Source organism: Triticum aestivum, chromosome 6D (genome assembly GCF_018294505.1).
Source record: "Triticum aestivum cultivar Chinese Spring chromosome 6D, IWGSC CS RefSeq v2.1, whole genome shotgun sequence".
Lineage (NCBI taxonomy): Eukaryota > Viridiplantae > Streptophyta > Magnoliopsida > Poales > Poaceae > Triticum > Triticum aestivum.
The window spans coordinates 2,115,262-2,187,350 of record NC_057811.1 but is presented as its reverse complement, the minus strand read 5'-3'; the positions used below and the strand labels follow the sequence as shown (position 1 = coordinate 2,187,350).

The 72,089-nt window shown below is 41.5% G+C and overlaps 3 protein-coding genes across 4 annotated transcripts; all 3 read right to left on the bottom strand.

Annotated features, from left to right (window-relative positions):
* Positions 1–31,582: 31,582 nt before the first annotated feature.
* On the bottom strand, positions 31,583–33,638 carry LOC123140657 (protein disulfide isomerase-like 1-4). Its single transcript, XM_044559942.1, has 4 exons — positions 33,029–33,638; positions 32,187–32,316; positions 31,924–32,107; positions 31,583–31,806 (listed from the first exon to the last, which is right to left on the bottom strand). The coding sequence occupies exons 1-4, from the start codon at positions 33,625–33,627 to the stop codon at positions 31,703–31,705; spliced, it is 1,017 nt and encodes a 338-aa protein (XP_044415877.1). The 5' UTR covers positions 33,628–33,638; the 3' UTR covers positions 31,583–31,702.
* A 1,446-nt stretch (positions 33,639–35,084) lies between these two features.
* LOC123142900 (protein TsetseEP) lies at positions 35,085–36,178 on the bottom strand. Its single transcript, XM_044561604.1, has one exon. The coding sequence runs from the start codon at positions 36,171–36,173 to the stop codon at positions 35,358–35,360; it is 816 nt and encodes a 271-aa protein (XP_044417539.1). The 5' UTR covers positions 36,174–36,178; the 3' UTR covers positions 35,085–35,357.
* A 29,214-nt stretch (positions 36,179–65,392) lies between these two features.
* LOC123140656 (uncharacterized) lies at positions 65,393–68,396 on the bottom strand. 2 transcript variants are annotated; one of them, XM_044559940.1, is made up of 6 exons: positions 68,253–68,396; positions 68,091–68,177; positions 67,637–67,789; positions 66,587–66,799; positions 66,329–66,475; positions 65,393–65,837 (listed from the first exon to the last, which is right to left on the bottom strand). In XM_044559940.1, the coding sequence occupies exons 1-6, from the start codon at positions 68,394–68,396 to the stop codon at positions 65,460–65,462; spliced, it is 1,122 nt and encodes a 373-aa protein (XP_044415875.1). In that variant the 3' UTR covers positions 65,393–65,459. The 2 variants fall into 2 exon arrangements, with proteins under 2 accessions (XP_044415875.1, XP_044415876.1); XM_044559941.1 differs by lacking the exon at positions 66,587–66,799 and having other exon boundaries at positions 68,253–68,388.
* Between the last annotated feature and the right edge of the window lie 3,693 nt (positions 68,397–72,089).

Here is a 72,089-nt window from a genome sequence, read left to right as displayed (position 1 = left end):
CCTTTCTATCAATAATATGCAAATCAAATTCTTGCAGCAAGAGAACCCATCTAATAAGTCTAGGTTTAGCATCTTTCTTTTCCATAAGATATTTAATAGCAACATGATCAGTGTGAATAGTTACTTTAGAATCAACAATATAAGGTCTGAACTTATCACAAGCGAATACAACTGCTAAGAATTCTTTTTCAGTAGTAGCATAATTTCTCTGGGCACTGTCTAGAGTTTTACTAGCATATTGAATAACATTTAGTTTCTTATCAACTCTTTGCCCTAGAACAGCACCTACAGCATAATCACTACCATCACACATAATTTCAAAGGGTAAATTCCAATCAGGTGCCTGAGCAATAGGTGCAGAAATCAATGCTTTCTTAAGTATTTCAAATGCTTCTACACAATCATCATCAAAGACAAATGGTATATCTTTTTGTAATAAATTAGTCAGAGGCCGAGAATTTTTTGAGAAGTCCTTAATGAACCTCCTATAAAACCCGGCATGACCAAGGAAACTTCTTATACCTTTGATGTCCTTGGGACATGGCATCTTTTCAATAGCATCAACTTTAGCTTTATCAACCTCAATGCCTCTTTCCGAAATTTTATGCCCCAAGACAATACCTTCATTAACCATAAAGTGGCACTTCTCCCAATTCAAGACAAGATTAGTTTCTTCACATCTCTGCAAAACTCGATCAAGGTTGCTCAAGCAATCATCAAAAGAGGATCCATAAACGGAGAAATCGTCCATGAAAACCTCACAAATCTTTTCACAAAAGTCAGAGAATATAGCCATCATGCATCTTTGAAAGGTAGCAGGTGCATTACATAAACCAAAAGGCATACGTCTATAAGCAAAAGTACTGAAAGGGCAAGTAAAAGTAGTCTTAGCTTGATCATCAGCTGACACAGGTATTTGAGAGAAACCAGAATAACCATCTAGAAAGCAAAAATGTGTATGTTTGGATAATCTTTCTAGCATTTGATCAATAAAAGGTAAGGGATAATGGTCCTTTTTAGTAGCCTTATTTAATTTATGGAAATCAATTACCATCCTATAACTTGTAATAATTCTTTGAGGAATCAATTCATCTTTATCATTAGGAACGACAGTAATACCTCCCTTTTTAGGGACACAATGGATAGGACTTACCCACTGACTATCAGCAACGGGATAAATTATACCTGCCTCAAGGAGCTTTAGTATTTCCTTTCTTACCACTTCTTTCATTTTAGGATTCAGCCGTCGTTGGTGATCCATAACTGGTTTGGCATCTTTCTCCAAATTTATTTTGTGTTGACATAGAGTGGGACTAATGCCCTTAAGATCATCAAGAGTATATCCAATAGCAGCACGGTGCTTCTTCAGAGTTTTCAATAATTTTTCTTCCTCCTTCTCTGAAAGGTTAGCACTAATAATAACAGGATATATCTTCTTTTCATCAAGATAAGCATATTTAAGAGTATCAGGCAATGGTTTAAGCTCAAACACGGGATCACCCTTGGGTGGAGGAGGATCCCCTAGGATTTGAACAGGCAAGTTGTGTTTCAGAATAGGTCCCTGTTTAAAGAACACTTCATCTATTTCCCTTCTTTCATTCATAAACATATCATTTTCATGGTCTAGCAAATATTGTTCTAAAGGATCACTAGGAGGTACGGCAATAGAAGCAAGACCAATAATTTCATATTTACTAGGCAATTCCTCTTCACAGCATTGTCTACGAAATTTAGAGAAATTAAACTCATGAGACATATCACCTAGACCAATAGTGACAACATCCTTTTCGCAGTCTATCTTAGCATTAACAGTGTTTAAGAAGGGTCTACCAAATATAATGGGACAAAAGCTATCTTGTGGGGAACCAAGAACAAGAAAATCAGCAGGATATTTAGTTTTCCCACACAAGACTTCAACATCCCTAACAATTCCAATTGGTGATATAGTATCTCTATTGGCAAGCTTAATTGTGACATCAATATCTTCTAACTCAGCAGGTGCAATATCATGCATAATTTCTTTGTATAAATCAATAGGTATTGCACTAGCACTAGCACCCATATCACACAAGCCATGATAACAATGATCTCCTATTTTAACAGAAATAACAGGCATGCCTACCACAGGTCTATGTTTATCTTTAGCACAAGGTTTAGCAATTCTAGCAGTTTCATCACAGAAGTAAATAACATGCCCATCAATATTATCAGCCAAGAGATCTTTAACAATAGCAATATTAGGTTCAACTTTAACTTGCTCAGGAGGTGTATAAGTTCTAGTATTGCTTTTACGAACCACAGTTGAAGCTTTAGCATGATCCTTTATTCTAACAGGGAAAGGTGGTTTTTCAACATAAGCAGTAGGAACAATAGGATCATTATAAGTGATAGTCTTTTCTTCAACTTTAATAGGTGCAACTACTTTTACTTCTATGGGAGGATGATACTTAAACCACTTCTCCTTAGGGAGATCAACATGAGTAGCAAAAGATTCACAAAAAGAAGCTACTATCTCAGAGTCAAGTCCATATATAGTGCTAAATTTACGGAAAACATCGGTATCCATAAAAGATTTAACATAATCAAACTTAGGTGTCATACCTGACTCCTTACCTTCGTCGAGATCCCAATCTTTAGAGTTGCATTTAATTCTTTCCAATAAATCCCATTTGAATTCAATAGTTTTCATCATAAAAGAGCCAGCACAAGAAGTATCGAGCATGGTGCGATTGTTGTCAGAAAGCCGAGCATAAAAATTTTGAATAATCATTTCTCTTGAGAGCTCATGATTGGGGCATGAATATAACATTGACTTAAGCCTCCCCCAAGCTTGAGCGATGCTTTCTCCTTCGCGAGGCCAAAAATTATATATATAATTACGATCACGATGAACAAGATGCATAGGATAAAACTTCTGATGAAATTCCAATTTCAATCGTTTGTAGTTCCATGATCCCATATCATCACATAGCCTATACCATGTCAATGCATCTCCCTTCAAAGATAAAGGGAAGACCTTCTTCTTGATAACATCATCGGGCATACCTGCAAGCTTAAATAATCCACAAACCTCATCCACATATATTAGGTGCTCATCAGGATGTAATGTTCCATCTCCTGCAAAAGGATTAGCTAGCAGTTTTTCTACCATACCCGAAGAAATTTCAAAGTAGACAATTTCATTTTCAGTAGGTTCAGTAGGTTGAGGAGCAACGCTTTGCTCTACTAGTCGGGGTGAAGATACCCCGAACAAGCCCCTCAGAGGGTTACTTTCCATAGTAACAAGTGACAGTAAATTTCAGCACACTATATAAATTTTTCCTTACCAAATTCCACCTACCAAAGGCGCTTCACTCCCCGGCAACGGCGCCAGAAAAGAGTCTTGATGACCCACAAGTATAGGGGATCTATCGTAGTCCTTTCGATAAGTAAGAGTGTCGAACCCAACAAGGAGCAGAAGGAAATGATAAGCGGTTTTCAGCAAGGTATTCTCTGCAAGCACTGAAATTATAGGTAACAGATAGTTTTGTGATAAGATAATTTGTAACGAGCAACAAGTAACAAAAGTAAATAAAGTGCAGCAAGGTGGCCCAATCCTTTTTGTAGCAAAGGACAAGCCTGGACAAACTCTTATATAGAGAAAAGCGCTCCCGAGGACACATGGGAATTATCGTCAAGCTAGTTTTCATCACGTTCATATGATTCGCGTTCGGTACTTTGATAATTTGATATGTGGGTGGACCGGTGCTTGGGTGCTGTCCTTACTTGGACAAGCATCCCACTTATGATTAACTCCTATTGCAAGCATCCGCAACTACAAAAGAAGTATTAAGGTAAACCTAACCATAGCATGAAACATATGGATCCAAATCAGCCCCTTACGAAGCAACGCATAAACTAGGGTTTAAGCTTCTGTCACTCTAGCAACCCATCATCTACTTATTACTTCCCAATGCCTTCCTCTAGGCCCAAATAATGGTGAAGTGTCATGTAGTCGACGTTCACATAACACCACTAGAGGAGAGACAACATACATCTCATCAAAATATCGAACGAATACCAAATTCACATGACTACTAATAGCAAGACTTCTCCCATGTCCCCAGGAACAAACGTAACTACTCACAAAGCATATTCATGTTCATAATCAGAGGAGTATTAATATGCATAAAGGATCTGAACATATGATCTTCCACCAAATAAACCAACTAGCATCAACTACAAGGAGTAATCAACACTACTAGCAACCTACAAGTACCAATCCCAGACTTAGAGACAAGAATTGGATACAAGAGATGAACTAGGGTTTGAGAGGAGATGGTGCTGGTGAAGATGTTGATGGAGATTGGCCCCCTCCCGATGAGAGGAGCGTTGGTGATGACGATGGTGATGATTTCCCCCTCCCGGAGGGAAGTGTCCCCGGCAGAACAGCTCCGCCAGAGCCCTAGATTGGTTCCGCCAAGGTTCCGCCTCGTGGCGGCGGAGTCTCGTCCCGAAAGCTTGCTTATGATTTTTCTTCCGACGAAAGACTTCATATAGCAGAAGATGGGCTTCGGAGGGCCAACAGGGGGCCCACGAGGCAGGGGGGCACGCCTAGGGGGGTAGGGCGCGCCCCCACCCTCGTGCCTGATGGGTTGCCCCCCTCTGCTATTTCTTCCGCTCAATATTTTTATATATTCTGAAAATAACTCCCGTGGAGTTTCAGGTCTTTTGGAGATGTGCAGAATAGGTCTCTAATATTTGCTCCTTTTTCAGCCCAGAATTCCAGCTGCTGGCATTATCCCTCTTCATGTAAACCTTGTAAAATAAGAGAGAATAGGCATAAGTATTGTGACATAATGTGTAATAACAGCCCATAATGCAATAAATATCGATATAAAAGCATGATGCAAAATGGGCGTATCATAGGCCAGGCCCAAGCAATGCCAAGATGATTAAAGATGGGCGTGGCGATACCCGTGGGTGTCGTATCCCTCTTGGGGGCGTCACTGCAGTCCATCTCTCTAGACCGGCCAGGGCTCTAGGTGAAACCCCCTGATCGTTTCTCCGGTCTCGGCAATGGCGACTCGTTGTTGTCGTTTCTCTCCCGGGAGCATCGTCGTGGAGCCCATGTTGTCTCCGACGTGCCGTGCTGCCATCGATGAACATTTTTCAGACCCTGCCTTGAAGCTTCTTTGGCGCTGGTGTGGAATGGTTGCACTTACCTCCTTATCTTCTACGTGGGTCCTCGTTGGCACACTCCCATTCCTCGATGCCCGTAGGCAGGCTCAGGCTCCACGATCCGGAGCGGGAGGGCAGGGGGCCATCTCTGACGACAACTTGGTTGCGAGCGTTGCAAAACTAGGCCCGGTGCTTTCTCTTGGAGGCATCTGTCTCTTGACGGCAGTCTAGGTTATTTTGTAGTAGAATGTGGATTCTCATGTTCTATTTTTTTATTGACCTTCTATGTAATAGGATCTTCTCATCTCCTTGTATCGGTGGCTTTATATGTAAAGTGAGGTGGAAGCCTTTTTGGGCAAATTTTTATGTTCACCCTTGATTACTATAGTGATGTTATTCCAATGCGTATATTGTCAACTTATATAGAATCTAGCTTTCAAAACAAATTTGCTAGAAGTTCAATTTATACTATATAACAACCTTCATTCTAGAAGTCTCAGTATTTGTGTTATGACATAATACACTAGAATCACAACTATGATAACAAATAAATTGTACGCTTAGATCTCCACCATGCTATTGAAATATCCATGAACACATACATAGTCCAATATATATAAGTTATGAAATTTTCTAAGAGAACTTTTGTTACACAATATTCATTAAATTTATCGTAACAAAAATAGTAATACACATGACATTTATAATTGTAAAAGAAGGAACAACATAATTAATATTCAGCAGCATTATTATATGGTAACTATTTTAGCAAAATAATAGAACATTATTTTGGTCAAGATTGGATTATGGTAAAATAGCAATTTTAAACAATTATAAAAGTTTAGCATAGAAATATTTGAATAGATTCGTTTGTGCCTGTCATGCCACTGCCGTGCTCCATCGCACTGCTGCTGCTGCTAGAACACGTGCTGGCTGGCGCCTTAAGCGCCCATTACAGCCTTTTCCGTAAAAGGAGCACACCCCCTCCTTCGATTTGTGTAGAATGGACCGGCCCACCATTTAGGCACGAGTGGGAAGCTTCCAGTTTTGGGAAGCTTCTGGAAGCTTTCGGCCAGTTTCTTTTGTTGGGTTTTGTGGACGGTTTTTATTTGATTTTCTTTTTTCTTTTCCTTTTATTTTTCCTTTCCTTTTTATTTTCTAAAATACATGAACTTTTTTCAATCCGAAAATTTTCTTCAAATTTGTCAAAATTTCCTCAAATAAGAGAATTGTTTTCGAACGTTTTTACTTAAAGTCAAGATTTTTTCCCTCAAATACGTAATATTTTTCACCCACTTTGAATCTGTTTTTTTGAAAATTTATGAGTTTTTTTCAAACTTGTTAACTTTTTCAGATTCTCAAACTTTCTAATTTATGAAATTTATTCAAATTCACATTTTTTCAAAATCTTGTTTTATTTTCAAAATGATGAACCTTTTCTTTTTTGTGAATTTTTTATTGCATGATCTTTCTTTCAAATTCGTGAACCCTTTTTATTTCACGTTGTTTGAATTTTGTGAACTATTCTGACTAGTCAATGGACAATGTGGGTCATGGTCAACGGTCCATAAGGGTCGGTCAACTAGGAACCGAACAAACCATGTGAATCAAGAAAGTGAAAACCGAAGCAAACATGGACTTTTAGAGCGAGCGTTTAGGCGAAATCACTAATTAAGGGTACACTCCTTGCAAATATCACTCTCACCTTTTCAGATTGTGATAAGTGGCGTGTTTCATGTGCGCCACTTGTAGATCCGTTTATTTAAAACGTTTTATCTCTTAAAGTGTGCGTCCAAATCTCGAACCATTTTCATCATTGGATTACTCGCGTCAAGATCTTAAAACTAGATCCCATGTTGATAGGTTTTGATGAAGTTTTTTTTCACGAAAAAACCAGACGAAAAAGCTGAACCAGGAGCACGGTACTTTTTCTCTTTCCGAAAGAGGCACAACCGTGCCTCTCGCGGAAAAATAAATAACAGAAAACGAGTTTTTCTGTTTTTGAGAGGCACGGCCGTGCCTCTCACAAAAGCACAACCGTGCCTCTCGCGGAAGGAAAAAAATAAAATGCTTTTTTTCGTTTGAAGAGGCACGGCCGTGCCTCTCGCGAAAGCACAACCGTGGCTCTATCGGAAGCAAAACCGTGCCTCTCGTAGAAGGAAAAAAACAGAAAAATATTTTTTTCCGTTTTCGAGAGGCACGGCCGTGCCTCTCGTGAAAACAAAACCGTGCCTCTTGCCGAAGCAAAACCGTGCCTCTCGCGAAAGAAAAAAAAGAAAACATATTTTTTCCCGTTTCCGAGAGGCATGGCTGTGCCTCTCGCAGAAGCAAAACCATGGAAGGAAAAACATGTTTTTTCGCGAATTTTTTTTGCTCGAAAAGCTAAGAAATACTGGTGGAAAACCAAAAAGTCGAAAAAACCCAGAAAAACCGTTTAAAATGCTAAAAACGCGTGCGAAAAAAAAAATCCGGAGGAAGCGTCCAGAGTGCGACATGTGGTAATGGCGCACTCTCAGCCCACCCCCAAGTGATCGTTGCGAGGCTCCCAAAGAAGGAAATTCCTATTTGCCGCTCGTTGCAGCAAGTAGTCGACGCGCCGCACAAGGGCAGATCGTCGAACGTTCCGATGGGCCGGCCCGTTCAAACGTTTCAGCGAATCTGGTTTTGGGAATCTTCTAGGTGGTTCCCAGACGGTTTTTTCTGGTTTTGGAAACCTTCTAGGAGGTTCTTGAACCGGTTTTTATATTTCCCCTTTTTCCCTTTTTCTTTCTGTTCTTTTTCTATTTCTTTTTCTTTGCCGTTTAAATTTTTTCTTTCCTTTTTCTGTTTTCTTTTCTTTGCTTTGCTCTTTCGTTTTTTCCTTTTTCATGTTTCTTTTGTTTGAGAATTTCAAATATTTATTCAGAATTTTATAACCTGTTCTTGTTTTCAAAATTTACTCCTAATTTCAAAAACATGTTCAAAATTTTCATAAAATGTTCCTGTTTTGAAATTTTGTTAACAATTTAAAAAAATGTTCGTGTTTCAAAAAGAGTTTCAGGAATTTCAAGAAATGTTCTTGTTTTAAAGTTTGTTCACAATTTTCGAAAAATATTCTCTTTTTGAAATATTTGTTATGTTCATGTTTTGGAAAAATGTTCAGGAAATTCATAAAATGTGCCCGTTTTCAACTTTTGTTCACAATTTCAAAAATTGTTCGTGTTTCAGAAAGCCTTTCAAGAATTTCATAAAATATTATTGTTTTCAATTTTGTGTACAATTTCCAAAAATGTTCAGTAAATTCAAAAAAATGTTCTCGTTCTAAAATATTTTTTACGTTCATGTCTTGACGAAATGGTCAAGAATTTCATAAAATGTTCCTGTTTTCCAATTTTGTTCACAATTTTCAAAAAATGTTTGTGTTTCCAAAAGTCATTCAGGAATTTCAAAAAATGTTCTTGTTTTAAATTTTGTTCACAATTTCAAAAAATGTTCGTGTTTTGAGAAAAGTTCAGTAAATTAAAAAAAAGTTCTTGTTTTCAAATATTTTGGTACATTCATGTGTTGAAAAAATGTTTATGAATTTCATAAAATGTTCCTGTTTTCAAATTTTATTCACCATTTCAAAAAATGTTCATGTTTCAAAAAGTCTTTTAGGAATTTCAAAAAATGTTCTTGTTTAATTTGCCATAATTTTAAAAAAATGTTCATTAATTTCAAAAAAATGTTCTCGTTTTCAAATCTTTATTGTGTTCGTGTTTTAGAAAATTAATTAATTTCAAAAAAATATTCTCGTTTTCAAATCTTTATTATGTTCAGGTTTAAAAAAAAATCTCTTTATCAAAATATGTTCTGTATGTCATTCATTGTATGTTTATGTTTCAGGAAATGTACATGAATTTCAAAATATGTTCTCGTTTCCAACATTTGTTCACAATTTTCAGAAAAAAGTTTGTGCTTCAAAATATGTTCAAGAATTTCCGAAAATGTTTCTTGTTTTCAAAAAAATTCAGAATGTCAGAAATTTTTCTTTTTTTCCAAAATTCTTCACCTTTTAGAAAACTGTTAGGTTTTGCAAAAAGCGTCCATGCTTTTTCTAAATTCGGATTACAAAAATTGTTAACATTTCTTTAGAAAAAGAGCTGTCAATATCAGAAAATATTTGCGGCATTTCGAATTGTTTGAATTTTTGAAGAAATATTTCTAAAATCTCGACCCTGTTAACTGTTGTTATAGAGTTTGGCGCTCAAATATTCAGTAGCATCTTTGTGGTCGAGTGGCTAGCTGCTGGTGGTCTAGTCTGTGTTGGGAGTGAGATCGTGGGATCAGTTGTAGCCTACCTGTTTTTCGGGTTTTTTTAGATGCGCCCGATACAGGAAACATGAGTGACTTTCGCGTCGATGGGTCGGCCCACTCGTGTGTCGCCAGTGTGCGTCGACCTTCTGTTTGACGCAGAATGCGTCCTATAGGAAGCGCTCGTCAACTAGTTGCTCCCGTATTTAGGAACCGGGCCAGTGCTCACAACATATTTTGGGCCAGGTCCGGCCCATGAGTAGGAGGTGCGCGAGCGCCAGTTCTCCTAACCGGCGCATAAGATTCTGGGGAAAAAAACCGGGCGCCTTCGGCGCCGATTAGAAGCACTTCCGGTGCCGTGTTTTTTTTGGGGACAGGAGCGGCGGCTACGGGATTGCACTATGAACATCGCTGGCACTGTTGTGCTGCAAGTACCGCGCGCACTGGAGGAATTCATCACTGCCTACAGGCATGGTGCAGCCTGTCCGGTTTGGTGCTGTTAAAAAAACAAAAACGGAGACCATCCGTCGACGTGGCATGCACAGTCAGCGCAAAATTTAGGAAAAAAGATGAGATAATTAGTGGCACAAATTTGCATAAATGGGGCATAAATTCAGAAAAATCGCTAAACGGGGTAATATCTGTCACAAATGCAAGTGAAACTGGGAGGTAATAAGTGAAATTAACTCTTTCTGTTATTACATGACAACCATTTGACACACCACACACAGTACAAGACAATGCATAGTAATTAGACCACTACACGCACAAGCAGTAGATCATGCAATCTTTATTTCACTACCACCAACTGACCATAGATCCACACGTACACAAGACAAACCCAATGCCACACACAGTACTACAAGTCAGTAATTAACTGTGTGATCCCATACATCTACATCTAGTTGTGTGCCATGGAGTCTGATGACTACTGAGCCGACATGACAACGCTGCCGAGCGACTCCGCCAGTGTGTATGCTAGCCCGGAAGTGTTGAAGTTGACCTCATATTACTTCTCATCTCCACTCTTTGCTCGGTTTGTTGAGGAGGCGGAGCACCGAGCACACCATCGGCGCCGGCGTACACGCCTAGCATGCTCATGAAGAAACAATGTAAATATATAGCATGAGTATATTTTTCCAAGGGGGGCATATGCCCCCCCCCCCCCCCCCCCCCAAAGCTACCTACATGGACAAGCACATCCGACCTAGCATGGCCTCGAGTTTCATTATCCCCTCAGGATCCCTCTCATGTTTCCTCTTTCTCTCCATCATCATCTTCACATCACTCGACGAGCACGTTTTTGTGCCTCGATTTGATTTGTTCTATTACTTGTTCTCTATCCTTGGAGTGGTCAACTTTTTCTATCTTTCTGGTGTTCACGAGGAGTCACTAGTACAAGCATGGTACTGATACGTAATACATGACCGTGGCCGAGGAGGGCACAGTCTAATGCTGGCAACAGCTGCTATAGTGGCACACCTATAAGTTGCTCGCACACTACTTTCGTCAAAGTTTCAAACTATGTGTGAATGTGTTCCAAGTTATTAACTCATATGAGGACTGTAATAAGAACCTAAATAAAAGCAGCTCGAGCATGAGCTTGATTTTTGAGGGTTTTTTTATTGGACTTTTTACTTTTGTAACTTTAGTTTCCTTTCTTTTTTCATTTTTCTTTTTAAAAGCATACTGTACTTTCTTTAGTACACGATGATTAATATACGCCGAGCATTTTTGTAGTATACGTCAAACACAATTTTTAATTATATGGCAAATATATTTTATATTCACGCTATTTTTTTCTTAAATACAATGAATATTTCTAAATACTACATCTGTAGTTTTTTTCAGTATGCGATATTTTTTTTCTTATACACGTAACACTTTTTAGTATATGAGGAACATTCCTAATATACAGCAATTTTTTAAATACCCGCTAATCTTTTCTTAAATAGTGAACATTTTTAAATACACAACGACCATTTTAATAGCACACGTTCATTTTTTTATTTTCACAAACAATAGAAAACCAAGAAACTGAAGTAAAATGAATAAACCCAAAACAATCTCTACCGGACCGCTCCATCACTGCAAAAACAGGTCTGTGCGTCTTAGTGGGCCTACCCACTCAGAGTCACCTGCGTATCCTCAACTTTTTCAACAATGGGTGCCTTTTATTTACTTATAATGTTGCATCGAGGGACACAATCATATAACAAGCGCACACCCGGACTATGGATAACTAGGATGCACGCTGCGAACACACATAAAAAATCACGCCGCCAAATAACAAAGTCAAATAAGACAAAAACTATGCCTAGACACATACAGAGAACGAAGAAAAAGAAGAAGAAATCCCGAGGCGATCAAAACAGCATACATGAGTGACAACCATCTGAACTAATACCTCAAATAGGAGGTCTCGCTTCTAAGGCCATCAATAATATTAACGGTGGTTCCGTATAAAAAAAGAATATTAACGGTGGTAGCAGGTGTGACACCTTGATCTTATGTGTAAAATGACCATTTTTTGAAGGCCGCTTCATCGTTCGAAGCATAGAATTACTCATGTTTTTGAGACTCAACAATACAACCCACGGTCATAAACTCATAATATCCCCAATCTTTACTCATGAAAACAATGTTTGAATCCCTCCTCGACTCGTTATGCTGCAACCCTGTCCCAATTAGATAACAATAACACTAAAGATTGAGCTTGTCATTGGTATTCAGTTATGTGTACACACACATCACATTAGGGGTATTTCATTGCAGAAGAAAACCAGAGGCGATTTATTTGTAGCTAACAGAGGCGATTTATTTGTAGCTAACAGAGGCGCATGCCGCCTCCCATTGGCTCGCTGCCCATCAACAAGCAATCTATTCTATTCAACAGTATTTGAGAAAACTGTTCAGCGTGTTGGGGCTCTGCTGCTTTGGGTTCGTAGCATTGCACCCATATATACGAGGATTCCATTCCACTCAACTCAATTCATCAACTCCATCCATACATATATATAACAAATGCCCCATGGCATACAACATGACTTAGTTGCTTCTTGTCCAGAATATCAAACATTGGAGGGGGGCCTTCGTGTGTGAGGGTGGTATGTGATCAATGGGATTTTGTTGGCTGAAACAAACTCAGCAATTGCAGACACTCTATACTCGCCATCTGCAAGATACACATTACATTATCAATTATCCAATTTTTATTCCGGTCTGTGATCGAGCAGGACTTATTTTATTTTACTTTTTGCTTTTTATTCACGTTTTAGGCAATTTTATTTATTTTTTCATCATCTCTTTCTTTATTTTTTATTTTTGTACTGGTAGTTCCCTTTCTTTCATTTTTTGTTCTTAAATGCACTCTGAACTTTCTTTAGTACATGAGAACCTTTTTTAATATGCATTTGACATTTTTCGAGTATGTGTAAAACTTTTTATTGTTATACGGCAAACATTTTTTAAATATGTCCTGATTTTCTTATTAAATACATAATTTTTTTAATTTCATCCTGAAATATTGCAGTACATGATGACCATTTTTTGAATATACACTGAAACATTTTTAGTATATGATGAACAATTTGTAATATACATCAAACATTTTTTAAATACATGCTATTTTTTAGAACTATGGTAAACATTTTCTAATACGTGCTGAACATTCTGAAATAGGCGTTTATTTTTGTGCTTTCACGAAAAGACAGAAAACCAAAAAACAGAAGCACAAATAAACCAAAATTTTTGCTACTCGACCGCTCCATTGCTACAGAAACAGGTTCACACGTCTTACTGGGCGGGCCCATTTGGATCACCTGAGTGTAGCCTAAACTAAAGCGTCAAATAGGAGGTCTTGCTTCTAAGTGCATCAAAAATATTAACATTGACCCCACAAAAATAGTAATATTAACATTGCTTTATTAAGAAAAAGGAATATTTGCATTGCTAAAAGAAAATTAAGAATATTAACGGTGGTAGCAGGACCAACACCTTGATCTTATGTGTAAAATGACCATTCTCTGAAGGCTGCTCCATCGTTTTTTTTTGCGCAGGCGGGTGCCTTAACCGTAGCTTGGCCACTGCATGAGACACAGTTCTATAAGTGAACATCGACAGCAATAGTGCATGCAATGACTTTGTATCTTCTATATACTAAAAAGTCCATATATATACATCACGAGGAGATTGGACTTAAAAAATAGAATAATCAAAAAGGCTGTTTTTCTGTCGTGGAAAGATTGATTCCAGTATGCGAGCATTCTCTTGGTACTCATTCCTTCATGCAGATGAGAAGCCGATCTTCTCTCGGTGCCTTGTCGACTGAAATTATACATGTACAAGGATGACGTGAAGGTTGAATTTCACATCACTCATGCATTGTGATTGCCTTAGTCCTCTGCCAAGACATAGCGTTTCATTCCTGCCTTTCGAAGCTTTTTCGGACCCCTTTCTTAGGTTGCACGACTCAATCATTGTCATATTGTGTAGACGGGTTCATCCAACATGAAAGAGAAGGAAAAAAAATCATCTATTAAGAATCAAGCATTGAATAAGCTTGCAGTGCTGGTGAGCGCACGACATCATTCAAGCACTCTACAGAGCTACATTGACCCGGCAGAATTGCACCCAATCTCTTGAAGAAATATCTTATCGGTTGTAAAGACGAATGTTCAAAGATAGAAGTACTCATATTTTTGGCACTGAACAGACAATCCATGGTCATAAAATCATAATATCCCCCATTTTTTACTCATAAAAACCATGCTTGTATCCCTCCTCATCAACTTGTTACCTTGTAACGGTATTCCGGTTAGATAACAATAACACAATTTGGAGCTAGCTAGTACTTCCTGTATGGATCCCTACGTATCGAGGGCAAGCAATTAGCAGCAATATTATTTGTGGTTTTCAAATAAACTTCTAACTAAAGATTAATCTATTCCTAACTAAATTTATTTGTTGTATGTTCAGTCTACCATGGCAATATTTTACAACCTAATCACTTTATTTAGTTTTCATTGGATTCTATATTCCCAGATAACTATTAACGAGGTTCATTTACAATGAGTCGCGGGTTGCAAAGTTCTATTTTATGACTCTCCCCAGTATGCAATTCCTTGAACCGCCCCTGCGTGCAGCTCAATGGAGAACCCTACCCTACTCTACCAACTTCATTGCTCTGCCGCTTGTGGTTTGTTGCATTGCATCCATATAAACAAGCATTTCCATTCCGTTCAACTCAATTCATCAATTCCATCGATGCATATAAATATAAAAAAATTCCCCAGGGCATACAACCGGATCGGACTTGCTTCCTTCTTGATCGGATTATCAAACATCGGAGGGGCGGCTTCCTATGTGAGGGTGGTATGTGATCAATGGGATCTTGTTGGCCGAAACAAACTCGGCAATCGCAGACGCCCTGAACTCGCCATCTGCAAGACACACATAACATTATTATAATTATCCGATTTTAAGTCAAACCAACTCAGTACATAGAATTGGAAGGCAAATTAAAGGGCTGGCGCCGAAAGCTAAAGCAAGTTAATTAGAGAAGATACAACATACGGTCAACTTCTCCTCATCCTTGTTGAGCAGGACTAGAGATGGGCGCTTTGCTTCCGTGTCAATGTGGAAAAGCCTAGCTACGTCAAGACTGGTAGTCTGGTAGAAGTTGACAGCCCGGTACAAACTGTTGAAATCTTCCAGCCTTGAGGCAGCAGCAAGCTCATCGCTGTGAGCACCCTATTGCATTTGTTGATAGACAGAGTAATCAATTTTGGCGAGGAGGAGGAGCAGGAGGATGAGAGGTCGGGCGTGCGCATCGGCATCACCGCCATTGGGGGCCGGTGAGGGAAGTGGAATGGATCCAAGAGAGAGACCAACATAGACTTTGAGGGTCCGTGAGCATCGGAATTCCCTATGTCCCGCTCTCCGCATCGTCCAGTCGGGGCTTCGCACAGGCAAGTTGACCTATCGAGCAATTGGGCCGTCCCGTGTATAACATTCTGCGCACCTTTCTAGTGAACAGTTTGGGAACCTTCTAGATGATCCGAGCTGGTTTTTGCCGGTTTTGGGAACCTTCTAGAATGTTCCTAAACCGGGTTTTTGTTTTGTAATTTATTTTCATTTCTGTTTATTTTTTCCTTTTCCTTTTTCTGTTCCTGTTTCTTTTTGCTTTACCATTTTATAATTTTTTTTATCTTTTTCAAAAGTTGCAGAATTTTCAAGAAATCATCTTTTCCAAAAAAGACTTGTTCACGAAATTAATTTTTTTTCCTTTTTTCAAAAAATATTTGTGTTTTCAAAATTTTGTTCGGGACTTCAGAAAATGTTCCAGTTTTCAAGAAATGTTCGCGTTTTCAAAAATTATTTGAGTTCTGAATTTTGTTTGGGAGTTTTAGAAAATGTTCCTACTTCCAAAATTTGTCCCTATTTTTATTATTTTTGGGGAGTTTTAATTTTTTTTCGTGTTTTTCAAAAATTGTTCGCATTTATGATTTTTGTTCGGGTGTTTAAAAAAATGTTCCTATCTCAAAATTCGGGATTTCCTAATTGTTCTCAGTTTTATAATTTTGTTCTGGATTCCAAAGTTGTCCCTGTTTTCAAATTTTGTTCACCAATTCAAAAGACGTTCACATTTTTCAAAAATTGTTCTGATGTTTAGGAGTACAATCCGTTTCAATATTTTGTTCACCTATATAAAACATTTTTGCATTTTCAAGTTTTTAAGGATTTTTCAATTGTTCTCAGTTTATTTTTTTTGCTCTGAAATTAAATTTGTTCCCTATTTTCAATTTTGTTTTCACAAATTCAAAAACTGTTCACGTTTTCAAAACATGTTATGAAAATTTAAAAAATGTTCGAGTTTTAAATAAATTGTTCAGATTTTTAATGATGCTCCGCTTTTCGAGTTTTGTTTACAAATTCGAATACCGTTCACGTTTTCAAAAAATGTTCAGGAGTTTGAAAATTTCTTCATTATTCCGAAAGTTGATGAGAAATTTCTAAAATTGTTCGCGTCTGTTAAAAGTTATTCATAACTTAAAGTGTTCGAAATTTGAAACAATGTTTGCAATTTTTGAAGTAATGTTTAGTTTAGGCCGCTAAATTTAGTTCTTTAGATTTGCTCTGCTTCTTATTTCAACAACACTGGGCAGGTGGAGTGGTTCGTCTGATTCGTGCAGAATGGTTCAACTTGAATGGTTTATGGCTCGAATCCTACAAAGCGCATTTTTCGACCGACACTGTTCAACTTGAATGGGCCGGCCAGTCGGGCGCGCCCTCTGTGCGAATGGACCACGTCTGTTTGCCGCAGAATGCGGCAAATAGGAGTTCCCGTGAGCATCGGCATCACTGCCAACAGATGAAAACGAGCCGGAGGTCTTGAAGAGTGGGGCCGAGCCACCTCGGTAGGCCCAGGCGAATGCCAACAGATGAAAACGAGCCGGAGGTCTTGAAGAGTGGGGCCGAGCCACCTCGAGATCAAAGTTTCGGACAGGTTGGTGGAGTGGAACTATTCCATCGGGAGGAGATCATGCAAAAACAACGTCCTTGTGTGGACTTGTTAACTGATGGTGACAAGAATACTAAGTTATTTCAGCTTCGGGCATCCATGCGGCCCAGAAAAAACTTCATCAAGTCGCTTTAGAGACCTGATGGCCTATTGTACATCTTTCTAGTGACCCCCCTTTTTTTTGTTAAGGAGCTTAATGATACTACAAATGCATCTTGGCGACGAGATCTTATTCAAATGTTTTTTTGTATGTGGGTGTCCCTGCCAAGTTACGTACTTCCCTTTGGAAGCTTGCAAAACATACCCTGCCTAGTGAGGATATTCATCACCAAACCTAAGATGTGTGTCTATGATGCATGCCAATTGTGTGAAGTTGTCGATTCTTGGCACCATTCTTTGATTGAATGTTCCATGTCCAGGTGTGTTTGGGCCTTGGTTGACGAGCAACTAGCATAGCAAATGGTGGCCATCACGGAGCCGAGTGCAAAACAATGGTTGTTCACCATGATTGAATCTTTATCACATGGATGCTTGATCAAACTAGTGGTGACCCTTTGGGAAATTTCGACTGCAAGGAGGAAGGCAATCCATGAAGGTATTATTCAGAGCCCTCTTTCAACCCACCCTTTTGTCGAGAGGTACATTGCCGAGCATGATGAGTTGAAGCGCCCGAGAGCGGCAGTGCCAGCACATCCCAAACTTGTTCGGCTACACAGGTCATGGTAGCTACCTCCTGTGGGCCTGGCCAAAATAAACGTTGACATCGGACTTACACATAATGAGGAGTCTGGTGCATCTACGATGGTATGTAGGGATCATACGGGCATGTTCCTGGGATCCTCAATTACGGTCTTCTCCAACATTAACGACTCGGCAAACCTGGAGGCCCTTGTGTGCCGAGAAGCTCAAGATCTACTACTACAAAAGGTTATCATTTCGTGTGACTGTAAAACAGTGGTAGAAGAAATTAAGCACGAACCAGGCAGGTATGGTGCTATAGTTAGGGAGATCAGGGCAGCTCAACTTCTGTTTCACAGCTCCGAGGTTAGTTTTAAAGGTCGCGAGAACAACTGGAATGCTCATAGTTTGGCTAAGTACTCAGTTTCGCTTGATCAGGGTCGCCATTTTGCGGCTTGGTCCTCCGCATGACCCCTTTTGTATTCCAATGAACATTATCGAGCAATAAAGCTTAGCCTTTCCCATAAAATAAAGCTATCCTGGATTATACCCCTCAAAAAACTATCCTAGATTATCCTCCAATCTCTCGCAAAAGAAAACTAGGTTATCCCCTCATTCAACAAAAAAAAAAATCTACATGTCAAGAAATTTCCAGTCTATCCTAATTGCTCCAGGAAAAAGGTAAGGCTATTCCTCAAAAAATAAATAAATGAAAAACTACATGGCGAACATTCAGTAAATACACTTACCGAACTATCCATTCTTCAAGGTTTAAATCAGAGCTTGTTTAGCGGATGCATGAGTGTTGATGTACATGTTGATGCTTACGTACAAGTAATGGAGCATGCGTAGCGTACTGGTGCCGCTAGTCCGGTTTGTCCACTTGGCTTGTTGTTTATGGGTGGTTGCCGTGCACGGATGCACCATAGTTGTCGAGAATATAGCATGTGGCATAATAGTTGGGTCTAGAGCAAATAAGGCCTGCAAGCAGCCAATGAGATGTAGTTCAGTTGTTCACTTGCACCTTTATCACCCCTAAATCCTTGATATTCACGGAAAAAAAAATCCTTGATATCGATGTTGCACGTGTAGAAGATGATGTAATTAATTTATCACTAGCACCTGTCACACCCGTACATCCTTGATATCAATGTTGCTCGTGTAGTCAATGTCGTAGATGTCAATGTCAATGTTGACCTATATCCTTGCTGCAAGCACAAAGCGACAAATGTGATCAAATATTTTGTATGCACTTGGATTTAAAGATTCAAATGGTGTGGTGCACTAAACTTGCAAGAAATATTTCTCGACAATTCAGTTTAGACTCTAAAAGGTTCTACAAATCTCCTTACCTAATAATACACTAGATATCAAATTTATGATTCTAATTAGATCGTATGCTTATATATCTCTATATTATGATAACTAATGATATTAAAACACACACACACACACGCGCGCGCGCGCGCGCGCACACACACAGAGAGAGAGGGGAAAATTATAAATTGTCAAAATTTAGTTCAAAGATAACTTATTTCACCAAACAATTTTTTTAGAGATATGCATTACAATTGTATAACAAAGAAAATAATATTCGGTGGCATTGGTATACGATTAAATAGTGAAATGAAATAATAGTAACATATTCTCATTAAGATTGTATAATAGTAATAAGTTTAAATAAGTACAAAAATTTAGTATAAAAATGCTAATTCTAGTTCACTCTAGATTTAGAATTTGATTGGACCAGCCCTACTCATCGAAAATTAGAACTACTAGTGGGAGTTGTGTGTGTAAAGTCTATAATACCCTGGATTTTTACAAAGACTCAGATTAGAAAACTAATCATGAAAGTTGATGAAAGTTTGACTTTTTGAGATGTACGACGGATGGAGAATCCAAGACCGTGGCTGCGTCCATCTCGTTGAGTAAATAAAAAAAGAGTATAAAATTTCCCAAAACGGAGTTCATATGCAAACTTGGCGAGCCTGTTAATTCTAGCCTTTGATTAATTTCAGAAAAAAATAGCTAACCTGTTCGGTTAAGGATATGAGAAAATATAAAGATAAAAAAAATCCCCTTTTTGGCCTTTTGATTTTTTGAGATGTACCATATATTTATGTACCTAGAAATGATTTTTGGAAAAAATAAAGAGCAAACTATGAGGCAGCCGCAGTTTAAATTTGACCCGCTTCCTGCTGAATCGACGGAAATTTGTCTTTTTCAACAGAGGCGGATAAAAGCTTTTGACACCCAACCATTTGGTCCATTGTACATTAAATATGGCCTAGTATTTCGAAAATTTTATTTGGTCAATTTTTGCAACAAATATATGGTAGGTCCTTCAGAAAAAACTTATTTTGGGCACTTGAAAAATTGAAAATTGATTTTTTGTGCAAAGAAAAAAAAACTCCCTTTGTCAACATTGTTTGCCAATGCAACATGCACCCTTTTGCAAAATATGGTGGTATCATTTGAACAAACTATGCCACGAATGTGGCCATAAGATTGATAATTTGGCTTGAAAGACATGAATTTTCATACATGATAGCTCATTTCTGAGAACACATTTACAAACTAATTTCCTCATTCCAAGTTTGTTATTTTTTTTCTGGTAACTAGGTCACATATAAAGACACAATGCGAAGGTTTTACCTTTTTTGATTTTTTGAATTTTCTACGCCCGTTTCAAAATGCGGTCAAAATGGTGGGATGCCCGTTCGTAGCTAGGGGTTGAGTATTGCAAAACTTTCTGAGTATCTATGATGAAATAGATAATTATGTACCTAGAAATGATTTTTGGAATAATTAAAGAGCAATCTATCAAGCAGGTGTAGTTCAAATTTGACCCACTTCCAACTAAATCGAAGGAAAATTGTCTTTTTGACGAGAGGTGGATGGAAAGATTTTGACAACTAACCATTTGGTCAATTGACATAAAATGTGGTCTAATGATTTCTAAAAATGGTGTGGTGCCATTTTGCAACAAATATTTGGTAGGTCCTTCACAAAAAAAAACCCATCTTTGACACTCGAAAAATAGGAAATGCTTTTCTTGTAAAAAAAACTTATCTTTAATCGATTACGACCAATTTAGATGGTCATAAGGTCTTCAAATTGTTTGCTGCGTTCTGATTGGTTCATGGGCATCTCACACGGATCATGCATCAAACACTGTCCGATCTCCGGATCCAACGGCGGCCTTCACGCCTCACCGTGTCACCCACTTAACCCTAAAACAATCCATCTCACCCCTCACCCTCTCGTCCCCCCCCTCTCCTATGCACCCACAACCGCGGCCGCCAACCATCTTCCTCCCTCAGGTCTTGATCCGCCGTCGCCCCAGCCCCACCCCGACCACCACCGTCGATGACCCTCACCGTAGACGAGGTCGGGGTTGACTCAAGATCGAGCCCATGCCTAGACTCGCGATGGGCGCAGCGGGGATTCGCAGGCAAGCTCGTGCCAATCGGGACCTCGTTCTGGATCGAGCAGGCACTCCCCACCCCCAATTCCTCTCCAATCTCCGCTGCCACCGCCGATCCCCACCCCCACCGACGACCTCGTCTCCCTTCCCCATCCCCATCCCCACCGCCGGCCGGCCTCCCTCCTCATCTCGTCCATCCACCCATGGAAACCCCCTCTTCCATGGATCCACCCACCCACCCACGCCCACCCATGGATGGATGGATGGATGGGGCGCACCAGTTCCAGCGACGATGGCGCCGGATCCGCACCCGCATACACGATGGAGGCCGGCCGCATCGGGATCCACTGCCTTCTCTCGGTGTGGCACGACACACTACACCATGCCGGAGCTTGCTGCTGCGGTGGCCGTCGACGACGGCGCATCTCCGGTGGGACCTACACGCCCAAGGTACATAGGGTGTCCTTGCCAAGTCTTCCATCTCCTCTCATGTATGGCTTACATGCTGCAGATCCGACCCCCATCCTTCCTCGTTGTGTCCGCGGAATGGCAATGGCAAGGAACCTTGACATGGCCTCTCTGCCATGCCATGGTGACCTCATCTCTGCTGTTTCCTCTGTATCATTGTCATGGATGGTTGTTTCTCAGTCCAGCTGAGACATGTACAACACACATCTCAACACATCTAGTAGCAGAGCAACAACGACAGGAAGAAAAAACACCTCTATGATTGTTTCAGTCTGTAATTTAGATCGAATGCAATAGTGGATTTGAATTGAGAAGAGTTGTTGTTCTCATGAAGAATCATCTGTCCAATACGTGATGTGATCCGTTCTGAAATCGTGCTAGTTGTTTAGTTTCGTCAGGTTAACTCTCTACGTCAGATCCATCATTCTTATATTGGTCAATGAATGGTCATTCATATTATGGTATCCTGTTGACTTGCAAGATGAATGCATTCTTCTATCCAGCTTTAGTTGTCTTTCATTGTTTTGTACTACCATTAAGCCCTCACCAACTCGCTCATGATGCACGGCATCAACAACGGGAAGAAGATCATGCTATAGTCTGCATCATCAAGCACACCATGGAGATCATCCACCTCCTCACCAACGCCAACCCCATCCAGATCATTGTCGACGCCATCATTAACTGGTACTAGCCTATCGATTCCCTTACCTCCCTCCTTGAGATAGCTAGTATTAGATGATGTCGGTTGAATGGATGAGAGGGGCACCGCACTAACAATTCCTCTGTTTTGAATGCATTGCAGGAGAAGGCTCCCTATGTTTCCAAGGCAGAGAAGCTCATGGCCGAGTACACCAAGAAGATTGATGCCTACAACAACCCACATGTATAATATTCACGCCAAACACCTTCATCAGAATCGTAGCCCCGCGAGATTAATGCATCATTGTGGTACTGATCCGTGCCTTCCGTGCCCATCCCTGTTTCAGGCATGAGAGGCGTTCGGCGGCTCTGACAAGTCCAAGTCCGAGGTGAACGACGAGGACGACGGCGGTGAGGTGAGACCACCCTGATCCACCCACCGACTTCCTCCCCATCATTCCTCGCTAACTGCTCAACCTGCTGATCTGTTCTGAACATCTAGAAACTTGATGTGTGCAGGGCGACTAGTGATGCGGCACACCAAGCAGCAGCAGACACACCAAGCAGCAGCAGGAGGAGGGGGTCTCTCGAACGTCGCCGCTGCCACTCATTGCTACTGTCACTAATTGATGATGGATCGTCGTTGGTAGTTTAGCTCCTTAGGTAGTCCTCCCTCTCTTGCAAGCGTCTACTTCTGCTTGTAGAAATCGTAGCTCTAGTCCCATGTAGTTCCTCTGCTCGGACTGCCCTTTGTTGCTTTAGTTCTATGTTAATTCAGTCTTTGTCGAATGTATGTACTATCTACTGTCGTGGCTGTTTAAAGAATCCTTTTGTGTTGAAAGAAATAAAATGGTTTGGATACATGCGTACATGCTTGTTTATTCCGTCTTTCTTTCACTGTTGTTGGAATAACCATCTGCCTTGTGAGGTCAAGATTCTAAATGTTTGTTGTGGAGGCCCAAAATAGATTGGACAGTAAAAGGGCCGAGGCCCCAAAAAATAATATTATTTAATATAGAAGGCCACGTCCTAGAAAAATAAAAAGGCATGGGCCAGATATATAAAAAGGCTGAATTCTTGGGACAGGCCCATGCAGCTAACAAAAATTAACAAAAGAATAATATATTAAATGGCCTGAATTAGTCGGCTTGGCCCATATAGACACCGAATTGGACCGGGCTGATTCTTATCAACGACCAATTCAATTGGCCGCAATTTTGCCATGCCAGCTTGCCACATTGGATCCGACGTGGCTTGGGCAGGCTGCCAATGACCAAAGCAATTGGTCGTAAAACCAACGACCTTTTATTTTGGTCGTAACCTTCTACTACCATATCAAAAAGAAGGTCGTTAAGTTTCATTAAAGACGGTCAACTTTTGACCAACTGTTTTTGGTCACAAAAAGGCCAAAATGAAAAACAATGACCATTCAGTGGCCAATATTGATGGTCGCAAGTTAGCATATTTCTTGTAGTGCGAATAGACCAATTTTTTTGCTATTGGGCTACTCCATCGCCACAGAAAGGGGTTCGCACATCTTATTGGGCCGGTCCACTCGGGTCACCTGTGTGTAGACTAAACTAAAGCGTCAAATAGGAGGTCTTGCTTCTAAGTCCATCAAGAATATTAACATTGTCTTAAAAAAATTAAGAATATTTTCATTGACCCCACAAAAATAATAATATTAACATTGCTTTATTAAGAAAAGGGAATACTAACATTGCTAAAAGAAAATCAAAAATATTAACGATGGTAGTAGGACCGACACCTTGATCTTATGTAAAAAATGAGCATTCTTTGAAGGCTGCTCCATTGTGTGTGTTTTTGGGTAGGCGGCTCCCTTACCCGTAGCTCAAGATCTACTACTACAAAAGGTTATCATTTCGTGTGACTGTAAAACAGTGGTAGAAGAAATTAAGCACGAACCAGGCAGGTATGGTGCTATAGTTAGGGAGATCAGGGCAGCTCAACTTCTGTTTCACAGCTCCGAGGTTAGTTTTAAAGGTCGCGAGAACAACTGGAATGCTCATAGTTTGGCTAAGTACTCAGTTTCGCTTGATCAGGGTCGCCATTTTGCGGCTTGGTCCTCCGCATGACCCCTTTTGTATTCCAATGAACATTATCGAGCAATAAAGCTTAGCCTTTCCCATAAAATAAAGCTATCCTGGATTATACCCCTCAAAAAACTATCCTAGATTATCCTCCAATCTCTCGCAAAAGAAAACTAGGTTATCCCCTCATTCAAAAAAAAAAAATCTACATGTCAAGAAATTTCCAGTCTATCCTAATTGCTCCAGGAAAAAGGTAAGGCTATTCCTCAAAAAATAAATAAATGAAAAACTACATGGCGAACATTCAGTAAATACACTTACCGAACTATCCATTCTTCAAGGTTTAAATCAGAGCTTGTTTAGCGGATGCATGAGTGTTGATGTACATGTTGATGCTTACGTACAAGTAATGGAGCATGCGTAGCGTACTGGTGCCGCTAGTCCGGTTTGTCCACTTGGCTTGTTGTTTATGGGTGGTTGCCGTGCACGGATGCACCATAGTTGTCGAGAATATAGCATGTGGCATAATAGTTGGGTCTAGAGCAAATAAGGCCTGCAAGCAGCCAATGAGATGTAGTTCAGTTGTTCACTTGCACCTTTATCACCCCTAAATCCTTGATATTCACGGAAAAAAAAATCCTTGATATCGATGTTGCACGTGTAGAAGATGATGTAATTAATTTATCACTAGCACCTGTCACACCCGTACATCCTTGATATCAATGTTGCTCGTGTAGTCAATGTCGTAGATGTCAATGTCAATGTTGACCTATATCCTTGCTGCAAGCACAAAGCGACAAATGTGATCAAATATTTTGTATGCACTTGGATTTAAAGATTCAAATGGTGTGGTGCACTAAACTTGCAAGAAATATTTCTCGACAATTCAGTTTAGACTCTAAAAGGTTCTACAAATCTCCTTACCTAATAATACACTAGATATCAAATTTATGATTCTAATTAGATCGTATGCTTATATATCTCTATATTATGATAACTAATGATATTAAAACACACACACACACGCGCGCGCGCGCGCGCGCGCACACACACAGAGAGAGAGGGGAAAATTATAAATTGTCAAAATTTAGTTCAAAGATAACTTATTTCACCAAACAATTTTTTTAGAGATATGCATTACAATTGTATAACAAAGAAAATAATATTCGGTGGCATTGGTATACGATTAAATAGTGAAATGAAATAATAGTAACATATTCTCATTAAGATTGTATAATAGTAATAAGTTTAAATAAGTACAAAAATTTAGTATAAAAATGCTAATTCTAGTTCACTCTAGATTTAGAATTTGATTGGACCAGCCCTACTCATCGAAAATTAGAACTACTAGTGGGAGTTGTGTGTGTAAAGTCTATAATACCCTGGATTTTTACAAAGACTCAGATTAGAAAACTAATCATGAAAGTTGATGAAAGTTTGACTTTTTGAGATGTACGACGGATGGAGAATCCAAGACCGTGGCTGCGTCCATCTCGTTGAGTAAATAAAAAAAGAGTATAAAATTTCCCAAAACGGAGTTCATATGCAAACTTGGCGAGCCTGTTAATTCTAGCCTTTGATTAATTTCAGAAAAAAATAGCTAACCTGTTCGGTTAAGGATATGAGAAAATATAAAGATAAAAAAAATCCCCTTTTTGGCCTTTTGATTTTTTGAGATGTACCATATATTTATGTACCTAGAAATGATTTTTGGAAAAAATAAAGAGCAAACTATGAGGCAGCCGCAGTTTAAATTTGACCCGCTTCCTGCTGAATCGACGGAAATTTGTCTTTTTCAACAGAGGCGGATAAAAGCTTTTGACACCCAACCATTTGGTCCATTGTACATTAAATATGGCCTAGTATTTCGAAAATTTTATTTGGTCAATTTTTGCAACAAATATATGGTAGGTCCTTCAGAAAAAACTTATTTTGGGCACTTGAAAAATTGAAAATTGATTTTTTGTGCAAAGAAAAAAAAACTCCCTTTGTCAACATTGTTTGCCAATGCAACATGCACCCTTTTGCAAAATATGGTGGTATCATTTGAACAAACTATGCCACGAATGTGGCCATAAGATTGATAATTTGGCTTGAAAGACATGAATTTTCATACATGATAGCTCATTTCTGAGAACACATTTACAAACTAATTTCCTCATTCCAAGTTTGTTATTTTTTTTCTGGTAACTAGGTCACATATAAAGACACAATGCGAAGGTTTTACCTTTTTTGATTTTTTGAATTTTCTACGCCCGTTTCAAAATGCGGTCAAAATGGTGGGATGCCCGTTCGTAGCTAGGGGTTGAGTATTGCAAAACTTTCTGAGTATCTATGATGAAATAGATAATTATGTACCTAGAAATGATTTTTGGAATAATTAAAGAGCAATCTATCAAGCAGGTGTAGTTCAAATTTGACCCACTTCCAACTAAATCGAAGGAAAATTGTCTTTTTGACGAGAGGTGGATGGAAAGATTTTGACAACTAACCATTTGGTCAATTGACATAAAATGTGGTCTAATGATTTCTAAAAATGGTGTGGTGCCATTTTGCAACAAATATTTGGTAGGTCCTTCACAAAAAAAACCCATCTTTGACACTCGAAAAATAGGAAATGCTTTTCTTGTAAAAAAAACTTATCTTTAATCGATTACGACCAATTTAGATGGTCATAAGGTCTTCAAATTGTTTGCTGCGTTCTGATTGGTTCATGGGCATCTCACACGGATCATGCATCAAACACTGTCCGATCTCCGGATCCAACGACGGCCTTCACGCCTCACCGTGTCACCCACTTAACCCTAAAACAATCCATCTCACCCCTCACCCTCTCGTCCCCCCCCTCTCCTATGCACCCACAACCGCGGCCGCCAACCATCTTCCTCCCTCAGGTCTTGATCCGCCGTCGCCCCAGCCCCACCCCGACCACCACCGTCGATGACCCTCACCGTAGACGAGGTCGGGGTTGACTCAAGATCGAGCCCATGCCTAGACTCGCGATGGGCGCAGCGGGGATTCGCAGGCAAGCTCGTGCCAATCGGGACCTCGTTCTGGATCGAGCAGGCACTCCCCACCCCCAATTCCTCTCCAATCTCCGCTGCCACCGCCGATCCCCACCCCCACCGACGACCTCGTCTCCCTTCCCCATCCCCATCCCCACCGCCGGCCGGCCTCCCTCCTCATCTCGTCCATCCACCCATGGAAACCCCCTCTTCCATGGATCCACCCACCCACCCACGCCCACCCATGGATGGATGGATGGATGGGGCGCACCAGTTCCAGCGACGATGGCGCCGGATCCGCACCCGCATACACGATGGAGGCCGGCCGCATCGGGATCCACTGCCTTCTCTCGGTGTGGCACGACACACTACACCATGCCGGAGCTTGCTGCTGCGGTGGCCGTCGACGACGGCGCATCTCCGGTGGGACCTACACGCCCAAGGTACATAGGGTGTCCTTGCCAAGTCTTCCATCTCCTCTCATGTATGGCTTACATGCTGCAGATCCGACCCCCATCCTTCCTCGTTGTGTCCGCGGAATGGCAATGGCAAGGAACCTTGACATGGCCTCTCTGCCATGCCATGGTGACCTCATCTCTGCTGTTTCCTCTGTATCATTGTCATGGATGGTTGTTTCTCAGTCCAGCTGAGACATGTACAACACACATCTCAACACATCTAGTAGCAGAGCAACAACGACAGGAAGAAAAAACACCTCTATGATTGTTTCAGTCTGTAATTTAGATCGAATGCAATAGTGGATTTGAATTGAGAAGAGTTGTTGTTCTCATGAAGAATCATCTGTCCAATACGTGATGTGATCCGTTCTGAAATCGTGCTAGTTGTTTAGTTTCGTCAGGTTAACTCTCTACGTCAGATCCATCATTCTTATATTGGTCAATGAATGGTCATTCATATTATGGTATCCTGTTGACTTGCAAGATGAATGCATTCTTCTATCCAGCTTTAGTTGTCTTTCATTGTTTTGTACTACCATTAAGCCCTCACCAACTCGCTCATGATGCACGGCATCAACAACGGGAAGAAGATCATGCTATAGTCTGCATCATCAAGCACACCATGGAGATCATCCACCTCCTCACCAACGCCAACCCCATCCAGATCATTGTCGACGCCATCATTAACTGGTACTAGCCTATCGATTCCCTTACCTCCCTCCTTGAGATAGCTAGTATTAGATGATGTCGGTTGAATGGATGAGAGGGGCACCGCACTAACAATTCCTCTGTTTTGAATGCATTGCAGGAGAAGGCTCCCTATGTTTCCAAGGCAGAGAAGCTCATGGCCGAGTACACCAAGAAGATTGATGCCTACAACAACCCACATGTATAATATTCACGCCAAACACCTTCATCAGAATCGTAGCCCCGCGAGATTAATGCATCATTGTGGTACTGATCCGTGCCTTCCGTGCCCATCCCTGTTTCAGGCATGAGAGGCGTTCGGCGGCTCTGACAAGTCCAAGTCCGAGGTGAACGACGAGGACGACGGCGGTGAGGTGAGACCACCCTGATCCACCCACCGACTTCCTCCCCATCATTCCTCGCTAACTGCTCAACCTGCTGATCTGTTCTGAACATCTAGAAACTTGATGTGTGCAGGGCGACTAGTGATGCGGCACACCAAGCAGCAGCAGACACACCAAGCAGCAGCAGGAGGAGGGGGTCTCTCGAACGTCGCCGCTGCCACTCATTGCTACTGTCACTAATTGATGATGGATCGTCGTTGGTAGTTTAGCTCCTTAGGTAGTCCTCCCTCTCTTGCAAGCGTCTACTTCTGCTTGTAGAAATCGTAGCTCTAGTCCCATGTAGTTCCTCTGCTCGGACTGCCCTTTGTTGCTTTAGTTCTATGTTAATTCAGTCTTTGTCGAATGTATGTACTATCTACTGTCGTGGCTGTTTAAAGAATCCTTTTGTGTTGAAAGAAATAAAATGGTTTGGATACATGCGTACATGCTTGTTTATTCCGTCTTTCTTTCACTGTTGTTGGAATAACCATCTGCCTTGTGAGGTCAAGATTCTAAATGTTTGTTGTGGAGGCCCAAAATAGATTGGACAGTAAAAGGGCCGAGGCCCCAAAAAATAATATTATTTAATATAGAAGGCCACGTCCTAGAAAAATAAAAAGGCATGGGCCAGATATATAAAAAGGCTGAATTCTTGGGACAGGCCCATGCAGCTAACAAAAATTAACAAAAGAATAATATATTAAATGGCCTGAATTAGTCGGCTTGGCCCATATAGACACCGAATTGGACCGGGCTGATTCTTATCAACGACCAATTCAATTGGCCGCAATTTTGCCATGCCAGCTTGCCACATTGGATCCGACGTGGCTTGGGCAGGCTGCCAATGACCAAAGCAATTGGTCGTAAAACCAACGACCTTTTATTTTGGTCGTAACCTTCTACTACCATATCAAAAAGAAGGTCGTTAAGTTTCATTAAAGACGGTCAACTTTTGACCAACTGTTTTTGGTCACAAAAAGGCCAAAATGAAAAACAATGACCATTCAGTGGCCAATATTGATGGTCGCAAGTTAGCATATTTCTTGTAGTGCGAATAGACCAATTTTTTTGCTATTGGGCTACTCCATCGCCACAGAAAGGGGTTCGCACATCTTATTGGGCCGGTCCACTCGGGTCACCTGTGTGTAGACTAAACTAAAGCGTCAAATAGGAGGTCTTGCTTCTAAGTCCATCAAGAATATTAACATTGTCTTAAAAAAATTAAGAATATTTTCATTGACCCCACAAAAATAATAATATTAACATTGCTTTATTAAGAAAAGGGAATACTAACATTGCTAAAAGAAAATCAAAAATATTAACGATGGTAGTAGGACCGACACCTTGATCTTATGTAAAAAATGAGCATTCTTTGAAGGCTGCTCCATTGTGTGTGTTTTTGGGTAGGCGGCTCCCTTACCCGTAGCTCGGTCACTGCTTATGAGACACAGTTCTATAAGAGAACATCGACAACATTTGCATGCAGTGACTTTCTATCTTCTGTCTTTTTTATACTATACACAAAAAAGTCCAGATATATACTATGTCATCATGAGCAGATTGCACTTAAAAAATAGAATAGTCAAAAAGGCTGTTTTCTCTCTCGTGGAAAGGTTGATTCCAGTATGCGAGCATTCTCTTAGTGCTCATTCCTTCATGCAGATGAGAAGCCGATCTTCTCTTGGCGCCTTGTCGACTGATATTATAAATGTACAATGACGACGTGAAGGTTGAATTTCACATCTCTCATGCATTGTGATTGCCTTAGTGCTCTCCCAAGATATACAGCTTCGTTCCTGTCTTTCAAAGCTTTTTTGGACCCCTTTTTTAGGTTGCACGACTCAGTCATTGTCATATTGTGTAGACGGGTTCATCCAACATGAAAGAAAAGGAAAAATAAATCATCTACTAAGCATCAAGCATTGAATAAGCTTGAAGTGCAGGTGAGCGTGCGACATCATTCAAGCATTCTACAGAGCTACACATTGACCCGGCGGAATTGCTCCCAATCTCTTGAAGAAATATCTTATCAATTATGAAGACGAATGTTCAAATATAGAAGTGTTCATGTTTTTGGCACTGAACAGACAATCCATGGTCTTAAAATCATAATATCCCCCATTTTTACTGATGAAAACCGTGCTTGTATCCCTCGTCATCAACTTGTTACGTTGTAACTGTCTTCTGATTAGATAACAATAACAATAATGATTGACTTTGTTACTGCTATTCAGTTACATGTACACACACATTGCATTACCGGTATTTTACGCCAGAAGAGAATTGTATGCGATTTATTTGCACCCAATGGGCACTTGCCGCCGCTTGGCCGAGGGCCGCTAGGAGAAACTACTCAAATGAGGTTGCTTGCACGGTGTTAACCGCCCTATTGATTCTGCCACAGAGCCGTGCCATTGAGTCAGAGTATTTGTGCATGATCTAGGGCTCAATTTCAAAGTACAGCGACATATACCACACTTAGGAGCTAGCTGTACTTCCTCTATGGATCCCTACGTATCGAGGGCAAGCAATCAGCAGCAATTTTATTTGTGGTTTTCAAAGAAACTTCTAACTAAAGATTAATCTATTCCTAACTAAATTTATTTGTTGTATGTTCAGTCTACCAGGGCAATATTTTACAACCTAATCACTTTCTTTACTTTGCATTAGATTCTATAAAAATCTAGATAACTATTAACGAGGTTCATTTACAATGCGTCCCCAGTGTGCAATTCCTTGAACCTCCCCTGCGTGCAGCTCAATGGAGTACCCTACCCTACTCTACCAACTTCATTGCTCTGCTGCTTTGGGTTCGTTGCATTGCATCCATATAAACAAGCATTTCCATTTCGTTCAACTCAATTCATCAATTCCATCGATACATATAAATATAAAAAATGCCCCATGGCATACAACAGGATCGAACTTGCTTCCTTCTTGATCGGATTATCAAATATCGGAGAGGCGGCTTCCTGTGTGATGGTGGTATGTGATCAATGGGATTTTGTTGTCCGAAACAAACTTGGCAATCAGAGACGCTCTGAACTCGCCATCTGCAAGACACACATAGCATTATTATAATTATCCAATTTTAAGTCATACCAACTCAGTACATAGAATTGGAAAGCAAAGGGGCTGGCGCTGAAGCTAAAGCAAGTTAGAGAAGATACCATATAGGGTCAACTTCTCCTCCTGTTTGTTGAGCAGGACTAGTGATGGGCGCTTTGCTTCCGGGTCAATGTGGAAAAGCTTGGCTACATCAGGACTGGTAGTCTGGTAGAAGTTGACAGCCCGGTACAAGCTGTTCATATCTTCCAGCCTTGAGGCAGCGGCAAGCTCATCACCGTGAGCACCCTATAGCATTTGTTGATATATAGTCATCAATCTTGGGAAAACATGGTTGTTGCTAGACTTTGCTGGGATTGTAACGTACCGAGCGGGAGTCGAGGAAGGCGAGCACAGCCACGCCGTGGCCGGTGATGATCTTCTCGGCTTCGTAGATGGTGCTGACGTTCTGCACCTCAGGGACCGACCTCTGGGATACCCAAACGACCATGGCGTCCCTGAGGCAATGAAAAGATCACAACAATGAAGCTACAACAGCAGACAGCGAGGGGAATGAAGAAGTATTTTCTCTCCTACTCACTTAGAGCATCACTACCCGATCCCCTAAAATCCTATAGAGAAGTAAAATTTTAGTTTTACTCTTCTAAACTGCACCCAGCCGAAGTCCTAAATCGGTTAGAGGAGTAAAAAATTTATTCCGCCGAAATTTTGGCCCGCGGCGCCTAAATATACTTATCCCCGGCCCGGCCGAGTAAAATCCTCCCATCCCACCCGTTTCTTCCCCCGCCTGGCGTGATACTTCCCGCTGCTGGACCCCACACGCCACCATCACCGCCCATGACCATTGCCACGGCCAGAATGGGTTCTCAAGACCCTTCCACGACCCCATCGGTGCATCACCGCCGCCCGCACCAAAGAAAAGATTAGGCATAGAAAATCCTGTCCGGTCCACCACACCGGCTGCCATTGCTGGTTGCAAGGTCACAGGGGTGGCCACTGCCTGTCCGGCGTCGGTCGGCTGCCCTTCCTCTACTCCTGGGTCCTGGCAGTGCCAAACGTGCTAGGAAGCTGACGGCGGCAGCGACGGCCCTTGCCGAAGCAGCGGTGATGAAGAAGAAGAAAAAAAAACCTCCGGCCCCTTGCGTCCTCTATTTTACTCCACTAACTTTACTCCTCTATTTTTTAAGGATCGGCTAGAGATGCTCTTACTTGGTCCTCTCGCCGTAGTAGGGGTAGTGCCTGGGCACGCCGTCCACGAAGAAGAGGACGGTGGGGTATCCCTCGACGCCGTGCGCGCGCGCGAGCTGACGTTCCTGGGTGGCGTCGACCTTGGCGAGTGCGACATCGAGCCCCTTGTCCGCCAGGTGCGACGCGGCCGCGGCATACTTGGGGGCGAGTTTGCATGACCAGTAGCACCAGGGTGCGTAGAAGTCAACCACGACGTGGCGGCGGGCGGCGAGGAATGAGGAGAAGTTGGCGGCGGTGAGGACGACCACGTGGGCCTCGTTGTCGTTGACCACCTTGGGCAGGATGAGGTCCGGGTGGGAGACAGAGGCGGCGGAGGGGTGGGGGAGGAGGATGAAGAAGGGGGTGGCGAGGAGGAGCAGGAGGATGAGAGATCGGGGCGTGGGCATCGGCATCACCGCCATGGCCGGCCGGCGAGGAGTGGGATAGAGTGCGTACGTGTTGGGAAGTGGAGTAGATGCAATAGAGAGATCAGCGGAGACTTTGAATCGAGTTCTACGGACATCGGCATCACCGCCGGCCGGCCGGCCGGCCTCGGCTGCACGCTCAAGTGATTGAGACATGCAGAACTCGATTGTAGTGAGCGCTCGGTGCGGACGCGTACGTGAGGCCAAATGACTCCATGTGCTACTGGGCCCAAGCAATGCCAAGCGATGAATGAAAACTATGGTATCCTCCTCTCAATGACTCAACCAACTTTGCAACTTTTTTTCCACGCCTACGCATAACTTTGATCTAATATGACTGTTTTAGTTGTCGGCGTGTTTATGTGTGAGTCGATGTTGGCTGTGTGCCTCCTAACTATGCAGAGTCCGGGTGTGTGCTTGTGTTTTATATCCTCTTGATGCATCATCATGAGTCAATAAAATGCCACCCTTTGTCAAAACAAATGACTCAATCAACAAAAAGTAATCTAGGTTATCCTAATTGCTCAAGGTAAAAAGCTAAGGCTATCCTCGAAAGGAAAAAAAAGAAAGTTATCATCCTCGAAAGAAAAAGAAAACTATGTTATATATATCCTCCTCTCAATCAACAAAAATCACCTCCGATCAAGCAAGCTGACTTTGACTGCGACATGGGTGACATGTCAAGTTCCCTCCGAACGATACACGAGAACCGTCTCGGCCACTGCCAAACAATCGGCCACAAACGTCGACAACTTGGCAGCTCGGATTTTGCTGATGAACTTCACTCGAGAAAATTGCAAGACTCCCACCGACCTAGCTAGTCCAGCACAACCTCTGGAGAGCACCGTCCACTGAAACCAGTTTCATGGAGTCATCGTTGTCGCAGCCCCCCTCCCCTCCGTACGCGGCTCCACCTTCTTTGTTGAAACAAGCATAGGCGTACCCATTGGCGCACCCAACTGTCAACTTCAGAAGGGCCAGGCACGACCCAGCTCCGCTCGCCACCATCGTCGTCGCCACCGAGTCCCAACACCAACCACTCGCATCATCGGCTGGGCACCATCCAACCGTGATGATATGCACATCCAACCCAGGAAAAGTGCGGAGGGGAATAAATCTTCAAAGACACCCCGAGGGTGGGCAAGATCGAAGAGCTGCACGACCATCCTCCAAGAAGGAATAACGACACTAGCAACCGCCACATCATCGTTGATGGCATAATCCAGGCAAGCCTTTGCCCCGTAGCAACAAGCGTGCACACCCCCACTAGACCAAATACCGCCTTACCTATAGAGAAAACAGTTCTTTTTTGGGCGAGATAAGCCCAAAGTAATCTGTGCCAATATTCTTTGTAAATTCAAAAATCTAAGTGTAATATACGTAGCTAATCAACATTTGACCCAAACTAGAATCCTAGCCACTTTATACCTCAAACTTTCATTTTATGAAATGTTTCCCTTCATGTTACAAATTTGCGCCATGATTTGTTCACTCTTAAGTTTAAACTTGCGCTAGGATTTACCCTTCAAATAAGTTTCCACCTTTCTTACTAGCACAAACTTGAAGCTCGTGGTAAATCCTTTCCACACAATTCATGTAAAAAATGATAAAACTAAAGGTACAAAGTAGAAATTTTAATATATATCATTACACAATCATAGTACAACCAGCACACACATACTTATCCTCCATAGAAGCTAGAAAAGTAAGTCAGGACAACCACAAGATTTACATGGGCATCATACCCTAATCTTGATTGATCTTGACATTATATAGCATGGAATGACTTGATGGTGGTGGGTACAACACGCCACTTATTTAATCCAGCTGGTAATATAAGTCATGAGAGTGTACTATATCTGGCGCGGTTGTAGTACACGAACATCTCATCCTAGCGGCTCCTCTAGGATGATGTTTGCTTCCACATTTTCCTTTTCTGCTTGTGTCGCAAGTGGTGGTTTTGGTTGTGCATTCGGGTCCGGCTGTGGGCCTGGCAGTGGTTGTGGGTTTGGGTCTGGTAATGGTTGTGGGTTTGGATCAGGCTGCGGTCCTGGTAATGGCTGAGGGTTTGGGTTTGGCTGTGGGTCCGGCAATGGTTTCGGGTTTGGATCAGGCTGCGGTCTTGGTAATGGTTGAGGGTTTGGGTTTGGCTGTGGGTTCGGCAATGGTTTCGGGTTTGGGTCTGGTAATGGTTGTGGGTTTGGATCAGGCTGCGGTCCTGGTAATGGCTGCCGGTTTGGGTTTGGCTGTGGACCCGTCAACAGTTGCGGGTTTTGGCCTGGCAATGGTTGTGGATTTGGGTCAGGATGCGGTTCTGGTAATGGTTGAGCGTTCGGATCAGGTTGTGGCTCTGGCAGTGGTTGTGGATATGGGTCAGGATGCGGTCCTGGTAATGGTTGAGCGTTTGGATCAGGTTGTGGCTCTGGCAGTGGTTGTGGGTTGGGTTTAGGCTCGGGTAGTGGTTGCGGGTTTGGGTCTGGTCGTGGTCCCGGCAGTGGTTGTGGGTCTGGTAATGGTTGAGGGTTTGGATCTGGTTGTTTTCCTGGCAGTGGTTCTGGATTTGGGTTCGTGTGTGGGTCGTACCGAGGGTCTCTAGTGATCAGGTTGCGCCTCCCTGCAGCAAGACCAAACGCTGGAAGAAGCATAAGCAGCAGCGGTGCTACAAGAAGAGAGGACGCGGAGGGGCGCTTCCTCATCGTCATGGCTAAGCTTGTGTTGCTACGTACTTGCTCCTCGATCTTCCTATTTATAAGCGAATTCAGCCAATCAAGGCTGGACAAGCATGTACGTTGTTTACTCCAACTCTGATTGGGCTTGTTAGCTTTTACCTTTTTCAAGACGCGGAACTGCACGCCTCCGCTTAGTGCTCCAACCAGCAGCCAACCACAATAAAAAGTCCTATAGAAATGTTTGAGTAATACTCAGGAAAACAAGTTTGAGTAGTTTTCGTCCGGATAGATGTGGCAGTTTTCAGTTGATTGTAGGAGAGCAACATGCAGAAGCATACAGTTGCCCAAGTTGTGAACAACCTGATCACTTTCAGTAATTCTAGCAGGGTAGCAGACGGCTGTCAGCATGGAATTTATAAATCATGTAGAAAACTATTTTTTTTTAAAATAAGAAAATTCATGTAAAAACATATACATGTTATCTGCGTACCCAAGAAGTTTAATCAAGCCATACACATATTTGTAGGCTACAAAAAAAAAGCCCAAGTGCAATTGAAATAAGCCTATTTTAAATTATGTATTTTTCGTTTTCCCCTTTGTGTAGACTATATATGAAAATATATTTTTTTGAAATATATTTTGTTGAAATTTTGTATAAACACACTACACCTTTTTTATAGAAAATTTTGAGGTGTAAGAATAAAGAAGCCCGTAGGGATGTATTGTTGTACACAAGAAAGTCGTAGGATTCTAAACTTGAGGTTTGCGTGGATGGATTTATTTTTTACGGAATCTAGTTAAAATGAGTCCTATGATTTTTCTCTGTTAGAGTTGTGTCAAATATAGGGTACAAGGTAGGTTACAGTTGGACTCTGAGTAGTATCGTGTTTAGATAGGATATGGAGTCGTGTCCTAGTAGGACACTTTTATCCTAGGCCTCTCATATATAGCGAGGGTAGACACACGATGTAACCTATGCCAACATAATAGCACATGAACGCAGGGGAAGCAGCGGCATGTGCCGACGTCCAGGGCGACCGGGTGCGGTATTGTAGCGGTGTCATGGGGAGGAGCGTCCGTAGTCAGGCCCCGGGGATGTAGTCATATCGGTGAACCTCGTTAACAAATCTCGGTGCCATGCTCGTGTGATTGCTTGTTCCTCGGATGATCGACTACGTGCCTTGGATTTATTTTAACATTCTCTCTATGAATTGCTATTCTATGAGTCAAACAACACATATAGGAAAATTTTCTAAGAATTAGTGTCCTCGAAAATTCCATTAAAACCCCTTTGAATCCAAGAAGCCTAGCACCAATGCTTTTTTGACAATATCGGACAGTGACCAAAGCTAGTAGCTGCCATCGTACAGTGATGCACCTTTAAGTACGCGGTTTCTAATAATCACGATCAGTGCACGCAGTGCACAGTGCACTCATTTCGGTTGTAGCTGTAACTTTCACATTTCATACACCAATCACGATCAGTTGCTTGTTGGTATACATGCAATGCTCTAGAAGAAAAAAAAACTACTCCTATATACATATGCATGCTTGCATCTAGTTGGGCAGTAGCATGACTTTATACCTAACCTACCGATTGAATCGTATATATAGATGAAAAGAAAAGACATCCATAGAGTATCAAGTTAAAGACGATATGATCTCACAACTAGATTGGGTTGGGTGAGTGGAGTTCCACTTTAATCCTTGTCTGCAGCACGCGTGATGATATTCTTCAGAGGCGCTGAAGTGGGAAACAGGACTGATAGAACAAACAGCAAGTGGGATATTTTGAGCTTCACTAGGTTGGAGGCCTGGTGTGCTCAGAATTTATCAGGGTGTTCTTCAGGTTGCAGCACTGCTGCCAAGGCATTTCTCCATGTAGAAGGAATAGAGGGGAAATTGGTGGAATTGTTGATGTATTGCTGAGCCTCGTGGACATATATACGGGAGTACATGATCTTCTTGGATTACAAGATAATGTAGAATTATTCCTAGTCTATCCCATGTTTTCTAATAATCACGATATTCAACATCCCCGCAGTCACAACGGTAGCGACGCAGACGGTGAGACTGAAGAATAACAAGGTCGATGCATCACGGGAGTCGTGGTTGGAGTGGAAACCGACGAGGTTGCTCAAGCAATGCGTTAGCCCTTTGTGCCGATGTCGAGGTAACCAAGAGGGTAGGGTGGTGTAGCTGTGTGAGGGGCGCCATGGTCGATGCCGAGTCGGGTTGGCCGGTGTCAAGGTAGACACCGTGGACCGGAAAGAAGAGTGGTGGTAGCGGCGTCTGGGTTAGGAGCACGGCAAGGTGCTCAAAGTAGGCAAGGAAAAACCCGGCGACAGTTGCAGCACTGCTGCCAAGGCATTTCTCCAGCTTCGCTTTGAAGATCTTTTGCTTTGCTTTGTTCCTCCCTTAGTTTGTAATGAAGTTCCCGTGTTTTGTGATGTTTGCAAGTTCGCTTCAGTGTGTAAATGTTTGGCCAAAGTGTACCTAAATATGTCCTAGTCGTTAGTCTTTGGACCTCTATCTGGATCTAGCAGATATAGTTTGGAGCTTATGGTTATCTCCATTATTCAAATAACCATGACTATGATGGATTACGACCCCGCACCCATCCATTTGTCCAACAAAATTTTACTCCCACCTTCTCATAATATAAGATGTTTTTTGACACTACACTAGTGTCAAAATTGTGAGACATAGTAGTAGTTACTGTGCATTAAAATTAATTTTGCATGAAATGATCTATGATCACGATTCTACATTATTTTTTCATCAATCCCCAGAGAAGTAATGTGACATTAGGGAAGAACTAGGTTAGTTCTGGCATCTGCTCTGAACTTGGTCCTCCAGTGTGTACGTTTTTAATCAACTAAAAACAATGGGTATATGCTGTTAATTAGGACAGTTCATGGTAAATACATGATTTACGAGATCCATTCATATATTTATGAAAAACTAGATGCAAAAACATTTAGACCATTAGTTCAACTCAAAGTGGAAAGTGGAAATTTAGTTCGCACATGTTGGAGCAGCGATCCAGGTGGAATCTTCTCCGGTCATTGGCGACGGGCTCGTGTGTTTCGGCATCAACGATCCAGGCAGAAGAAGAGCGGCAGTAGCGGTGGCTAGGTTAGGAGAACGGCGGCGGTGCTCAAAGTAGGCGACGAAAAACCCGACAGCGTGACAAAAAACATCACAGACGATGGTGTTCTCGCGTCAAGGAAGGCGGCACGGCGCATGCCACACAAAAGTCGACGCGTGCGGACGGTAAAGGGGACCGCGTGCCGTGGCGCTATAGCCCGAAAGGGCGACGCTGCGGCAATGCGCGTGTTGGGCTGATGGTGGGGAAGACCTCAGGACAGCGGCAGGACCGCGTACCCTCGCTATGGTCCTACAACAGTGCGAGGGTCGGTGCAACCACAAGGGCGATGCAATGACAGCGGCAGGTCGGTGCAGCCGCAGGGAGAACCACGGGGCGATGACAGAGACCGTGTGCCACGCTCGCTACGACCCAATGGGGCGACGCAAGGATCAGTGCAACCACGAGGACGGCCTGAAGCGGAGGAGCTTGGGACGGCTTTGAACCACGGTCGACGACACTACGGCACAAAGGGGCGACGCAGCGGCAACGAACTGGTTGGTGCTGCCACGGCGAGAATCATGGAGTGGCGATGCTGCGGTCCAAAGAGACAACGCCGATGTAGCTCGTTACTCGATCGATTAAGAGTGTGCTGTACTCGAGAATAGGACGCCGGCGGCTGGCACTGTACACTGGATGCGCCAGTGATGCAGAGCGAATCCAGTTCTCGAAGTCCAATACGTCCTCGTTCAGGGCGGTGCATGGGTGCATGTACCTATATGTGCATGGATGAGGCTTAAGCGGCCGGCCACACCGCAAACAACCAGGGACGCCCGCGGGGAGAGATGCTACACTTACGGATTCAATGTCATGGATTCGAACCTACAGGCTGACATGGCATCAGTTGATTGGAAATAAGGAGGCCCACGGTTGAAAACAGAGGGAGGAGGGAGATTGGTGGGCGAACACGTAATCTCGTACATCCCCTCCGTGAGTTTTTATCCGTAAGTGTAGGATTTTTGATGCGTGGGCGTCCCTGGTTGTTTGCGGTGTGGCCGTCCGCTTAAGTTGGTACCTGGTGCACCTGGCTACGTTGCAGCCGCAGGAAGAACCACGGGGCGGTGGCACTGACCGTGTGACATGCTCGCTACGGCTCAATGGGGCGCCACAGCGGCAGTGCGAGGGTCGGTGCAGCCATGGGGACGGCCTGAAGCGGACGGCCTCAAGGCAGCGTTGGACCACGGGCCGCGGCACTGCGGCCCGAAGGGGCCACGCTGCGACAGCTGCGATCCGAAGGGATAACGCTGCTGCACCTGTTGCTCGATCGGTTAAGAGTGCACTGTACTCAGTGGCGGTGCCAGGACCCAAACCTTGTGATGTCAAGCTTTACGATTCTTTTTTGGCAAATCAAGCAGGAACATAAACGATCATACTTCATTTCAAACATAGTTACTATAATAACCCTCTGATCTAATCATGAATATTTTGATATGTATGCATAATAGCATCGATACTATGGACTGAAATACATAAGTTTTAACATAGGTTGTGAGACGATGATACAAGAATCCATCACCTATTCTATTACCCAAATCAGACTTGCTAAATTTCATTGCAGAAAATGCTCTCTCAAGTCTCAACTGTTGTCCAAAATCAAGGAGCTTCATCAAAAGAAATACTAAAGGAAAACCAGTGTCCTTTTTCCCAACTAGTTTTCTGCAAAGATCACTAACCTCTTTCAAATTGGAGTCTTGGATTATCTCTGATATTTTTACTTCTGTCACTTCTTGACAAAATTTATCTGTTTACCATGGCCAGACTTGAGACCTAACAAGTGACAAAACAAGCTTTTTCTAAGGTAATGAAAATTGAAATTTCTTAATATGATATGATAATTGGATGAGAAAGAAGATCTTAAACACAAATGAAACAGGAAGGGCCTCGTCAGTCGCCAAAGGTGCAGTGTTGCGGTCTCTGGAAAGATGGATACTAGCGGAGCAGCGGAGGTGGCGTGCTCCTCCCCACGGTGTTGTGCCCAATTCACCATTAGGGATTACACTCGCTGGTGAAAATAAAGGAGTAGTGCGTGATTTGAGGATCAACCAGTTTTTTTTTTTTTGAGGGAATGAGGATCAACCAGTTAAGGAAGTTTAATTACGGCTTCCTTTTGTTAAATGGGCCAGGCGGCCAGCCAAATTCTCATGTATACAATAGATAACAAGTGGGTCCGTGTAGTAATTCTCTAGAACCTGATTATTTAGCGGCGAGGTGCATATACGCGGTGGTCTAGGCTTTGCCAGAATCCTGTGTAGTCAAGCGACTACACAGGTGAAGCGGGGCTTCGCCACTGACTGTACTCGAGAACATGACGACCGCCGCCGGCGCTGTACACTGGATGCGGCGGTGATGCAGAGTGAATCCAGCTCTCGAAGTCCAATATGTGCTCGTCCAGGACGGTGCAAGGGTGCATGTAGCTATATGTGCATGCATGACGCAACGTACGCAGCTGCACCAGGTATCAGCTTAAGCGGCCGGCCACACCGCAAGCAATCAGGGATGCCCGCGCGGGGTGCTTTGGCCACGCGGCGCGGCACGACCAAGCATCGACCGCGAACAGTGGCACGCTGATGCATGTGTGAAGCCAGGGTTGTTGGGAAACGTATCATGGAAAACAAAAAAATTTCTACGCACACGCAATGATCTGTTCATGGAGATGCATAGCAACGAGGGGGAGAGTGTGTCTACATACCCTCATAGACCATAAGTGGAAGTGCTTCACAACGCGGTTGATGTAGTCGAACTTTCTTCGCGATCCAACCGATATAGTACCGAACGTACGACACCTCCGCGTTCTGCACACGTTCAGCTCGGTGACGTCCCTCGCCTTCTTGATCCAGCAGACGTCGAGGTAATAGATGAGTTCTGCCAGCACAACGACGTGGTGACGGTGATGGTGAAGTGATCTCTGCAGGGCTTCGCCGAAGCACTACGAAAATATGACCGGGGGTGTAAACGGTGGAGGGGGGCACCGCACATGGCTAACAATTGTCTGGGTGTGCTAGGCGCCCCTCCCACATATATATAGGTGGGGGAGGAGGAAGCAGCCAGGAGGGCGCCCCAAGTAGGACGAATCCTACGTGGGGTCCTCCCAAGTGGCGCGCCCCCCTGCCATATTTGTCAGAGGGGGAAGGAAAGAGGGGGGGGGGGGGGGGGGGGGGGGAGGAGAGAAGGAAGTGGGAATCCTATTCCACACTTGCCTTTCCTCCTTCCCCTTTCCTTCTCCACCTTTGGCCGGCCCATATAGGGGGCACACCAGCCCCTTGTGGCTGGTGTGTTTTCCCTCTTCGCCCTTAAGGCCCATATCTTTTGCCGGGGGTGCCCGGAACCCCTTCGGTGATCCGATATGTACCCGGTACCCTTCGGAATACTTTCGGTGTCCGAATACCATCGTCATATATATCAATCTTTACCTCTCGATCATTTCGAGACTCCTCATCATGTCCGTGATCTCATCCGGGACTCCGAACAACATTCGGTCACCAAATCATATAACTCATATAACACTATATCGTCAACGAACGTTAAGCGTGTGGACCCTACGAGTTCGAGAACTATGTAGACATGACCGAGACACCTCTCCGGTCAATAACCAATAGTGGAACCTGCCCATATTGGCTCCTAGATATTCTACGAAGATCTTTATCGGTCGAACCGTTATGACAACATACGTAATTCACTTTGTCCATCGGTATGTTAGTTGCCCGGGATTCGATCGTCGGTATCTTCATACCTAGTTCAATCTCGTTACCGGCAAGTCTCTTTACTCGTTTTGTAATACACCACCTCGTGACTAACTCCTTAATCGTTTGCTTACAAGCTTATGATGTGTATTGCCGAGAGGGCCCAGAGATACCTCTCCGATACTCGGAGTGACAAATCTTAATCTTGATCTATGCCAACTCAACAAACACCTTTGGAGATACCTGTAGAACATCTTTATGATCGCCCAGTTACGTTGTGACGTTTGATAACACACAAGGTATTCCTCCGGTATCCGGGAGTTGCATAATCTCATAGTCGAAGGAATATGTATTTGACATGAAGAAATCGATAGCAATAAACTGAACGATCAATATACTAAGCTAACGGATGGGTCTTGTCCATCACATCAAATGACAACACATGTCTATGGTTAGGAAATTTTAAGCATCTTTGATCAACGAGCTAGTCTAGTAGAGGCTTACTAGGGACACAATATTTGTTTATGTACTCACACATGTATTTAAGTTTTCGATCAATACAATTCTAGCATGAATAATAAACCTTTATCATGAATAAGAAAATATAAAATAAAGACTTTATTATTGCGTCTAGGGCATATTTCCTTCAAGGGTGCAACAACCGATCTGGATGGATGAGAGTTGTGGACAGGGGTGGGCATAAAAACCGACTAACAAAATGCCATACCGATACAGAACCGAAAAAACCGATTTTTTGGTTTTTGCTATTAGTACAGTGAAACTCGGTTTTTCCTTATGATAATCGAAATTAAATTGCTCGGTTCGGTATGAAACCTATAACCAAAAGAAAAACCGATTTCGTACAGTAAAAATTTAGCTCCCGTGAGGATTCGATGTCACGCCGTCCACCTGCAATACGTGTTGCCAACTACTATACCAAACAGGCTCTAGTGAATTATCAGGGCGCGATCTGTTTAAGAAGTAAGTATAACCACACTATTTACTGCGTATATAAATTAGAAAAAGGTTATTTAAAAAAGAAATCTGAAAATTCACAGACTAAAAAACAAACCACGAACTAAAAAAAGGTTCACAAATTCAAAGAATTTTCGTGAATTAGAAAAATTCATCGATTTAAAAAAAGTTCTTCAATTTTGAAAAATAGTTCATCATTTTGAAAACAGTTTGAAAAATAAATATTCATTTTTTTTAAAAAGTTCATCCGTTTTGACAAAAGTTCATCTATTTTGAATAAAAGTTCATCGTTCTTTAAAAAAAGTTCATTAAGAATTTGAAAAACGTTTGTGGATTTTGGAAAAAGAATTCATTGAATTTAAAAGTTCATCAAAATTTTAAAAAGTTCATAAAATGAAAAAAAAAGTTCAGTGAATTTGAATAAAGTTCATCAAAATTGAGAAAAGTTAGTCGAAATTTAGAGAAATTTCATCCAATTTGAAAAAAGTTCAGCGAAATTTTGCAAATTCACCGATTTTAAAAAATGATCAAATTTGAAAAAAATTCAGAAATTGATAGAAAAACTTCATATATTTAGAAAAAGGTTCACAAATTTTAACAAACATGCATTAAATAAAACTAAAAAAGAATGAGAAAAAATAAAAAATAAAAAGAATAAACGGAACTGAATGACACATAAAAGAAGAAAAACTAACTATCTTTGCACTATCGCGGTGGTGACCCGGTGGTTACACCGGAGTGGGTGCAATGGAGGGGCTGCGGGTTCGAACTCTAGTGCATGCATTTATTGACGTTTTCGAAAAACAGAGGAAAATATTAGAATGTGTCGGCCCATCGCGGGGCGCTGCAGGCGCTCGTTTGCAAAATACACATTAATGGGCGCCTGCAGCGCCAAATAGGGTTCGCCCATATAGACGACCCAGTGTGAGCTAAGCCATTTATTGACGTTTTTGAAAAATAGAGGAAAATGTTAGAATGGGTCGGCCAAGCGCGGGGCGCTGCAGGCGCCCGTTTGCAAAATACACATTAATGGGCGCCTGCAGCGCCAAATAGGGTTCTCCAGTACAGACGACCCAGTGTGAGCTAAGCCAACCTTTTGCGTTCTATGTATGGGCCTTTTACCAATTGCATGGCCCGAAGCCTCAAACGGAATAACTAATACCAGTACTTCTTTGTCTAAAAAAAACCTACTTCTGAGAGCCGGTGGTGTGCGGCGACTTTGTTTAGTCCCACATCGTGTAGGTACTCTCAAGGGACAACATGCTCAGTTATAGAAGAGGGTGGGCGTGCACAAACGAGTTTGATCACAGCTGAGTTGTAAGCTTGTAAGCAACGAATTATATATTCGGTTTAAACTGAAAACCGAACCAAATTTGCGGTTAACCGATCACAGCTGAGTTGTAAGCTTGTAAGCAACAAAGTATATATTCGGTTTAAACTGAAAAGCGAACCAAATTTGCGGTTAACCGAAATTTCGGTTAGCCATTTTTGGTTGTTAATTTCATTTTCTACTTTTGTAAATCGAATTTGAAAATTAACTGAATAGTATAAACCGAATTTTTGGTTTCTACCGAATGCCCACCCCTAGTTGTGGAGGCCATGACTCAATGTTGGAGTAGAGACGCACGGTGAGACAACGTCGGACGGGCAACTCAATTCGATCTTAGATCAAAGAACCAAAAAAGATCACCGACCAATTGATCGGCGAGAGAGAAAAAACCTATTAGAATCGATTGTTTATTGCTTGAGCCTCGTGGGCATTTATATAGGAGTACATGATCAATTTAGAATACAAGACAAGTCACAACAAATCCTAGTCCATCTCATATTTCTTAACTAATCACGATACTCAACACCGCCTCACTGAAACCAGTTTGGAACAGAAGCTTTATCGACAAAAATTCAGGATATGTGTGGCATACTACTATCATCATGCTATAAATCTCTCTAGGAGTAACAATCAGAGGTAGATGCGTTCGTGGAAGGAACAACTCATCAGCCCACCAGAGATATCTACAACTGGGATGAATTTTACATGTGAAATTTACTGAGTCGTAACACCCATGATAGAAAGTGCATGGATTCTTTTTGGCTAATTTTGGATAATAAATAAATAAAGGGTGACATCACAGGTATCCGCTGGGGCCACGGTATCCTCTCCAGCATGGCATGTGGTCCCAACAACAATTTGGCCCAGCACTAAATAAATTTTTTTGTACACTTGGTGATTAGTACTTTTCAAATATAATAGATTAAATGCAAGTCAAGACAATTCGTTTTTCTTTGGTCATGTTATCTCTTGCATGCATTTCATTATGTCCCTTTTTAGAGGTCTATAGATGGCTTGCTGGACCATATCCATTTGTGATCATCTATCCCTTTAGCCTTAGTGGGGACCACCTGCCGATCCGTGGTCATGACATCTTTTGGATGCAGCTTTATTTGCCTTTAAGTCTTATAGATGAGATACTTCGTTCCTTATCCATTTGACATTATATATCGTTCCTTGGGCCTCGTCAGGTGTGGCATTCAAGGATGGACAAACGGTCTACCATTGCTTGTTTTATGGTGATGCTTGTGTTGTTAGGAAGCAGTATGACTGCAGGTATGTTCTAGCTTTTGTTCTTCTGAAGTAGGTTTCTTATGGGATAACTAGAAGTTTTCTTAAATATGATGTTGAAGCACATTGTTTCTATGCCGTGGAGGAATAATACTTGTTACCAATTATGCAATAGTTTGACATGGTATGTTGTCACAATTGATGTCTCACTATTATGGTCTAACCCTTAATGTATTTGAGATGCACAGAGAACTGTGAGATTAAGCGCGACAGGATGACATTATGTATAAAGTCCGAATGCCTCTATCATTGCCAACATCGTTGGTATTATAAAATCACGCACTATTGGTGCGATGGTGTGGTCTTCGGCTTCTGCAACTGCAAGATTTGCATCGTCGCATAGAACTTCAATGGATATTTACTATGTCAACTGCACTTGAAGCTTTCATTTAACAATTGAGAACTTTGTATCCTGGAGTAACAGAGTTATGTTTGGAAGCGATAATAATATGTCTAGTCTCATAGAAATCTGCTTAAAGGCAAAACTCATAGAGTTATTAATAAATATAGTGAATGCTAAGTGCACATGAAGCTTTCATTTATACTAGAAACACTGCTTAAAACCTAAATCCATGGACCATACATATAGATCGATTACATTAGTTTGTGAGTAATTCTAATAGATTACTTAAAACCTCTCGGTCCTTCACAAAACTATTTTTTAACATATTTGGACAGGTGCCTCCTATCTGTGCCTATTTATTTGCCTTAGTCTATGAGTAACTTTAAATGTAATAGTATCTTACGCTCAACTTCATTGCCGCCGACCTGGTGTGGTATTGAAGGCACAACGCTCTCTTTTGGGAGCCTGCACTTCCAAGCAGACAACTTTGGCCCACAGTGCCTTCAGGATCTGGTTCCCTGCCAGTTGTGTTTCGGCCCATATGACGGCGAGGCTGCTTCCCGGCGTGTCAGCATGATAGTCTCTCATGTCCATTCCGGATGCCGAATCTGACGGGCACAAGAGTCCACACAACTGTGCCTCTGCTTACCCAACAGGAGGGATAATTTTCAACAGTTCGCTATGTAACATTAAACAAGCACGAATTTGGCGTTTCATGTCTCGCGTCTCGTATTCCTGCTCAAAAATGGACAAAGAGGTGGTGGATTAGTGGCAGGAGGTGCATGATAATTATTTCCTCCAAAAAATAACCTTGTTAAACCAAAGTCGATCATCGGACAAGTCAACCAAAGTCCCCATTTTGTTCTCATACATGGATCCCATCTCAGATTTCATGGCCTCAAGCAATTTTGCGGAATCTGGGCTCATCATCGCTTCCTCATAGTTCGTAGGTTCATCATGGTCAAGTAACATGACCTTCAGAGCAGGATTACCGTACCACTCTGATGCGGATCTTACTCTGGTTGACCTATGATGTTTGGTAGTAACTTGATCAGAAGTTTCATGATCATCATCATTAGCATCCTCACTAGTTGGTGTAGGAATCACTGGAACTTACTTATGTGATGTACTACTTTCCAACTCGGAAGAAGGTACAATTACCTCATCAAGTTCTACTTTCCTCCCACTCACTTCTTTCGAGAGAAACTCCTTCTCTAGAAAGGATCCATTCTTAGCAACGAATATCTTGCCTTCGGATCTGTGATAGAAGGTGTTCTCAACAGTCTCCTTTGGGTATCCTATGAAGACACATTTCTCCGATTTGGGTTCGAGCTTATTAGGTTGAAACTTTTTCACATAAGCATTGCAGCCCCAAACTTTAAGAAATGACAACTTGGGTTTCTTGCCAAACCACAATTCATAAGGTGTCGTCTCAACGGATTTAGATGGTGCCCTATTTAACGTGAATGCAGCTGTCTGTAAAGCATAACCCCAAAACGATAGCGGTAAATCAGTAAGAGACATCATAGATCACACCACACCATATCTAATAAAGTACGATTACGATGTTCGGACACACCATTACGCTGTGGTGTTTCGGGTGACGTGAGTTGCGAAACTATTCCGCACTGTTTCAAATGAAGACCAAACTTGTAACTCAAATATTCTCCTCCACGATCAGACGTAGAAACTTTATTTTCTTGTTACGATGATTTTTCTCTTCACTCTGAAATTCTTTAAACTTTTCAAATGTTTCAGACTTATATTTCATCAAGTAGATATACTCATATCTGCTCAAATCATCTGTGAAGGTTAGAAAATAACGATACCCGCCGCGAGCATCAACACTCATCGGACCGCATACATCAGTATGTATTATTTCCAACAAGTCTGTTGCTCGCTCCATTGTTGCGGAAAACAGAGTTTTAGTCATCTTGCCCATGAGTGGCGTCAACCTTGGCGAGTGCGACATCGAGCCCCTTGTCCGCCAGGTGCAACGCGGCCGCGGCATATTCATGGGCGAGTTTGCGTGACCAGTAGCACCAGGATGCGTAGAAATCGACCACGATGTGGCAGCGGACGGCGAGGAAGGAGGAGAAGTTGGTGGCGGTGAGGGCGACCACTTGGGCCTCGTTGTCGTTGACCACCTGTGGCAGAATGAGGTCCGGGTTGTTGGCGCCGCCTTCTCGCAGCGCCCCTTCTTCTTCCTCGAGCTGCCTCGCACAACTCTCTCTCTCTCTATCTCTTGGTTTCTCTCACACAAGAACACACGCACACAGGGTGAAACTCTACACATACACACACACACCAAGGAAGAAACTAGCACCAGCTTTGCCGAGAGCTCTCTCCCTTGGTGACACAAATGCTACATCTTTGCCCAGCCCTCACGGCCTGCTTTTCTCATTCATCTTCTTCAACTTAAATAGCTAAGTACAAGACCGACCCACGCATTAGCCAGCCACCACTCTCGGGCCGCTAACGCCCACTAGCCAATGCACTAGGCCACTAATCACAACTAACTATATCTACATGCGATTCTCAAAAAAAAAAAAAAACTATATCTACATGCACGTTGCCCTCCACTCCTATTCCTGTGCTAACAAACTCACATGAAGCTAGCTAACCAACAATAACATGCGGGGAACCCATCCAAGCACACGACCAGAACTTGCCACATCGCCTGACTCGGCTTGATCATACTTTAGCCCGTCACACTTCAGCTTTCGTCGCGCCTTGCCGCTTCTCGCAACCTTGCCGTATCTCACAGCATCATCAGCATCTCGCCGTGCTCGCCGCATCACACGGCAGCCCGGCATCTCGTCTTCTTCACGCACAACCAAAGCTTCACTAGCCTACATCACCCTACTACCATCTAAACTACATGCACATAATAAAACTAAATATGCGGATACATGAATCAAGATTAAAGCTAACATTTCCCCCGTTAATCTTGATTCTCCAATCTCCAATGCGGACCACCCGCAACCACTTGCCGAATGTAGCGACTTCTCCTTGCCGAGGACGACGCCGTCGCAGCGCCGGACACCACCGTGCACCATCTTCTCATGGTCGACGCCGTCGCAGCGCCGGACACCACATCGTCCCGCCACACGCAGCGGCCACCTCTTGTCGTGGACGGTGCCTTCACAACGCCGATCACCACACCATCATCACCTCGCGGCATCGCACCGCAACCGGCCACCAGCGGCATCGCGCCGCCGCCAGCCATCACCTCGCGTTGGCGTCCTCCATCTCACATGGAGTCCACTGCGTCGCCGCCGTCGCAGCCATTGCCTCCGCCACCACCACGCCAGCGACCATAGCCGCCGGCACCGTAGTCACCGCCACGGATCGACCTGGCTCTGATGCCAATTGTTGGCGCCGCCTTCTCGCAGCGGAGAACATATCTAGTGAAAACCTTACATTCAGAGGAAACATGGAAACCCAAGCGTGTGCCGTTGGATTGGATGCGTACGTTGTGAGATGGAAAGAAGTACAATTTGCAAATTGATACCTTAGGTACAGAAACATTCCATGGCGGCTGAGCCGTCCTGTGCCTTTCCCCATGGAGCTATCATCCCGATTCGAAAGAAAAAACCATCCTGATTCGAAATTCTTTCGCTGGGTTTAGGAGACTTGTTGGGAGACGATGCTTCCCTCCGGCGAGTCCTCCTCCGAGCGTTTCGGGAAGGGCCGGCGAGTGGCGTTCCGGGCAGGGCCAGCGAGCGGCGCTTCTGATTCGTCTCCCTCCGGCCAACAGTGTCAGTCCTCCGAGCATTCCCCATCGACGTCATACTAGATCTAATTCCAAGGTATGAGCATTTGAAGTGCTCGTCTTCTGTGCTTTGGCCCCGTGCTTCTTTGTCCCGTGGCTCATCGAGTAGATCCCTCTTCTCTAGATTGGGTTGGGTTTGCCAAGCAAACAGAGGAGGGGACAAGGACGTGGCTCATTTGTCTGTCTCCTCCAAGATCAGCACATCATTTCAAGGAACTAGAAGAGGTAATGAGGTAGTGGCATCTTGCCTGCAGCTGCTGATTTCCCTTGAGTCCAGATTTTCGTCTTGAAGAAATTGCGAGGTATAATTCATTTGCTCCTAATTTTTGTGTGTTACTGTTATACACATCTATGACTATTCGTGGGTTGCTAAAAAAATTCAGTGGTAGTCATAGATGATTAACTAACAATTCAGATGTTTCATTTAAATCAGCATCAACAATAGATGATTTATTTTTTAGTCAGCAAATTATATGTGAAACTCGTTTAAATACATTGCCTAGACTCTCATAAGTTTGTAATTTCAGTTAAAATTCTGTGAACACTACTCATATGCAGCGAAAACAGCTCTTAATCGAGTCATTTAGAGTTACAGTAGCTACAACTGTGAAAATTGCAACCCCAAAAACACACCCTTAATGCAGCAGCAGGGAGCTCCTATCATGCCGATTTGATAATGTTGTACATTATGATGGTGGTTGTATGCATATTTATTTGTGTAGTGCGACGGGAAATAAGAAAGGAACTGGTTTGGAAAATAATTCTAAAAAACAAGTCTTGCTAATAAAGATGACATGCACTGCTGTATCTATTTTCATTGATTGTTGTTAAATTCGTTTTAATGTATTATGTATAAAAAGTTCAACTCTTATTTTTCAGGTTTGCTGGTGGCAGTAAAGACTTATGCATGTTCCAAGAAAAAAAGACTGTTGTTTGGAGTCGTAGTAGTGCACTGATACGTTCTTCTGCTTGTGTATTCGAGTTGTCTGCTCAGTGTCTGATGTATAAGTGTGAGAATTTTACTATGGCTGTTCAGCTAGTGATAGGTCTATCTTGTAATAAAATTCCCTAGCATAATGCGGTTGGAACATTTGCCTAATGTATGTGTTGTTGAAGTGATGCATTACTGCAAGTGAATTCTGTTAGTAGACTATATTAAAATTAGCTTCCTTCAGTTTTCTGTTGTCTGGTCTGTGCATTGACTGTCTTTTGGTTCCCCAGATGTGATTTTGTTGGTACAGTTCTGTTAGGAGACTGGTAGCAATTACTGTACTACTCCCTCCGTTCCTAAATGTAAGTCTTTATAGAGATTTTCACTATGGACAACATACAGATGTATCTAGATGCATTTTAGAGTATAGATTTACTCATTTTGCTCCGTATGTGGTCCATAGTGGAATCTCTCCAAAGACTTATATTTAGGAACGGAGGGAGTAGCTTCCTACAGCTAGTTTTCCATTTTAAATCGAAACGTACACGTCACGCATGTTTGGTGAAGTATAGGCACAGCGCATGGCTTACAAATCCTACTTGGCCGACAAAAAGGTGAAAATAAAGGGCACGGAGGTACGCTGTGATTACTTGTTAGACCTGAGGGGGTACACGTAAAATAGCATCCCTGGTTGCGGGCGTTTTTTTTTCAAATAGGGCATAGCAGTTATGATTCTATCTGGTCCATACAAATAGCATCCAACGGGCTGAGCTCAGGTTTCCACGATTCCACTCAATATGTGGTTCCACATGATATTGTCTCCTTGCAGCGCCCCTTCTTCTTCTTCCTCGAGCTGCCTCGCACAACTCTCTCTCTCTATCTCTTGGTTTCTCTCACACAAGAACACACACACGCCGGGTGAAACTCTACACATACACACGCACGCCAAGGAAGAAACCAGCACCAGCTTTGCCGAGAGCTCTCTTCCTTGGTGACACAAATGCTACATCTTTGCCCAGCCCTCACGCCCTGCTATTCTCATTCATCTTCTTCAAATTAAGTAGCTAAGTACAAGACCGACCCACGCATTAGCCAGCCGCCACTAGTAGAAAATGGAGCTTTATTACCGGTTCATAAGGGCCTTTAGTACCGGTTCTGCAACTGGCACTAAAGGATGGAGACTAAAGCCCCCCCTTTAGTACCGGTTCGGCACGAACCGCCACTAAAGGCCCACCACGTGGCGTGAGGTCGCGCCGTGGTATGGGGGACCTTTAGTACCGGGAACCGGTACTAAAGGTTTTTTTTTGAAAATTTTGGATTTTTTTGATTTTTTTTCGATTTTCTGAATTATTTGATGATTTAGTCTCTAATCACTCCTCTTAACTGCTCAAGTATGGATCACTGATTCCAAATCGTCTAACTTCCCGGCCGGTCACCCATCCTCTCCCGGCCGGTCACCCATCCTCTCACTACCCCAGCCTGAGCACGCTTAACTTCAGAGTTCTATTCCCCCTACTTTCCAAGTCTGCACTTGTTGTTTTCCTGATAAATGTAAGCTATCAATCCTATTAACCCTCTGGAGTTTAGCTTGAGCATTAGGTCACACGTTTCACCGTTTGAGTTTGAAACTATTATTCTAAAAAACAGTAATTATTTAGTAACACTAATATTTCTTGAATAAGTAGTTTGACCATAGTTTACCAGATTTGACCAAAATTCAAAAAACTAAAATAATTATTTAGTAACACTAATATTCTTGAATAATTATTTAGTAACACTAATATTTCTTGAATAAGTAGTTTGACCATAGTTTGACCAAAATTAAAAAAAAAACTGAAATTTGAGCATATCTTTTTTCCTTTTAGAATTTGAGGATTCTAAAAATTTGAAGATTATATGATGAATTTTTACCGACCAAAAGAAGTATCGTGCAAGAAAACGGAGTCCGGAGAGCACACGAGGTGCCCACGAGGCAGGGGGCGCGCTCATGGGGGTAGGGTGCGCCCCCCACCCTCGTGGATGCCTCGTGTCCCTTTCGGACTATTTCTTATTTTCCTATTTTCTTAAATATTCCAAAATGGAGAAAAATTGCTATTAGAACTGTTTTAGAGTCGGTTTAATTACCGTACCACATACCTATTCCTTTTTGGAGTCTAAAACGTTCTGGAAAGTGTCCCTTATGTACTCCTCCGGGGTTACAGTTTCAATAACATTAGTTTCAACATTTATGGGATTACCGGAAATATAATGTTTGATTCTTTGACCGTTCACCACCTTCGGATTTGATCCTTCGAAGTTGTTGATTTTTATGGCACCGGAATGATAGACCTCCTCGATAACGTAAGGACCTTCCCATTTAGAGAGGAGTTTCCCTACAAAGAATCTTAGACGAGAGTTGTATAGCAAAACATAATCAACTACATTAAACTCACGCTTTTGTATCCTTTTGTCATGCCATCTTTTAACTTTTTCTTTAAACTCAAGTGAGCTAATGTCAAACAGCCTCTTCTCACCGGCAAGTTTGAAATCATAATTGAGCTCTTTAATGGCCCAATATGCCTTATGTTCTAGTTCGAGAGGTAAGTGACAAGCTTTTCCATAAACCATTTTATACGGAGACATACCCATAGGATTTTTATATGCAGTTCTATACGCCCATAATGCATCATCGAGTTTCTTGGACCAATTCTTTCTAGATCTATTAACAGTCTTTTGCAAAATTAATTTAATCTCTCTATTACTCAGTTCTACTTGACCACTAGACTGTGGGTGGTAAGGAGATGCAATCCTATGATTAACATCATACTTAGCAAGCATTTTACCAAAAGCACCATGATAAAATGTGAACCACCATCAGTCATTAAGTATCTAGGGACTCCAAATCTCGGAAAAATAACTTCTTTAAGCATCTTAATAGAGGTGTTATGATCAGCACTACTAGTTGGAATAGCTTCTACCCACTTAGTAACGTAATCAACAGCAACTAAAATATGTGTATTGCCATTAGAGGAAGGAAACGGTCCCATATAATCAAAGGCCCAAACATCAAATGGTTCAATAACAAGTGAATAGTTCATAGGCTTTTCTTGACGTCTACTAATATTACCAATTCTTTGACATTCATCACAAGACAAGACAAACTTACGGGCATCTTTGAAGAGAGTAGGCCAATAAAAACCGGATTGCAATACCTTATGTGCAGTTCTATCTCCAGCGTGGTGTCCTCCATAAGCCTCGGAGTGACACTTGCGTAGGATCTGTTCCTGTTCATGCTCAGGTACACAACGTCTAATAACACCATCTACTCCTTCTTTATAAAGGTGTGGGTCATCCCAGAAGTAATGTCTTAAATCATAGATAAACTTTTTTTTTGCTGGTATGTGACACTAGGTGGTATAAATTTAGCAACAATGTAATTAGCATAATCAGCATACCATGGAGCAGTACGAGAAGCATTTATGACAGCTAATTGTTCATCAGGAAAGCTATCATCAATAGGGATTGGGTCATCAAGAACATTCTCTAACCTAGACAAGTTGTCTGCAACGGGGTTCTCAGCTCCCTTTCTATCAATAATATGCAAATCAAATTCTTGTAGTAGGAGAACCCATCTGATAAGTCTAGGTTTAGCATCTTTCTTTTCCATAAGATATTTAATAGCAGCATGATCAGTGTGAACAGTTACTTTAGAATCAACAATATAAGGTCTGAACTTATCACAAGCAAATACAACTGCTAAAAATTATTTTTCAGTAGTAGCATAATTTCTCTGGGCACTGTCTAGAGTTTTACTAGCATATTGGATAACATTTAATTTCTTATCAACTCTTTGTCCTAGAACAGCACCTACAACATAATCACTAGCATCAAACATAATTTCAAAGGGTAAATTCCAATCAGGTGGCTGAATAATAGGTGCAGAAATCAAGGCTTTCTCAAGTATTTCAAATGCTTCTACACAATCATCATCAAAGACAAAAGGAACACCTTTTTTGTAAAAGATTAGTCAGAGGCCTAGAAATTTTTGAGAAGTCTTTAATGAACCTCCTATAAAAACCGGCATGACCAAGGAAACTTCTTATACCTTTAATGTCTTTAGGACACGACATCTTTTCAATAGCATCAACTTTAGCTTTATCAACTTCGATACCTCTTTCAGAAATTTTATGCCCCAAGACAATACCTTCATTAATCATAAAGTGACACTTCTCCCAATTCAAGACAAGATTAGTTTCTTCACATCTCTGCAAAACTCGATCAAGGTTGCTTAAGCAATCATCAAAAGAAGTTCCATACACGGAGAAATCATCCATGAAAACCTCAACAATCTTTTCACAAAAGTCAGAGAATATAGCAGTCATACATCTTTGAAAGGTAGCAGGTGCATTGCATAAACCAAAAGGCATACATCTATAAGCAAAGGTACCGAAAGGGCAAGTCAAAGTGGTCTTTTCTTGATCCTCTTTTGACACGGGTATTTGAGAGAAACCATAATAACCATCTAGAAAGCAAAAATGTGCATGTTTGGATAATCTTTCTGGCATTTGATCAATAAAAGGTAAAAGGGTAATGATCCTTTTTAGTAGCTTTATTTAGTTTACGGAAATCAATTACCATTCTATAGCCTGTAACAATTCTTTGTGGGATTAATTCATCTTTATCATTAGGAACAACAGTAATACCTCCCTTCTTAGGGACACAATGGACAGGACTTACCCACTGACTATCAGCAACAGGATAAATTATACCTGCCTCCAGAAGCTTTAATATTTCTTTTCTTACAACTTCTTTCATCTTAGGATTTAACCGTTGTTGGTGATCAACAACCGGTTTAGCGTCTTTCTCCAATTTTATTTTGTGTGGGCATAGAGTGGAACTAATGCCCTTAAGATCATCAAGAGTATATCCAATAGCAGCACGGTGCTTCTTCAGAGTTTTCAATAATTTCTCTTCTTCCTGCTCTGAAAGGTTAGCCCTAATAATAACAGGATATATCTTCTTTTCATCAAGATAAGCATATTTAAGAGTATCAGGTAACGGTTTAAGCTCAAACACGGGATCACCCTTGGGTGGAGGAGGGTCCCCTAGAATTTCAACAGGCAAGTTGTGTTCCAAACTAGGTCCTTGTTTAAAGAATACTTCATCTATTTCCCTTCTTTCATTCATAAACATATCATTTTCATGGTCTAACAAATATTGTTCTAAAGGATCATTAGGAGGCACGGCAATAGAAGCAAGACCAATAATTTCATCTTTACTAGGCAATTCTTTATCATGGGGTTGTCTACGAAATTTAGCAAAATTAAAATCATGAGACATATCCCCTAAACCAATAGTAACAACATCCTTTTTGCAATCTATCTTAGCATTAACAGTATTCAAGAAGGGTCTGCCAAATATAATGGGACAAAAGTCATCTTGTGGGGAACCAAGAACAAGAAAATCAGTAGGATATTTAACTTTCCCACACAAGACTTCAACATCTCTAACAAGCCCAACTGGTGAAATAGTATCTCTATTGGCAAGCTTAATTGTAACATCAATACCTTCTAACTCAACATGGTGTAATATCATGCATAATTTCTTCGTATAAAGAATGAGGTATTGCACTCGCACTAGCACCCATATCACATAAGCCATGATGGCAATGATCTCCTATTTTAACAGAAATAACATGCATGCCTACAACAGGTCTATATTTATTTTTAGTATCGGGTCTAGCAATTCTAGCAGCTTCATCACAAAAGTAAATAACATGCCCATCAATATTATCGGCCAAGAGATCTTTAACCATAGCAATACTAGGTTCAAATTTAATTTGCTCAGGGGTGTAGGTGTCCTAGTATTACTCTTACGAACCACAGTTGAAGCTTTAGCATGATCCTTTATTCTAGCAGGGAAAGGTGGTTTCTCAATATAAGCGGTAGGATCAATAGGATGAACATTATAGGTGATAGTCTTTTCTTCAACTTTAATAGGTTCAACTACTTTTACTTCAATGGGAGTATGAAATTTAAACCACTTCTCCTTAGGGAGATCAACATGAGTAGCAAATGATTCACAGAAAGAAGCTACTATCTCAGAGTCAAGTCCATATTTAGTGCTAAATTCACGAAAAACATCGGTATCCATAAAAGATTTAACACAATCAAACTTAGGTGTTATACCTGACTCCTTACCTTCATCGAGTTCCCAATCTTCAGAGTTGCGTTTAATTATTTCCAATAAATCCCATCTGAATTCAATAGTATTCATCATAAAAGAACCAGTACAAGAAGTATCGAGCATGGAGCGATTATTGAGAGAAAGCTGAGCATAAATTTTTTGAATAATAATTTCTCTTGAGAGCTCATGATTGGGGCATGAATATAACATTGACTTAAGCCTCCCCCAAGCTTGAGCGATGCTTTCTCCTTCGCGCGTCCAAAAAATTTATATATAATTACGATCACGATGAACCAGATGCATAGGATAAAACTTCTGATGAAATTCCAATTTCAATCGGTTGTAGTTCCATGATCCAATATCATTGCATAGCCTAAACCATGTCAATGCCTTTCCCTTCAAAGATAAAGGGAAGACCTTCTTCTTGATAACATCCTCGGGCATACCTGCAAGCTTAAATAATCCACAAACTTCATCCACATAGCTTAGGTGCAAATCGGGATGCAATGTTCCATCTCATGTAAAAGGATTAGCTAGCAGTTTCTCTATCATACCCAAAGGAATTTCAAAGTAAACGTTTTTAGCAGGTTCAGTAGGTTGAGGAGCAACTCTTTGCTCTACTGGTCGGGGTGAAGATACCCCGAACAAGCCCCTCAAAGGATTATGTTCCATAGTAACAAGTGACAGTAAATTTCAGCACACTATAAATTTTTCCTTACCAAAGGCGCTTCACTCCCCGGCAACAGCGCCAGAAAAGAGTCTTGATGACCCACAAGTATAGGGGATCTATCGTAGTCCTTTCGATAAGTAAGAGTTTTGAACCCAACAAGGAGCAGAAGGAAATGACAAGCGGTTTTCAGTAAGGTATTCTCTGCAAGCACTGTAATTATCGGTAATAGATAGTTTTGTGATAAGGTAATTTGTAACGGGTAACAAGTAACAAAAGTAAACAAGGTGCAACAAGGTGGCCCAATCCTTTTTGTAGCAAAGGACAAGCCTGGACAAACTCTTATATAAAGGAAAACGCTCCCGAGGACACATGGGAATTATCGTCAAGCTAGTTTTCATCATGCTCATATGATTCGCGTTCGTTACTTTGATAATTTGATATGTGGGTGGACCGGTGCTTGGGTATTGCCCTTCCTTGGATAAGCATCCCACTTCTGATCAACCCCTCTTGCAAGCATCCGCAACTACAAAAGAAGTATTAAGGTAACCTAACCATAGCATGAAACATATGGATCCAAATCAGCCCCTTACGAAGCAACGCATAAACTAGGGTATAAGCTTCTGTCACTCTAGCAACCCATCGTCTACTTATTACTTCCCAATGCCTTCCCCTAGGCCCAAACAATGGTGAAGTGTCATGCAGTCGACGTTCACATAACACCACTAGAGGAAAGACAACATACATCTCATCAAAATATCGAACGAATACCAAATTCACATGACTAGTTATAGCAAGATTTCTCCCATGTCCTTAGGGACAAACGTAACTACTCACAAATCATATACATGTTCACAATCAGAGGGGTATTAATATGCATAAAGGATCTGAACATATGATCTTCCACCAAATAAACCAACTAGCATCAACTACAAGGAGTAATCAACACTACTAGCAACCCACAGGTACCAATCTGAGGTTTTGAGACAAAGATTGGATACAAGAAATGAACAAGGGTTTGAGATGAGATGGTGCTGGTGAAGATGTTGATGGAGATTGACCCCCTCCCCCCCGATGAGAGGATGGATGGTGATGACGATGGTGATGATTTCCCCCTCCCGGAGGGATGTTTCCCCGGCAGAACAGCTCCGCCGGAGCCCTAGATTGGTTCTGCCCAGGTTCCACCTCGAGACAGTGGCGCTTCGTCCCGAAAGCTTCCTTCTGATTTTTTCCAAGGTGAAAGACTTCATATAGCAAAAGATGGGCACCGGAGGCCTGCCAGGGGGCCCACGAGGCAGGGGGGCACGCCCAGGGGGGGTAGGGCGCGCCCTCCACCCTCGTGGATGGTGGGTTGCCCGCCTCTGGTTCTTTCTTCGCCCAATATTTTTTCTTATTCCAAAACATGCCTCCGTGAAGTTTCAGGACTTTTGGAGTTGTGCAGAATAGGTCTCTAATATTTGCTCTTTTTCCAGCCCTGAATTCTAGTTGCCGACATTCTCCCTCTTGGTGCAAACTTGTAAAATAAGAGAGAATAGGCATAAGTATTGTGACATAATGTGTAATAACAACCCATAATGCAATAAATATCGATATAAAAGCATGATGCAAAATGGACATATCAATAGCTACTTTGGAAGCAGCAAATGAAGGAGTTCATATCCGATCTAGGTGTCATACCTAGGGCATCGGGTCCAATGAAAATCTTTTGTGACAATACTGGTGCAATTGCCTTAGCAAAGGAATCCAGATTTCACAAGAGAACCAAGCACATCAAGAGACGCTTCAATTCCATCCGCGATCAAATCAAGGAGGGAGACACAGAGATCTACAAAATACATACGGATCTGAATGTTGCAGACCCATTGACTAAGCCTCTCTCACGAGCAAAACATGATCAACCCCAAGACTCCATGGGTGTTAGAATCATTACTGTGTAATCTAGATTACTAACTCTAGTGCAAGTGGGAGACTGAACGAAAAATGCCCTAGAGGCAATAATAAAGTTGTTATTTATGTTTCCTTATATCATGTTAGATGTTTATTATTCATGCTAGAATTGTATTAAATGGAAACTTAGTACAGTGTGAATACATAGACAAATAGAGTGTCACTAGTATGCCTCTACTTGACTAGCTCGTTAATCAGAGATGGTTAAGTTTCCTAGCCATAGACATGAGTTGTCATTTGATGAACGGGATCACATCATTAGAGAATGATGTGATTGACAAGACCCATCCGTTAGCTTAGCAGTATGATCGTTTAGTTTGTTGCTATTGCTTTCTTCATAGCTTATACAGGTTCCTATGACTATGAGATTATGCAACTCCCGAATATCGAAGGAACACTTAGTGTGCTATCAAACGTCACAACGTAACTTGGTGATTATAAAGATGCTCTATAGGTGTCTCTGATGGTGTTTGTTGAGTTGGCGTAGATTGAGATTAGGATTTGTCACTCCGGTTGTCGGAGAGGTATCTCTGGGCCCTCTCAGTAATGCACATCACTATAAGCCTTGCAAGCAATGTGACTAATGAGTTAGTTGCGGGATGATGCATTATGGAACGAGTAAAGAGACTTACCGGTAATGATATTGAACTAGGTATGATGATACCGATGATCAAATCTCGGGCAAGTAATATACCGATGACAAAGGGAACAACGTATGTTGTTATGCGGTTTGACCGATAAAGATCTTCATAGAATATGTGGGAGCCCATATGAGCATCCATGTTCTGCTATTGGTTATTGACCGGAGATGAGTCTCGGTCATATCTACATAGTTCTCGAACCCGTAGGGTCCGCACGCTTAACGTTCGATGACGATCGGTATTATGAGTTTATGTGTTTTGATGTACCAAAGGTAGATCGGAGTCCCCGATGAGATCACGGACATGACGAGGAGTCTCGAAATGGTCGAGACATGAAGATTGATATATTGGAAGGTTATATTCAGACACCGGAATAGTTCCGAGGTGTATCTGGTATTTTCCGGAGTACCGGGGGGTTACCGGAACCCCCCGGGGGGTTATTGGGCCTCCTGGGCTTAGTAGTGGAAGAGAGGAGGCAGCAGCCAGGGAGGCGCGCATCCCCAAGCCCAAACCGAATTGGACTAGGGGTTGGGGGCGGCCCCCCTTTCCTTTCTCTCCTCCTCCTCCTCTTTCCCCCTTCTCCTTGTATGAATAGGAAAGGGGGGGGGCGAATCCTACTTGGAGTAGGACCCCCCCTTGGGCGTGCCTTCTCCTCCCTCCCTCCTTTATATACGTGGGAGGGGGGCGCCCCAAAGGCACACCAAAGTTTCTCTTAGTCATGTGCGGTGCCCCCCCTCCACAGAAAGACACATCGGTCATATCGTCGTAGTGCTTAGGCGAAGCCATGCGCCGGTAACTTCATCATCACCGTCATCACGCGGTCGTGTTGACGAAACTCTCCCTCGGTTTCAGCTGGATCAAGAGTTCGAGGGACGTCATCGAGCTGTACATGTGCAGATCGCGGAGGTGTCGTGCGTTCGGTACTTGATCGGTTGGATCGGCAAGACGTTCGACTACATAGACCGCGTTACTAAACGCTTCCGCTTTCGGTCTATGAGGGTATGTGGACACACTCTCCCCGCTCGTTGCTATGCTTCTCCTAGATAGATCTTGCGTGATCGTAGGAATTTTTTTGAAATTCTACGTTCCCCAACACTTTAATCAAGTGCCTAGTATACTTTGGATCAATGAAGAAAATGAGAAATAAAGCAGGTCAGAGATCAGAAACATGATTGTTTTTTCTGATACATAGGACAACACCAAGTTAGAAATTATAATTGATTTGATAATATTAGAATATAAATTGGACTGGACTCCCTTGTTTGTGAATCAATAAGTTTCGATGTTGGATTTCTTGGAGGCAAATGATCATTAGGATCTAGTATAGCTTGCTATGAGAAGTAGGACAAAAAATACTGAGTCCTTTTCCTTTATTATGAACAAGTTAACTGAATATCATACTTGAATGTGTTAACTGAATTTACTACAGTTAATCCTTGTAATTAAGCAAGATGTGGACAGACTATAAACTGAACTGATTGGTCTATGTTGTTTTGAACCAGAGAAACTAGGGTGAAGCAGGTAGATCATCGACGTGCCGCTCCACATCGCCCAGAATATCGCCGACGACACCCGCATCCTCGACAGCCATCTAGAGAGCATTTTTGTGTAATAGTACATTTCTGTGTAGGTGTAATAGTTCAACAGAACTAGAACTGCAAGTATTGGATCAACATGAAGTGATTTTTGTTTTGTATTTAGGTGATGTTTGATTTGAGGGATCTATGATATGCTATGTTGATGTTCAAAGAAAGACAATTGCACATGATACATGATTTTGCATGGAACACCCTTGAGTGGCCTATGTTTTGCCGAAATGTTGATTCATATACATTTCGGCAAATTTCAGGCGCTCGATATGCCTATTATTTAGCAAAGGTCACTCCAAAATTTGCGTGAATTTTGGCATGAATTCTACTAGAAAGTAGTATATATCGAGTGCTTGGGATTTGTCAGAATAGGAATTAAACGACATTTCGGCAAAACATAGGCCATTTTGTTTATGCCATTACTCAATATATGTAATGTTAACTGATTGATGCTTAGGATTGACTTTCAGTCTGTTGGGTCTCCTTGTGTGACTTTCAATTTGTTCTTGAAGGAATGATCCCAACTGTTGTCGTGGGGGCCGTTTGCTCCTCTTCTTCTCATGATATATCTTGGTAATGCATGAGAGAAGGGAGGAGCGGCTATCACCGACGGTCAAAATCAAAGTGAGCGAGTGTTAGTGAGGGAGTGTCCACCATATACACCACCATATACAATCTAAATATCAGAGAGAAAGAATCCCGACTGTTGTCGCGGGGGTCGCTTCCTCCTCTTCTCCTCGTGATAGACCTTGGTAATGCACGAGGGAAGGGGGTGCGACCATCACCAATGGTCGAAATATTAGTGAGGGAGTGTCCACCATATACAGTCGAAATATCAGAGAGGAAGAATCCCGACTGTTGTCGTGGGGGTCACTTCTCTTTCTTTCCCATCTACTAGACATTTTGGTAATGCACTTGGGAAAGAAGGGAGAAGCGACTATCATCTATGGTTGATATATCAGAGACGGAGTGCCCACAATATACACCATTAGAGATGAGTGTTTTTCAAGGGAGACTCGACAAACCAAAAGTCAGCTTGTGTTGAATAGTGATCGGAGTGTTGAATTCCTGGTATTTGCCATCGGCATTTGATCTTTCAATTATGAACACGTCAAATGGATGTCGATGATAGGTCCCTCGAGTGTGATGACTGTACTAACGACATGGGTATGTGCGACAGGGATCACTTGGAAAACAGTAGATGCTTCTCCCTCATGCTTAAGGAGGGCTTCGATTATTTTTACGGTATGTAACTTCAGCAGCAAGTATTTCTTCTTAATTAAGCATGACTTAAGATTTTTTTATTTAACATGTACTTTCCATTTCTTACAATTCGACTAGTGCATCCCTTGCTATGAAAGACCATATGTCTTAGAGAAGCTCTCTTTCGAAGAGAGGGAAAAGGTGGACACGAAGAAAGCTCACCTTAAAATAAAACATGGATTCATTTTTGAGGTTAAGATTGTAAATGAAGTTGGTCACACACATTTTGGTTGTTCAAATTGGAAAGGATTATGCAAGGCCTACAGATTTCAGGAGGATATGAAAATAACCTTCGATATTGGCATTCCTCAAGGTGATTCTGAACATGATAAAGACACTTGGGTGGATCTGGACATGATTCCTATTGTACCTCCATATGAGTTTGTTATACTAATTTGTTAAATAATCTATATTGCTTACTTAAAATAGTTGTTATTAAACCCTTACTAAAATTGTTTATTTATAGTTGACAGCTTATTTCCTTTCTTCAAGATATACACAGAAGATTGTACACAATACCTACTACAATTATGGCTTAGATCTAACTTGGGAGGATAAGATTTCTCTTGTCACCTTTGTTAATGAAGTTTTGACTTTTAAGATCATCTTTGGAGCTGGCAAAAATTATAGTTGATACGTACCACTAGTCCACGAGTTGAGCGATGGTAACATACATGCAAATATCATGGTAAGATTGTTTACTATTATGTCACTAGTCCATCTTTTTCATACATTTTTCTTAATTAAACTACATTGCTAACTATGTTACTATTATGTTCTTCAACAGAAGCTCTGAATGATGTTGTCCATCCACTGATGTATATCGAAGGTGAGATGACAATTGCGTGCGTACGGCCATGGTCGGAGGGTCTCAAATATCCATACTTGACTACTCAAATAGATGGAGGCCTCAAAATCAAAGGATGGCGAAAAATAGTGACTGGGCGAAGGCCACAAATTGGAGACCGGTGGATCTTTATGCTCCGTATTGAAGCTGGACAGGTTTTTCAATTTTATGCTATTTTATCAGACAGACACACACACACAGAGAGAGAGAGAGTAGGTCCTAGTACTTGTCATGTGTTAAGAAATTAATTATCTATATACTAACAATTAGCTAGTACTGGTGAACTTATGATGATCTTTATGGTGAGACATTGTTATATCACTACGATGATGATGATGATCATAATGATGAGTTGTTATATCGCTACGATGATGATGAGTTGTTATATCATTGCTATGGTATAACAATTGTATAAGGATGTATAAATGCAATATAAATATGCTGAAATGAAAACGCATGCATAGTAGTGGTGCGGGGTAGTAGCCAACAATGCTGCTATTTAGTAGTAGTGTGGGTCCTACCTCACAGTACTGCTAATAAATGTAGTAGTAACATGAGGCGAGGCCCGCACTACTGCTAAATGTTAGGTTCAGCATGTTGGTAGTAGCGCGGGCCCCTACACTTCTGCTAGGCCCCAACTTCTATCATGAACGGAACTCAATAAAACATAATTCACCATCACTTATTTGATCATAGTGGTTTTTTTAAATATATTTGTTGAGTTCATGTCAGTAGGCCTTGTAAGACCCTAATCCACCATAGAAGATACGCATACCTACATATTTACTATATTCAAATCTTTCCACGGTATATTTGGATTTATCGCTTGATTCAGGCCGCACTTGAGACTTATTTGGAGTGTCAAAATAGCCCTTCTCATTATTCGCAATCTGGATATTTTTTACGAAAGCCGCTCCTCCGTATCCCTCCGAAGCAAAATGTCCACTGCCCATTTGTGGAGAGTTTGACGAGGCAGTCGGCCCCTCAACAATCCCACCCCAGAATGCTGCATCACCTTTGTTCCTAAGGAATTCGAATAATGCACTTGGCCAATATCCAATTGCTACGTGCTCATAAGTCAACCACCAGTTCTTAGGCACAGGGTCCTAAAATAAATCAATATTTATTGCAGGTTAGATGCCGTCCTTAAATCAATATTGTGTGAGATAAATAGGCTATTAAATAACTATGATTATTTACAATCGTGATCTTATTCTTTCTAATATTTTTTGGCGGCCAATTATTTTATAATCCTTTTGATGAGATATAGTAGGCATGCATGTCCTCACCTAATCCTTTTTGCATAGCAAGGGTTATGAATCAGAATGATATATGTGTATTTCCTTCATGTTCAAAATATTGTCATGATTAGTTGAACTTGCCTTTTGAATCTATATTATTAGAATAGTGTCATATATGTGCAAAAAGATAGCATGTGGGTGTAAGATGGTAAACAAGCATATCAAGTTGTGGTCACTCTCAGTAAGGTATATATAGTGGTTATGCACACGAAATAAAATCAAAGAATAATAATTTACGTACATATAATTTGTACATGACACTTGAGAAATCTTATACTTTAAGAATACGATAATACCTTGAAAATTTGAATGTGTATTACTGTCTGCTTTCCATGATAAACAGAGGGTGGTCGCATTCTTGCTCCAAGACCAACTCTATGGCTAACTTGCACAAAACCAGGACAACTGAAGTCAATGCATGACTTTTTGTATAGGCCATCATACTGTGAGATTTGTTCCAAGGTAAAAGGAAAATATGAACATATATTATTAATTTATTATCATAAATATATATAACACATAATAGCATGTATCTGAATAAAATTAAGCATTACCCAAGAAATATGAAATCTAACAAAAGTATCGCCACTCAATGTTGGAAAGACCCGAACACCAGCACCAATTCTGTCAATATGTTGTTCTCCTCCACTTTTCATTTCTACACACATTGCACTAGAATCCTTACTATATTTATTCACCTTTGGCTCCCAAACATTTAATACACCACGCACCCCATATACATCACCCTGGTATATGAGTCCCGCTGACTGCAAGAATTAAAAGTAACACCTTTAAGTGAGAAGAATGAATAGTATGTGTAGATAAGCCTGATAGGATATCACATTCTCCAAAATGTAAGGCACCAACCCCATTATAATTTTTAATTTGACCATTAATTAAGCTATTAGGTTATGGGTTATGTGACACATAAAATTACATGATTCATATTCGAAAGCAGTTCAAATGTATCACTTTTGGTTCATATTACTTACATTGTTTTGCCATGTTGTCAGTATAACTTAAATCTTAAGATATGTGTTCATTCACATTTCGGGATGGAAAGAGTAACAATCAATGAAAAACATTAGTGCTGACAACTAAGAATTTGTGACTAGTATATAGTATGAAACTGTCCAAGAGAGTGTTGCTAAAGTTTGGTAATGAAATTGGAATTCCTTCATGTACAACTCACATAATGTTCATACATAACTTTTTTAGTACAAATAAAGATTTTAGTGTACAAAAATCAGTACCAACTACTCAAATATTGTAGAGTATGAGGCCCTTCATTCACTATAAAATTGCATTCTTTTTTATAAATCCTTTTTCCATCATACTTGATGAACCTAGGCAATTCATTATTACGACCCTCGATGAAAAATTAACCATTACCATCGGAAGGTGATTTCTTCTTTTCTTAAAATACCTTCTTGTAATTTAATTATATTATTATAGTGTCTATGATGCTTCTTTAACTCAACATTGTAAATTTGACATGCATATCAAATGCAACAATTATACGCTAATTTCCATAATCAACCCTACAGAAAAATCCCATCAAATTGTGATAACAAATTCATTTTGTAACTTATACAAAAACTCACCTCCAATTGCCCATCATAACTATGTGCTGCTATGGTGCCACTTCCATTAGTACGCATTATTGGAATTGTTCCCGTTGGGCACTCAATGATAGATGGTTCATCTGAAGGCAATGTTTGGATATCCATCCAAACAGGGAAAGAATTTGGTTGCATCTGTTTGAAAATAGAATGAACCACCTTATAAACAAAATATTAAAAATGTATAAAAAAATACACAAAAAACATGTTGTAATTATATTCATCATTTATAAAGCTTATATTATGCAAAAAGGTTCTTAGTTCACTACACTTTCAATAGCCCTAATTTTCTAGCATAAAAACATATCCAAAAAGATTAATGAAACAAGAAGGGTGTAGAACACGCTGAATCAACATTTATGCAATTAATCATATGAACTAATAATATACTAGATAATTCATGGAGGTACATCATATTGTTATGAAATTAATTTACCTGGACTTTGTGGTCTTTCAATAATGGGTGCCTGAAAGCCGATTGCTCATTCACATCAATGCAGTCATAGACATCTCCATCTTTCATCTGTTTGATGTTTCCTCTACTTGTTAGCCCCCAAAACATATGCTAAATATACATAAGAAGGTTAATTATTCATACCACAATGGTTTTATTAACTCGGTGATAAGTGAGAATCTGGGTATTGTCTTCCTCTTGCCTTCTATATTGCACATCTTTTCCTCTGGTCAACAGAACTAGAAATGACATGAAAAGAGTCACACTAATGGCTTGCATTCCTTTCATTGTGGAAATAGGGAATTGTTAGTTTTGGAGTTCTAAGACCACCATATTTATATGCATCCGAGTGCACCTCACATTTAATGTTGCTTATAATTATAATGTATAACCTAAGGATTATTGTATGCGTACAAAAGATAGCATATATTAATTGCACTAAGATATATGACCATTGGAAAATATAGCATTAATTGCACTATATATGATAAGATGTGTTGGAAAATATGGCATCAAATGCCCTAAGATATGATAATCCTTATCTTTTGTACAAAATCTATTGTGTTAATGCGATATAAAGGATGTGATGTGTTTAATGCATAGAAAAATCTTCACAAGTGCCAAGTTTGATAGGGAAAGTATTAATATAATTGATTTGTTGCCTTAAATTGTAATCTCAAATCTATTCTAAGGCAATCTTTCTGAGTCCGCTCCTCTTTACAACCTTGCCTCTCTACCCATATATATGTATGTATATATATAGTAAAATTGTGTCTATCATAGCTTGCCACAGAACTAGTTAACACTCGCTAAGCTTCATATGGTGTAAATGTTATAATAGTTTTTGAAATAAATAGTGGAGCACCACTACAATGTAAGAAGATGATCCAACGGTGTGATTGTGAAAATATGCATTTATGTGTCCTCAGCAAAAAAACTATTATTTCAGCTTAGTGCGACATAATTAAACAATACTCCCTCCGTCCGGGAAAACATGTCACCAGCTTAGTTCAATTGTATTTTTGCAAAAAAAAGTATCATTTTAAATCTCGTGCTAATCAACCCTTCTTCCTCCCTCGAAGCCTGCGGGCACCGCGCGCCCCAGCCTCCGTCTCCCCCTGTTGCCAGCGGGCATCGCGTACCCCAGCCCCCGTAGGGATCAGCCGGCGACAAAGTCCCACTTGCGCCGCCGCCCACCTGCCTTGCGGCTTCCATCTTGCGCCACCCCTGCTTACCTGCGCTGCGGAGGCGAGCTTCGTCGCCGCCCACCTACTCCTCCGTGGTGACACCTCGACAGGTGGCGACTGCATGGCTCATGGACGGATCCTCCTCCTCGTCCTGTTCGCATCCCCGGCCGCAACCCCGGTCCACCAAGGCCAGCCACCAAGACCTCGGCCGCCGCTGCTCCACCGCTGTCGTCCACCGAGGTGACCAGTACATCGGGCCCAGCACCGCCGCCCACCTGCTACCGAGGCGATCACCGCTGCCCACCTGTGCCTCCTAGCCGACTTCTTCTTCGTCTTCTTCGTCCAAGTGATCCAGCTCCTCCTCGTCGCCTCTGCTGCTACTGAAAGGTAGCCAGCGCCCTGAAATCAGTGTTAAATTGACGCTAGTTTGTTGCATAGATCAAATTGAGGTGAATTAGAGCATCACCAGATCATCGAGTCTCTAATTTGATGATCGTGTACACACACACACACAATATTCAGTCTGTAAGAGTAAACTTTAGATGCACAAGATTGTATAGTAAACTGAATTAGTGAACAAGCAGGGTTACTAATAGGCTTGGACTGAAGGACTTGCAGAATTGTGAAGGAGCAGGAGCAGGGTACTTTACCTGAGTTTGCAATGGTTGGATCAAGACCAAGGGTAGCGGAAATAGACATTGCTGATTTGAATTTGTCCAAAATTCATAGAGCAGTTTTCAATGGTCATTCCAAGTCAAAACATTGATCAAATTTCATTTCATGACAAAGAGAAAGCATGGAACTATTTTTCATAGTGTTGTAGATTAATAATTCAGTTAATCATGGTATGCTGCTTGCCCCTCATGTGCCACAGAAAGAATCGTGGTGTGTTTCTTGCCCCTGATGTGCCATATAAAAAAACAGCAAGTGATGTGTAGTTTAAAAAATTCAGCAATTAACTTATTTTTTCTACTGTGGAGAGTAGAGTAATTTGACAACAGCAGCTATTTTCTGTAAGTACTCAAATTCACTATACTCTAAATTCAGTGAAGTGTAAATAAAAAATTTGTTTTTCTAGCACTGGATTGCTTCCTTTAGTGTAAATTCAGTTAGCACATGCTTCTTCTACATTTGTTTACCAATAGTGTAAATTCTGTTAACTCCTACCCTGATGTTGCATACTCCTACCCTGACAATTTTGTTTTTCTAGCACTGAATTGCAGACAATTTTTGTTGTTGTTATGAGATGAACCAAATGAAGAATAATTATGTGTGTGCTAGCATTGGATTGCTCACTGAACACTTTCACTAATTTCATAAAAGTTCACTGAACATGAAACTTCACTGAAAATATGACTGCTCTGATGTCTAGAACACTTTACTAATCAATCAACTACTATACTTAAAAAAGGAAAATCATATAATAAAAAAGATACGACATTAGGAATTAAATTGGAATTATTTGAATTAAGTTAGATTCTTCTTGCTTTACTTGAATCGGAGGGCCATCGTGTTCCTCTAGTTACCAAAATGAACAAGGAGTACTTTTAATCTCTACTTTTCCCTTTATTGGTTTCTTTGCTTTTTTTCTAGGATTCTTCATGGTTTTTCTTGTTATTATTATATGCTAACCGTTCATCTTTTGTATATGATTGTCATTATTATATCCTAACCATTCATCTTTTGTATACTCTTGTTATGAGATCAGACAGGAGCACACAACTATGGATATGAACTTGATCCCTGAAGAGGAGGATGAAGCTCAACAAGAAGAATTTGAACTTGATCCCGGAAGAGGAGGATGAAGCTCAACAAGAAGAACAAGCTTAGCAAGGTGACGCTATTGATTTGAACTTGACCCTAGAAGAGGAGGATGAAGGTCAACAAGAAGAACAAGCTCAACAAGGTGACACTATGGATTTGAACTTGATCACGGAAGAGAAGGATGAAGACATTGAATTGAATTGTCTTCCTAAAGAGGAAGAAGCTCAAGAGGCTCAAGAAGATGCAGAAGTGGAAGAAGCTCAAGAAGATGCAAAAGTGGAAGAAGCTCAAGAAGCTGATGCACAAGGCAATTCAAGAAGGAAGGACCTGACAGACAAGGAGATATTTGGTGTCTACTTTGCTCTGCGAGTAATCAAGCTTAGAGATGGACAGGTTCACCTATATGAGAGGGTGCTCATTGCGACTATGCTGGATGTTCACCTGCGAACAATTACAAGAATATGGAATGTAGCCAAACAACAACTTGCAGCAGGCCAAGAAGTTGATGTTTCAAATGTTTCAGACTTGTGTTTCATTGAGTATATATATACCCATATATGCTCAAATCATCTGTGAAGGTCAGAAAATAACGATACCCGGCGCGTGCCTCAACACTCATCGAACCGCATACATAAGTATGTATTATTTCTAATAAGTCATTGGCTCGATCCATTGTTCCGGAGAACGGTGTTTTAGTCATCTTGCCCATGAGGCATGGTTCGCAAGTATCAAATTATTCATAATCAAGTGATTCCAAAAGTCCATCTGCATGGAGTTTCTTCATGCGCTTTACACCAATATGACCTAAACGGCAGTGCCACAAATATGTTACACTATCATTATCAACTTTGCATCTTTTGGCATCAATATTATGAATATATGTGTATCACCACAATCAAGATTCATAGAAATAGACCACTCTTCAAGGGTGCATGACCATAAAAGATATTACTCATATAAATAGAACAACCATTATTCTCTGATTTGAATGAATAACCGTCTCGCACTAAACAATATCCAGATATAATGT

What these genes read in the sequence shown, in the direction of transcription:
- LOC123140656 (XM_044559940.1), bottom strand. Translation starts at nt 68,396, where the DNA reads ATGAAAGGAATGCAAGCCATTAGTGTGACTCTTTTCATGTCATTTCTA. An exon ending in TGAAAGACCACAAAGTCCAG is followed by an intron (nt 67,790 to 68,090) that starts GTAAATTAATTT and finishes ATTTTCAAACAG; the next exon opens with ATGCAACCAAATTCTTTCCC. An exon ending in TTAGATTTCATATTTCTTGG is followed by an intron (nt 66,476 to 66,586) that starts GTAATGCTTAAT and finishes CAAATCTCACAG; the next exon opens with TATGATGGCCTATACAAAAA.
- LOC123140657 (XM_044559942.1), bottom strand. Translation starts at nt 33,627, where the DNA reads ATGTCTCAATCACTTGAGCGTGCAGCCGAGGCCGGCCGGCCGGCCGGC. An exon ending in CCTTCCTCGACTCCCGCTCG is followed by an intron (nt 32,108 to 32,186) that starts GTACGTTACAAT and finishes CAAATGCTATAG; the next exon opens with GGTGCTCACGGTGATGAGCT. An exon ending in GGAGAAGTTGACCCTATATG is followed by an intron (nt 31,807 to 31,923) that starts GTATCTTCTCTA and finishes TGTGTCTTGCAG; the next exon opens with ATGGCGAGTTCAGAGCGTCT.
- LOC123142900 (XM_044561604.1), bottom strand. Translation starts at nt 36,173, where the DNA reads ATGACGATGAGGAAGCGCCCCTCCGCGTCCTCTCTTCTTGTAGCACCG.